The sequence below is a fragment of the Falco biarmicus genome, chromosome 9 (assembly GCF_023638135.1).
Source record: "Falco biarmicus isolate bFalBia1 chromosome 9, bFalBia1.pri, whole genome shotgun sequence".
Taxonomy (NCBI): Eukaryota; Metazoa; Chordata; class Aves; order Falconiformes; family Falconidae; genus Falco; species Falco biarmicus.
Genome location: NC_079296.1, coordinates 23,178,568 through 23,240,518, shown reverse-complemented (window position 1 = coordinate 23,240,518; position 61,951 = coordinate 23,178,568). Strand labels below are relative to the sequence as shown.

General features: G+C 41.7%; 2 protein-coding genes and 1 long non-coding RNA gene across 3 annotated transcripts in view; all 3 read left to right on the top strand.

Annotated features, from left to right (window-relative positions):
* The window catches only part of DUSP5 (dual specificity phosphatase 5), a 10,170-nt gene extending 5,120 nt beyond the window's left edge, over positions 1-5,050 (top strand). The window contains exons 3-4 of the mRNA XM_056352477.1: positions 1,117-1,336; positions 3,434-5,050. Of these exons, the coding sequence (XP_056208452.1) occupies positions 1,117-1,336; positions 3,434-3,834 (621 nt within the window). The 3' untranslated portion in view covers positions 3,835-5,050. The remainder of the gene's footprint in view (positions 1-1,116; positions 1,337-3,433) is intronic.
* A 14,340-nt stretch (positions 5,051-19,390) lies between these two features.
* SMC3 (structural maintenance of chromosomes 3) lies at positions 19,391-47,505 on the top strand. The gene is made up of 29 exons (XM_056351640.1): positions 19,391-19,548; positions 24,134-24,209; positions 25,806-25,844; positions 26,649-26,716; positions 27,088-27,159; positions 27,327-27,406; positions 27,960-28,038; positions 29,021-29,138; positions 30,173-30,348; positions 30,542-30,622; positions 30,877-31,041; positions 31,552-31,673; positions 32,112-32,325; positions 34,347-34,450; positions 34,676-34,775; positions 35,254-35,414; positions 36,766-36,907; positions 38,141-38,291; positions 39,296-39,448; positions 41,735-41,886; positions 42,105-42,263; positions 42,946-43,053; positions 43,441-43,549; positions 44,188-44,435; positions 44,541-44,753; positions 45,525-45,716; positions 45,869-46,046; positions 46,617-46,723; positions 47,031-47,505. Exons 1-29 carry the CDS (start codon positions 19,534-19,536, stop codon positions 47,100-47,102), a joined length of 3,654 nt encoding a protein of 1,217 aa, XP_056207615.1. The 5' UTR covers positions 19,391-19,533; the 3' UTR covers positions 47,103-47,505.
* Positions 47,506-48,393: 888 nt separating this feature from the next.
* Positions 48,394-57,763, top strand: LOC130154923 (uncharacterized). The gene is made up of 3 exons (XR_008823885.1): positions 48,394-50,774; positions 51,423-51,525; positions 55,669-57,763. It is a non-coding gene; the product is annotated as an uncharacterized LOC130154923 (long non-coding RNA).
* The last annotated feature ends 4,188 nt before the right edge of the window (positions 57,764-61,951 follow it).

Here is a 61,951-nt window from a genome sequence, read left to right as displayed (position 1 = left end):
CAAGGGGCCCTGTGTGTGCTGCTGGTCAGCATCACCTCTTGCCTGGCTCCAAAATTAGGCAACAGAAGAAGGAAACCCACCCTATCTGGCCCTAAAACTGTACTTGTGACCCGTCTTTATCACACAGTCAGGCAGTGTGAACCATGAGGAAGGAAACTGGCGGAGGGGGCTGGGGCTGTGGGGCCACTTTGAGAAGAGGCGGCATCTCTCGACAGCCACCTTTGGGCAGGGGGAGCGGGGTTTCCACAGGGGAAGTCATCTTGTGCCTGCCTGGCCCAGGGAACACGTGTGCCCTGAGATGTCACCTGCGGTCGGGTGCTTCCGCCAGGATGCACGTTCCCTGGCGCTGGGGGAGCCCCCGAGCGATGCCCCTCTGCCCCCCTGGGAGCGCCTCCCACGCCAGGCGGTCCTGGCTGTCCCCTGTGCGTGGGCATGCAGCTCACAGCTGGGGGCTGGTAGCAGCTCTTGCGCATCATGGAAAGTTACCTGCGGTCTCCAAAACCCTTGTGTCAGGTGGTGACTTTTTTTTTTCTTTTGCGGTCTTGTCACCCAGCCTTTGTTTGTGCTGAGGAAGGAGGAACCGAGATGACATTTTGGGGCAGATGACGCAGAGGGTGCTGCACCCTAGGGAGGTGTGGGGAGATGGGGAGCCTTGTTCCAATTTTTTTGCTTTGCTTCACCTCTGGAGATGTGAGTGTAGGGGCTGAGCCCTGGGCTAAGCTAGAGCAGCCTCTTCCTCCATCCTCTTCCTCCCTGCTCAGCTACAGCTCGCCACCTCACCCATATTTCAGAAAAGCCTCAGAGGGGGCAGGCCTCACATATGAAAACACTTCAGGTGCACCCCAAGGGGGCAGCGCTTTAAAGAAAGCCAGGGATATCCTGCATGCAAGTGGGCTGAATCTGACTTTGTACCTCACAGATGTGGACAAGAAAATGAAAACCTTTCCTGTGTGGGCTTTGCCATTGCAGTGGTTCACTGACTGGCAGCAATGGGGTCCAAAAACACCAGGGATGGAGGGAGCGGGCGTCCACACAGGCTCCCTTGCCCCTCTCTCAAGTATCAGGACTCAAATGCCCTTGAAAAGGAGTTACATGTTTCTGTTCCTTCTCTTCCAGGGTGGTCCAGTTGAAATCCTGCCTTTTCTCTACCTTGGCAGTGCCTATCACGCTTCCAAGTGCGAGTTTCTTGCCAACCTGCACATCACAGCCCTGCTTAATGTCTCCAGGAAAAGCTCTGAGTCCTTCAAAGACCAGTATTGCTACAAGTGGATCCCAGTGGAGGACAGTCACACGGCAGACATCAGCTCACACTTCCAGGAAGCCATTGACTTCATCGGTAGGTCCAAATTAACAAACATCCAAATCTTCATGTCTTTTAATTTATTTTAAAATACATGTTGGTGGGAAGGACACATTATTTTATGTTCCTAGATGTCACAGCAAAAGTTTAAGCTCCCTTCCTTCCCCAGCATCTCTCCTGGCAGAGGGATTTCTGTGAGGAAGGTAGGAGGAGCAAGGTCTCTGTCCCTCTGTCCAGGCTGGAAGGCTAGGGAAGGAAAATCCTCCTCTTGACTGCTGTCAGGCAGACAGGGCAGTGAGCTGGTCAGCTTTATTTTCTCTTCAAAGCAAGTATAGGTGTAACTTCAGCATGACAGGGAGTGAAGAAGCGTGATTGAATAACACCAAAGTCTATTGATTCTTGTAAAGGAAAAAACAACATTGGTTCCTTGGACTTGCATGGCAGACCCTGTAAAAGCCAGGTGAAGCAGAGTCAGCTTATCTCAGGACAGCAAGGCAATATCCTGAAGTCAGGGTCTTAGAAATCCAGTGTCTCCCCTTATCACAGAGCTCTTTCCATAACTCCTTTTGATCATGCTGGCTATCTCACCCTTGAATCAAATACCCCAATACATAAAAAACGAGGAGGCCATCCCCTCCCAAACCTTCTTGGGTAGGTGAGCAGCACACCAGCTGGGCCAGGCAGCGCAAGGGAGAGGCTCCTGCCTGAGAGGCACAGGGTGGGTTAGTGGGGTGGAATAGCTTGAGCCTGGGTGGAGATGGTGTTGAAATCAGTGCTGTTACTCTCCAGGAACATTTGTGAGAGAAACAAAACGTAACTCCAGTTACAGACCAGCTGACATTGCTCAGCTGAGTTTGAGTCCTTCAACAGTGCAGGCAAAATTACAAACACTTCACCTGAGGGTGCTCTCTGAACCCTACCCCATAAGAGGCTTCTTACAGCTTTTGGGGAAAATGGTAGTTCACAGCACTCTTCTGTCCTATCCCCAACCCCTTCAGATAGTAGTTGAGTCATTTGACAATTTCCCAGATTTTGAGGATGACTTTAGTTTTCACTTTCTTTTAAATTGGGTGTGTGGTGTAAATGCTGGGGATGACTCAAATCCACGTCTTATTTTGTGCAGTAGTTATATTTAACTGGTCATGGTGGCACCAGTCCCCCGGCAGACAATTGAAGACAGGCAAATGATAACTTGCTCAGCTCTGTGTTGTTTCACTGAGCGCTACACTCAGCGCAGTTACCCATAAATTGGAGCTTGAACATATTGCTCAAGTCAATAAAGCAGAGAACATCTATTTTTGAACTGTATTTTTGTGTGGAAAGGACTTATTTTAAGCACATTCTCTTTAATCTAATAACAATCATTGTGTTGTGTGAGTAACCACAGTGGCTCCTGTTGTGTAAAATGGGTGCTTTGCATAAGCCTTTTATATCCTGACTTAAGTCCAAGCATCCTTTGACCAGGCTGTAATTAGCAACTGCCTACCAGTTCTTGTGTGCTTTGTGGTGAGGCCCCAGGGAGTGAGCTCAGCCTCTCCACCCAAGGGTACCCACCAAGGGCTCAACTCCTGGTACTGCTGCCAGTTGCTGCTTACTGGCCAAGCAGGGAGTTAGGTCGGGACTTTATAGAAAAGAAAAGTTCTGGTTTTCCTAGCAAAGCTGATGAGAAAGCAGTCTGTAGCTTTTGAAAGACCTGACGTTGGGAGGGTTAGCCAGGCTAGGCTTGGGTCAGAACTTTGAGCCACAGACAGAGAAATGCAGGTACAGCAAACACAAGCATTGCCCAGATACCTGATCTGTCTCACAATGCCCTGCAAAATCAGCTGTTCCAAAGAGAAATACACACATGGGAATGAGACAGGGAAGGACTTTCCTGAAAAATACAGAAAGAACCAAATTGGGATCCACAGATTCTGAAACCTCTTGTCATCTGCAGCTCTGCTCCATCTCAGGCTGGGTTTTGTCCCCCTTCTTTTTTAATCTGTTACCCTTAGTAGCCAACAGAAGAGCAAACCTCTCCTTGCTGGTGGACTGGCTGTGTGCCACGCTCCACCTCCAGTGCTGGGTGCATGTTGCAGTGTGCTCTCCATCCCCAATGACAACTGATGTCTACAATGACTTTTTTTCCCCTAGATTATGTCAGACGAACGGGGGGAAAGATCCTGGTGCACTGTGAAGCAGGGATTTCACGCTCTCCCACCATCTGCATGGCATATCTCATGAAGACAAAGAAGCTGTGCCTGGAGGAAGCCTTTGACTACATCAAGCAGCGCCGGAGCCTGATCTCACCAAACTTTGGCTTCATGGGCCAGTTGCTACAATATGAGTCTGAGATCTTGTCTTCCACTCCCAGCCCCGCCGTCGCCTCGTGCAAACGAGAAGCTGCGTCTTTCTTTGCGGAAGAACTGACGTTGGGCAAAAACTTTGAAGGCTCATGCTTTGCCTTTCCTACCTCAGTGCTGAGTTCTGTGCCCATCCACTCTCCTGTCCACCAGCTGAAACTCAACCCAATGACAGCATCTTCGTCCTGCTGAACACCCTGGGAGACTGGAGCTGGTGTGGTCCTCTGATCTGAACTGTGACCCCAAGAAGAACATTTCATGAACGTGCAATAGAGAAACCTCGACTTAGTCTGGGATGGAATGGTTGTCATGGGTCATACATCCCATATGCTGTGACTGTAAGACACAAGTGCTCTAAATGTGGCAGGTTTTTTGAACTTTTATTGTCCTTTTTTAAAAAAAGTGCTTTTTTAGGTTTTTATCCACAGAGTGTGCACCCACTACTGTATTTTCAGATCCCTGGGGAGCAATGAGAAATCCATTTAGTATGTTCTCAGTTCCCATATCCTTCCCTTTTTATTTTTGAAAAGACCCTTATTTAAAGTTTCAAGCAATAAACAGCAGCAGCAGGGAAGAAAGCAAAACAAAAAGCACGACCTTTGCAACTGCAGAGGTGGTGGGAGTGAGTATCTGTTCTGCTTTCTCTCTGGCTTTTCTCCTTTCCTCTCCTGTGTCATGTTTCAGGGAGCAAAGGGCTGGGGTGAGGGAGGGAGATCCTTTCCCAGGACACTGTTGCACAACCAGGTGAAAATCCCCTCTCCTCCAGTCTCCCAAGTGTCAGGAGTTGACCACAGTGTAACTGGATACCAAACCAGACCATGGATCCATTCAGGTGTGGCATTTCCTGTGCTTCTGCATTTGCCTTTGTACTGGATGTGCTTTTAGCTAAAGCAGGGGACTTAGCGGAAGCCATCAGGCTACCCTGCTGAGCTATTATCCTCCCATCTGTTAGAGAAGAACAGCCCTAGAATACTTGAATGTGTCCACAACCCTCATCAGAATTACTTCCCATCAGATAACACTGTAACTGCTGGATTTTACACCAAAAAAAAAAACCAACCCTGACAAGCTCAGCTCCAAGGCAACTCTTCCACTACCCCTTCCCAAGTGTTCCCAATGTGTATCGTGTGTGGTCAAGTGGTCTTGTTCAGTGTTACGTGGCTTGCTTAGCATGTGTGGTCACCTAGCCAGCCTTTGTCTGTGAAAACTGGTTTCTCTCTCGCTCTTATGGGCTTCTGTGTCTGCAGGGAGCTCAGAATGAGCAGGTCTCTTTGTCTGTTGACCTTTTTATTTTTTTTTTTAATATGTATGGGAAATGGCAATAATTTCCAGGAGATCTCGTGAATGTGAAAGAAAACCTGCAATGGTTTTTATGGCGTGTACAAAATAATAAAGGAAAAGTCAGGAAAAGAAAGTTGTTTGTTGTACTTGGGGTGAGCTGCAAAAGTGCTCCAGCAGAGCTTGGTGATGGGAGAGGTCACCTGAGAAAAACACCATGGCCCAAAAATGGTGTTAAGGAGGTTGAAGAGGGGGGTAAGTAACAGTGGGCTCTGTGCTGGAACTGTCCAAGGTGCATCTCTATGGAGGGCAGAAGGTGAGGGGGAGGATTGTTTTAAACAGGATGATATGAGTCACGGTGGTGTCACTTCCCAGCAGCCTGTAGGCACTTCTGTTTTGATTCACGCACCTTTTACATGAGATCTGCCATGTTGCTGAAGATGAAAATCTGAACTAGGCACGGCCCCCACTTCCCTCCTAAGCACATGCCATGGGATGTTGCATGCCTTGGTGTGACACCCATGGGTGGCCTGTGGCATGCTAGGGACCTGGGCATGTGTGTAATGCTCATCTTTTCCACATTTTTTTTTTAATGAAAAAAATAATTTCAAGTGCCAGCACCTCTGAACTATTTCATACTCCTTTTTGGCTGGGAGTTTTAAGCTCTTTCTGGCTCATCACTGCAGCACATTTATAATCTGTGTTTCCAAGTTATCGAGTCAAAATTTATGGTAGATGTCTGGTTACCAAGTCTCTGTGCCCTGTGGGGCTTATCAATGTGTAGCTTCTTACCCCCAGGGAAGCAAATATGACAGGTGAGAAGCTTTCATTGGAGATGAGCCTTGGATTTCTTCCCTGTGTCAGGGACCTGGCAGCAGCCCTGCCTGGGCTCTGGAAAACCTGAACATGGGAACCAGCAGCCAGGGAGGTGAAGCAGGTGATCTAGTAAGAGCAGCTCAATTAATTTTCTGAAAGATCTGACTGCTCCCCTTGGGGAACTCTGGAAAGTGCTCTCAGCTTCCACAAGCACCCAGGCAGAAAGGCTGCTAGGCTTAGTGAGAGTGGTTGCATCCTGAGCATGGAGGCCTACAGCCTTGACAGAAACAGAGCAGCCAAAGATGCTTGTTAAAGCAGCATAAAACTCCTGGGGGAAGGACCAGCTTAGTTTCTCAAGTATAAGGAAGCTGAAACCCCCTGCAGAGCCGGTGATGTTTGCCACGGGAACCTGAAGAGCATAAGGCAGTGGGCTGAAGGGGTTAAGGGAGGGACTGCTGGCTTTGGCAAATTTGACCACAGCAGCTGGAAAAGATCACAGGCCAGGTGGAGGAGCTGAGTATTTAGCAGAGAGGGAAGGCAGCTGCTCTAGTTTTGGAGTGGGGCTCTGATCCCAAGCTTTAGCACAGCGTGTTGGTGGATAGCGTTGGCAGAGATGCTGGGGTGGGATTCAGTGAGGATGGAGGGCCAGAGCCCTGCGGGAGCCTGAAGAGGAGTTGTCATGCCTGTGCACAGGAGCCTGAGGTTTGCGCTCCTGCCCAGGGCACCATTCCCCTCTGCTTGGCTGGTCCCAACCCACAGGAGGAAGACCCAGCATCCAGGATAGTGGGATGTGCTCCCATGCTCGTGCTGGTGCCTGCTTTGCTGTTTCAGTGCTAACGTAAGACCTCTGCCCCCAGCTCAGCTCCCCCCTTGGCCACTTCAGCAGATCCCACCTCTCTGAGGGGATATCACAGCCATCTGACTGCAGGGCTCTGGGTGAGAGTATATGCTCTCCTCCCTCTCTGGCCACCCTGCTCCTATGGGCAGGGAGGAGCTGAGGACCTAAGCACCAGTGTGTGAAGGTGAGTGTGACAAATCAGGATGGCACCTACCTGGGAGATGGGGGTATGTGAGTCTGAACCCTCATGGGCAGGGCAGGAACCCTGGTTTTTTGCTTCCACACACCAGCACACAGTAGTTACCTCCATCCTTACAGAAAGGAACAGCCCTGACAGTGTTTTGTAGCTTATTTGAGCAAATTCACCAGACTGGGCAGGGTAGAAGATTTAGGGGGTTATTTTATAGCTGAACTGGCTGGTTCCATGTGCCTGTGTCCATCTGCCAGCTAACCCTGGAATAGGGATCTCAGAAAAAAAGTTTTGATGGGAAGTAGATCTATGTAGCTGTAACACCAAGAGGAAGGCTATAGCCAGATGCTTTCAGACAGCAGAAAAGATGAGCAAGGGAAAGATGCCAGGAATGCTGTACCCTTAGGCAAAGCTTTGATTAGAGTTTATCCCATATGATACCTGAACCCAGAGAAGAACCATCACAGAAAAGAGGATTTTGCAGGTTCTGCTGCCCATCAAAGTGCTGGTTCAGGGCTGTGCTGGAATGTGAGCATCTCCATTAACGCTCCTGATGGTGCACCCTTACAGCCTGAACTCCTTGGCATCAGTCAGGAGCTGCTTCAGACCCTGGTGTGGGACTGAACAGGGCTTGTGCCACATAGCTTTTGGTCCCTTTCTTTTAGGCTTGCAAAGAGCAGTCATGTTGCAAGCATGAGTGCTGCTGCTCAGCCCCTGTCTACTTTGCACATGCTGCCTTTCCTTTTGCCTCCAAGACAAACTCTTCAAAAAACTGCCACAAAAAAATACATGTCTTTGCATGGTTGCAAATCAGATTGTGAAGAGATCTGGGGTGGGGGTGGATGGGTGGGTGTTGTCCTTAAGTGTCCCTATGTGTTCTTTTAGTCCATACATTTGTTGATGTGTTTTGCAACCTATACTGGTTACAAAGGCTTCACCTGCTTCTCTGATTAAAGGACTTTCCAAAAGGCAGAAATTACATCCTGACCGGGATAATCCAGGTAAAAATTCACCTGCTCCATGGGGAGTTAATATTGAAGTGGCCATCCCCAGTCCCTGAGCAACACAAGGTAGGTAGGTCTTCTTAGCATCTTGCCTTCTGGTGATGAGCTTCTTTTTTCAGGAGACAGAGTGTGAATGAACAAGGTATTCTGCAGGCATTGCTCTGTGTGTGCTCAAAACAACACTTGCCTAGCTGGGAAGTCAAAGGTCCAAGTGTGCCTGTAACACGGCAAAAGTAAGTGAGGCTCCAGGCATAGTGAGTTTGACCCCCTATCTCCATTTTTCATGACTTCATGCTAATTGGAGAGGAGACACGCTGCCAGCTCACTCTCTGGGGAGAAAAAGGCAGGAACCAATTTGCAGAGCCACATAAATATGGAAGTAGGATTTTTTTTGGCGTGGGAGGTGTTACCAGTACCACACATTACGGTTCCTTGGCTTTATCACATCGTAGGCTTTTACCGAGACATGAGTAAGTTCTCTAAATAAGGAATATGAAAATAGCTTGTGAAATAGGTTGAGTCATCAGAGAAAATCAAATGAAGTTCTGATACTGGGGCCTCAGTTGTAAAGTCCTACTTTGTTTTACCATTGCATTATAAACTGTGGGGTCGTTTCAGCCTGTTTATTTCAGCTTTAAAATTCAAAGTACTCTGACATCTAAGTAAGGCTTACCAAATGGGTTTGTTTTTCTATCAGCAGCAGTGATGCATCCCTATGCATTCCACCTATGAACACTTGCAGGAAACGTAAAGTTTATCAAGAGAAATGGCTTCTGTGGTTATAGCTGAAATTCTCAGCACTTCTCCCAGCTTTGACTAGTTATTAAAGAGGATTTATGGCCCCTAGATATCCCTTTCAAGTACTAACCTACCCCATGGAAGTCACTGGCTATTATTCGTAGCTCCTGGGAATCCTAGCAGGGCCTGTTGTGCTAGGAGCTGTACAAACATCAAACAAACCCAGAAAGCCGGTAACTCGAGACCAGGGGTGATCGTGGTAACTAGAAAGGTTGAAAGAAGCTCCAAAGCCCCCTAGGGACAGCACTGCCCTAGCACTCATACTTCTCTTGGGGTTTTTTTGCATAAACCAGAATAGGACCCACGTTAGGGAGACCATGGGTGGAAAGCAGCTCTAGGAGAAAAGCATGCATAGGATCCATGGGATCCATTAGACATGCTGTACATGAGTGGACGTGGGAAACACCTGTAGTATAAATCCTACAGCTATATGATGTAGGGTTCCCTGCCCCAGCCTCAGCCCATGCTTGCTGCAGTCATGACTTGGATTTCAGGACCGGCAGCACATAAAGGTGTCTGATCTGCCGGGACTCTTAGATGCTCAGAAATGACAGGCAAACTGATAAAGACCTCAAACCCCTTTGGCATAACCATTTTTCCAGATTTGGTTTTACTGAGGTACTTATGTTAGTAAAATTACTCCCATGGACCAGGCTTAAGTCTCCCAAGTGAAACAACAATGTAGTTTTTCATGGACTCTCCCTCCCCCCCCCATTTTTTTTTTCTGTGTCTATGTGTGTGAATAGTGGTTTATTTCTGTCACACAGATACTCCATTTCTGAGATTCCTTTGTAAAGCAGACGGCATTTGATAGTGAGTCATCTCTTGTTATTAAATTGCCCATACATTGTGAGCTGCCTCCAGGCCCTGATCCAAAGACTATTGCCTTCAGTGGGGAGGACGGCTCCTGAACACAATGGTCTTTGGATCAGGCCCTGGATGAATCTTCCTGTTAAATCTTTATTTTAAGAAACTGTTTGTTCTAATTGGAACTAAACTGACTGCTGCATTGGAGTATGAGGTCTACAGGACTCAAACTGGAACAACGGGTATATCCTCTCTGCTCTGATGCCTCCAATCATGTTAAGTCAAGTTAACTGGAAAATCAATTGACACGAATTCCAGCATGACCATTAACTGCCATCCGGCTGGGCCCTGAGGGGCTGGCCAACATGAAGCAGATTTCTAACAGGGATGGAGCAGAACTCTGTGTAATTCACCTCCTCAGGATGCTTTCAACCCAAGGTCTCCCTAGCAATGCCCATGTTGCCCTGAACAATTACTGTGGCTAACGGAGAGCCCAGGGGGTCAGGCAGTCTGGGATTGATTGTGGGCTCTGCCCTTGGCTTTCCAGGGCAAGCAATGCAGCTGCTTTGTGTGCTCCTGCTGGCACAGTCACATTTCTCAATGGCATAAAGGAAGTGAGTGAGACCTGGACTGACCAAGCTGACCAGATGGATCCCTTGAGTATATAGAAAAGAATTGTAGCAGCAAAAATGTGTTTTCCACAGCACAGCTCATTTCTCCTTGCAAAGGATGTTTCTGCTCTGTTGGTAAAAAGCAGACCTTTGCTGATGTAGCTTTGCTCACGCAAGAAGCATTTTACTGCTAGAGTGAACTTGAATTTCTCGCTAAATTTTTCTCACAGGCTTATCCTCCTTATGTCTTTGCTCCCTGCCTTGCATCAGGGATAATGATATTGATCTCATTCTGAGAAAGGCATAAAGCTTCTCAAATGTTTGCAACGCACATTAGACCCACGGACAAAGGCTATCCTAAGCACAAAATCTCGTTACCATGATGCATTTATTGTACTGCGCTTGTAATGCCATATGTTCCATATTACAAGAGGGTTTGCTGTTTTCGGGGGAAGGGGGGGGATCTCCTCCCCCCCCCCCAGGGTATAATGTTTTACTTGGTTGAAAACAAAACCAATCGGGCAGCACTTTCAGACAACCACCACAGGGTAGAGCAGCCATTCTGCCAGGAAGCAGGCGATGGGAGCCCTGGGTGGGTGGCAAGAAATGTGTGTGCTACCGAGTGCTAAAGCATTGACATGGTTCAGTTTACTAAATCCAGCTGTGAAGAGCAGCTGGTTTTCTGGCAGTCAACATGACATATGCAGGCGGATATGCTGGCGAGAATTGATCAGGGGCCACCACTGGGGAGAAGGAGAAGGTATGTTGTTCCCTGCACTGTTAAGTGCTAAAGTGGCTCCTGGCAGTTCTGATTACCAAACCCAGCTGTGAGGATCTTTTTTGGACTGGAAATGTGACTTGAATGTGACATATGATGGGGATATGCCTCGGCTGTGTGCATGGTAAGAAGGGGGAAGCAGAAGGCTTCTGCATTACTGGCTACTGCCCTGCTTGATGTTCCAGCTTGCAGGATCCTGGGGAAAGGTGGTCAGAACAAGTCAGGGATGTCTGCGGGCAGCAGGAGAGGCTGCCAGCAGGCTTCAGACAGTGTTCCCATCTTGGTTTCTCTTTCCATTTCCTTCTCTTCAGGCCCCGTCCAGGATGGAACTGGGGATGCCAGCGGAGACAGCAGGCACAGCTGGCCAGGGCAAGGGGAGAACATGTAGAATAAATGGTGAGACGTTTCCTCGCAGGGCTGGAAATATAAAAGAGATGTCCATTATCTGGACCGGACTGTGACAAGCTGCACTGGTGAAGCCTGCCAGCTAGGGTGTGATAAGAGGAGGATGTCCTGCTGCCTCTGGGCTCCGCCTGGGAAGAACCTGAGAAATGCTGAGAGCTAACAGGGAGGGAGGTCCAAGATAATCCCTGGGGCAGTGGTTTGTAGTTTCCATGATAAAATCGCTGGAAGTTATCTTTGCTTTCTTTTGATCTTCAAAGGGCAGGAGGAAATTTCACGCTTAGAGGAGGCCACCCGGTGTCAGGTGAAGTTGCTGCATCTTGTGAAAGTCGGTCAGATGCCATAAGGTCAGCAGCTCACCTGCCTTAGTGTGAAAATGCCTCCCAGAAAGGAGTCTGCCTTTTCCTGGGGCTGGTTTTGGTGCCCTGGTTAGAAAATCACATTTGTTTGTGGATCTAGAGGCTGCAGACAGATGGCTCAAAGAGAGAGTAAAATCAGGCAAAGGGTTCTGATGCGAGTCTTTGGTTTGGATGTGTATTACTTTGTTGGGTGAATGTGGCCAGCCAAAATAATGATTTTTGTTCTAATCTAATTACAAATTTATTGCAGTCACCTCCTTCCAGGGTGCTAATGAGGAGCAGAGGCAGGAGGAAAAGGATTTCTCAGTATTTCAGGATGCTCTGTGGAAATCAGATGTCTAGTCTGGCATCTCTGTCAAACATAATTTTGTCTGTACTGGCCACAAAGACTGAAGAAGCTGTCCCAAAATGAGGCAGCTTTGGTCACAGGCCCACATGGGCTCTCTCTGCCTCTTGCCCCACAGACTGGCTAGCCATGTGTGCCAAGCTCAGACATTCAGAGACTTCTCTACATCTACCCACTAATTCCCCCAGGGAGTCTCTGGCCCTCAGTTAGTCTGTGTCTTGACACTGCTGGGAATGGGTTGCAAAATATTCCTTTGGTCAATGATATCATCCAACCAGCAACACCTCTGAGGCTGGGACAGGCACTGCTGCTTCCCCTTCGTCCCTCACCCACTCTGTTATAATAGAAAAAAATCAGTCTTTCTGCAGATGCAGCTTCAGAGCAGGCAGCCAGTCCTGCAGATGGGATACATATATTTATGTCTGTGTGGCTCTATTACTGCTGAGATGGCATTTACTGCTCACTTGAACATGAGGACATTCTTTGGAAGTAAAATTGACTGTTTTTAATTCACCTCCTGATCTCCCAGGCTTGCACTGCTGTCTGAACTGGTGATCTTTCACCTGGAGTTTGGGATTAGGCAGGTCTTCAGAAATCACCCTCACTGATGATTGATTTTGACAAGAACCAGTTGATCCTGTCCTCCCAGGACTGTCTCCAAGCCCTGCTAGTGGATGGCCAAGTGCCCCCCTGGGAATGTCATGCAGCCACCCCCTGCCCCAATGCCTGTGAGCTGGCGCCAACCCTGCTCTGCTCCAGGGCAGCCCCCACCAAAGCTAAGGTGTGCTGTGGGCTCTCACCCTCACTACTGGGGCAGCTGTCAGATGCAACAGCTTTGTGGGGTCCAGGGTCCCTGATTCGCTTCTCCTTCACACCTGATCCATCCAAGAACAGGTCTGAGGGTGCACCTGGGGGTGTCCTCCAATACAGCTGACCCTATAAACAGCCCACTGTGGAGACCCTTCCCTATGTCGGGGGGTTAGAAAAGAAAACCCGCTGAGCAATGGTTTCTTTAACAAAATTTCCAAATGCAACAAAGCCCTTTGTTGCATCAGAGCAAAGAAAAATATGGACGGTTTCCCCCCTCCGCAGGATGTGGCCCCTCCTGCCCCGTGGCAGGAGCTAGCCTGGCCCACGCCGCCTGCCGGCAGAGCTGCCAGCATGGCCCTGCCCTGTCACCCAGGCGTGTAATTTGTTTCGTGTGTATGCAATGGCTTGCTTTATAAAATTAGTGAACCAAGTGGAATTAATTCAACCACAACCACGCTTTATTTATAGAGAGGCTCTGCTGAAAGATGATGAGCATAACAACTGCTTTCCCTTAATAAACCTGTAGCAGATTCATTCATCATGAAATGCATCCTTTTTAAAAGGAACCTTTTTCTATTGTTCATTTTACGCCGTCGTTTTACCCTGCCACTCTCTTCTTGACAAGCATGTTACCTTTCTTAAAATGTTGTTGGATTAATGGGTTTATGGATGAATACTTAACAGTCAACAATAATTATTTACCTTTACACGTTCAAAGGACTATAAAGATCAAGAGAAACTTTTTTTTGTATTTTTAAAAAGAAACTGCCTGGCTGTTTTGAGTTGTTTAAAGTGAACAGAGTCAGAAAAGATAAAGCAAAGAAAGACTCGGGTGCTTTTCACGGTCAGCAGAGCACCCACCGTGAGGAAATAACAGGAGAGCTTGGCAGGTCTCCTGGGGCCTGACAGGGTGGCTGTCCTTCCACTCCCAGCAGCTTATAAAAGGCATGGCAGCTGCCTCACAGAGAAGACCTAATGATCCGCACACACGGTGCCAGGCAGCGGAGGAATACGGCTACCCACTGCCTGGCTGCCTCCTGGAGCTGGGCTGGCAGGAATGGCAGAGCAGCTACTGCTCTGCTCTCCTTGCCTCAAAGGAGCTGTGGCCAGTGGCACAGGATCGCTCCCACATCACAGCAACAAGTGCCATTATCACCACTGATTGCATGTTTGCACTTTGTACATAGGTATATGGATGTCTTACGGCCTATTACCCCTTACACCATATCACCCCGGCACCCATCAGGGCCCACTGTGGTTGCAGGCAGGGAACAGGGGTGTCTGCTGCAACATCCGCACCAGAGACAAAAAAGAGCAAGAAAAGGGTCTGTAGGTGGTGGGAATGGGTGCCCACCATTGCACATTGCAACACAGATATCACGGAATAATGCTGTACAACCAGCATCTGAACCTGTAACTACATCCACCCCTTATCAAACAGAGCTTTTTAAGGGTCTAGCAGGCTTAGGGCTTCCTGTTCTGCATTTTTGGACAGGCAGTTGCTCACTGCAAGGATACAGGCATTTCTGCAGGTTTTGGTGAGGGGTCAGACTCCTGCATTGCAAGGTGACAGGGGCGACTACAGGGCTTTAAGACCAAAAGAGCTTGGTAATAGTGCTCAAGAGAAAAAGTTTTCTTAGGAAGGAAACCCATGTGTGGTTGGCTTGCATGTTTTTCAGAGTAAGTGCTCCTTATTTCTCAAAAGCCTGGTGGGTTGAATACACTGAGAAAGATGTGCATGCCCAAGTCTGTGGAGGGCTGTTTTTTCTCACTTGACCTGCTAGAAACTCCACTGAATTCAAAGGTTAGAGAAAGATGCACTATGCCCTTGCTGCCTTAGGATTTGAGTTTGACATGGCTAGTTTAGAAGGAGAGCTCTTCTTGGCTGTCCCACAGCTACACTGCTTGACCTTGGGTGAGATATTTTCTCAACACCTCTGCTTAACAAGCTGAAATTAGAACATCATACCTGTTGTGTGTTCAGAGTGCCAGTAAACACCATTTTCTGCAGGGCCTAACCAAAGTTTCAACCAAAGCCTGGTTCCCTGGTTTGCTCCTGAGACTCTGCTGGGACACCAACACTAAGGAGAAGTGTCCCCAGCAGTGCTCTGCCTCCCCTACCGATTTCAAGTGATGAAGCACAACTGATTGATGTGATGAGCCTACTGGTTTCTACAGTCATTTAGAAAAGGCAGTAAATACATCAGTGATTGCAACCATTCATGAATGAAAGCAGTTTATACACATGCTGGTTCACCAATGAAAGTGGTAATAAAGAGGTTAATAATACACTTAAAGCACCTTTTCCCCCCACAATATGTTTAATGTTTTTTCTAAGAGAAATCTTACTCAGAAGAGAGAAGAAAATACTACGGACTTGAAATCCTATCTATATATTCCCATTAAGCTTCATGAAAGAAATGCCTGTTACATTTTTATGCCGATGAAGCCTAGACGAATTAAAGCAGTGTTCCCACTTTCTCCTTTCTAATGCTTATTTTTAATTCTAGCCTATTTATAGAAAAACAGTACTTATAAAACAGGGCCATAGAAAAAAGCCTGCAGCACCTACTGAAGCGAGGTGAGCTCCATGCGTACCAAGCACTGACTATATGCTTGCAGGTTCTGAATAAACTGCACTGGTTTACTAGCTGCCAGCTTTCTGCCCTCCTACAGCCACCACAGCTTGACAGAATAAAAACGACATGCATCACCCTTGGGTTGGGTGCATATTTTCACCATGGACTACAAAACCAAAAGAATAACAAAAAATACAATACCTACCCCACCCCTCCACTCCCTCAAATGCAAATCTCTAAAAGCTATGTGACAAAACCTGTATGCAGGGGCCTGTTTTTGAAACACTCTTTGAACTAGACAATCATTTGCCGCTTAATCCTTAATGAATACAGTTCCTATTTTTGCAAGCACATCACACTGGTAGGAGTGTTTGTTGATGAAATATCAGTAAGATAGATTTTATTCCTATGAATAAAGATAACCCGGTGTCTCTGCACATCTGTATGCACACGTAAGTCATCTCCAAACTGCAGAAGTATGCTGTATATCCAAGGTCCTCAAGAGGGAACAAACACCTGGGGATAAAAAAGATCCTAGATCCTTATTTGTGCCTGTTCATAATACAAAGGGTGATGCACTTCTTGGTACCTCAACAACAGCAGGCCCTCTGGGGCACCAGATGTGGACCAGCAGGTTGTAGGATCTTGGCTCTTAGATCTTTGACTCAAGCCAGCGTTTTGAAGAAGAATTGGTGCATCCAGGCACAACAATGTCAGTGCAGCAGACAAGAGAAAAGGCAAAATTTTCCTCAGCTGATGGCCACCCCATGACTCTGAACCCCCTCTTTGGGGGAGGAGTTAAATCCTTGCCCTGGTAGTCTGTGATTAAGTGAAAGTAAGTTTCTGAACTATAAAGCAAAGCTCAAAAACATGACTCAAGGCATCCTGTACTAAAAGCAGAAGAGGAAGAGGAATGACTTGAGAACCTGTTAAATTAAAAACAATAGATGCTTATTACTGCCCTGAGAAACAGGGATGATTAACTCAGGGCGGTCCCTCCACCTGTGGTCTTTAGCAGGAGAAGAATGTTAGTGAGGAGATATCCCAGCTATTTCTTGTGGCAAAACCTCTAGATGGTTTGTGGTGGTTTAACCTTGGCTGAATGCCAGGTGCCCACCAAAGCCGCTCTGTCACTCCCCTCCTCAACTGGACAGAGGAGAGAAAATATAAGGAATGGCTCGTGGATGGAGATAAGGGCAGGGAGAGCACTCAGCTGTTAACGTCTGGGCAAAACAGACCCCACTTGGGGAAATTAGTTTAATGTATTAGCATTCTCAGGATAATAAGAAATAAAACCAAAATTTATAAACACCTTCCCCCCAGCCCTCCCTTCTTCCCCGGCCCAACTTCACTCCCCGTGTCTCCCGTCCTCCCTGAGCGGCGCAGGGGCTGGGGCTGGGTCAGTCCCTCACACGCTGTCCCTGCCGCTCCTGCCCCCTCAGGGGGCTCCTCACACTCTGCCCTGCCCCGGTGTGGGTCCCCCCGCGGCGCAGCCCCTCAGGCCCAGCCGGCTCCAGCCCGGCCCCCCCGCGGGGCCACAGGCCCGGCCAGGAGCTGCTCGCTGCGGGCTGCCCGCGGGTCACAGCCCCCTGCGGGCACCCTGTGCTCCGGGGGTGGGCCCTGCCCGGGCTGCGGGGGGGGGATCTGCTCCACGGTGGGCCTCCACGGGCTGAGGGGGGGATCTGCGCCACCGTGGGCCTCCACGGGCTGAGGGGGGGTCTGCTCCACCGTGGGCCTCCATGGGCTGAGGGCACAGCCTGCCCTGCCATGGGCTTCAACCCAGGCTGCCAGGGAATCCCTGCTCCAGCGCCTAGAGCCCCTCCGGCCTCCTCCTGCACTGGCCTGGAGGGCTGCAGAGCTGTTCCTCTCACATATTCCCACTTCTCTCTTCCCCTACAATATTTTTGTTGCACATTGTTTTTTCCTTCTTAAATATGTTATCCCAGAGGTGCTACCACCATTGCTGATGGGCTCAGCCTTGGCCAGTGGCGAGTCCGTCTTGGAGACACAGGGGAAGCTTCTAGTAGCTTCTCATAGAAGCCACCCCTGTAGCCCCCGTGCTACCAAAACCTGGCCACACAAACCCAATACAGTGTTTCAGCAGAGGTCAGACTGCACGGCCTGCTGTGCAGTGCCAATGGGGTCTCAAATGCATAAAACATATTGCTGTTTTCTCCTGCCTGAGTGCTTCACAGGGTGATTTTGAAAATTACCGAGTTTACCTAGAATGTGTAAATCTATGCAATTTACTTATATGCAAATATTTACACAAAACCAAATCTAAATAATTATTTCAACCAAATATAGGATGTTTTAAGTGTACTGTGAGGAAAACCGGGGAATTCGACTTCCCTTTCTTTTCTAAACTCTCTTTTCCCCCATGCCAGTGAGTCCCATTGGATGGGGCAGGCTGCTGGGAGCCAGAGTACTGGCATCTGTAATTCACTTAGCCCCAGAAAAAGAGTAAATTCCATTACACAAACCCATCCCAGAAAGATGTTGTGAGACCCATGTAAAGATTTTAAATTCCCTGATATCCTAAAATGAAAAGGATTTTGAAAATGCAAATGGAGACATGTTTTCCCCCAAGTACCATTGAACTGAGCTATTTAAATGTAAAAGCAGAACAGCCAGGCAGGAAATTTTAATTCTGAATGCGTTTGTGGAACAATCATTAATTGCTTTAGTTTATTAAGCACTGTGCTTTCTGAAGAAACAATGAACCGTTTCTTTAAAGGTGCAGGTGATATCTGTAACAATAACTTCCTGATGGTCCTTTAGTAAAATCATTTCATTACATGGTGGTTAAGAATGCTTGGGACTGGGGAGATTTTCCCATTAAGCAATGAAAGTAATTTATCCACCTATTATTTATTCTAGGAGAAGTAGGAACTAGACCATTCTGTTTAAATCTGATTTTTATTACTGTTAAGAGGATCAGTACAGGAATTGTATCACATGTATAGAAGCATTGGCTGCAGCTGCATTGTTTAAGGAGTACTATCAAACTGAAAATTGTGTTTTCTCTGAGACGTCATGCCCCTGCTGTTGTCACAATAACACCTGAAATTACTGTAACTGAAAGAGATTAAAAGAAAATTGTTTTTCTTCCTTCATTTTGCTTGTTTTGTGTGTTTGACAGCCTCTCAGGGGAACTGAATAGTGGCACTCTGGGAGATAAAAGAGTGGGTACAGACTCAAGCTAGTATTTCCATTTTCCTGAGAATATTTCACACCATTCCTATTACTTAGCTCACTGCGGGCACACATTTGGCTTTGCCCAGGCTTTTTGCAGTGGACACAGAGCTCAGCTCTGAGGCATCGAGGCCTGAGAGGGCACCTGGGCCCCATGCCATGGCACCTTGCACCCAAAGGATGCTTGGCCCTGCCGGACATGGCTTCATCTTGTCTCGCTGGAGGGGCTGGGCTCGGCAAGGAGCAAAACGGGATCTGAATAAGCTAAAAATTGGAGAAGGGCCTGGAATGCCCAATGGCCTTATGCTCTCAGCCCTGCGCAGCTAGGAGCCTGCAGCCTGGCGGGATGGCCAGGCTACGGGCGCACTGGGGGTGAGGGGGCGCGCTAGGGCCCAGCTGCAGGCGCTTAGGCTGCTAATTCCTCTTTCTGTTTTTTTTTTGTTTTGTTTTGTTTTGTTTGTTTGTGGGTTTTTTTTAATTTTTTTTTTTGTATGATCCTCCAATAAAAGACAGCCCAGGAGAGGCCTGGGCACTGCGTAGGCTGCCGGGGTCAAACCGCCCCCGGCCCCGCAGCGCCCCCTGCAGCCGCGAGGCGCCGCTTTCCCCCGCTCGGCTCACACTTGCCTTTGGCGCCCAAACTGCGCCTCAGGGGGAGAAACCACTTTTCCCAACTCCCTGGGGGGACCACCACCGCGAGGGGGGGCACTGTCACCCGCCTCTCCGCTTGAGAGCATCTTCGAAAGGGCCCGTGAAGCACTTTAGAGTATGAAAGAAAGGAGGACCCCTACTGTCCTTTGCGGTGCCCCTTCTTCGGCTGAGCAAGGGCGTGTTTGCTGCTCTGCTCCTGCCCCTCCATGTCGTGCTGAATGGTTCGCGCCGGGTCGGGATGGGGGAGGCTCCGCCGCCATTTTGTTTGCGTGAGGGGTGAGCGGGGCGCGGTGCTGGGAAGTCAGCAGAGGCTGAAGGGGCGGGGGACACCCGGGGTCGCGCCGAGCACTCGTAGCAGGGAGAGACGGTGAGAGCGGGCTGAGCGACGGCAGGAAGCACCGGCGCAGGCGCCTCTCCTATTCTCACCCAGACATGTACATCAAGCAGGTAAGCTGGCGGGGTCCAAACTGCCCGCCTTGTGCGGTGCGGCCTGCGCCTGGCGGGGGCTCTTTGGCCCGGTCTGCTCTGCCCTGCCCCATGCCGGCTCTGAGAGGGTCTTCAGCCTCCGGTGAGCGGCAGAGCTAGGTCCCGGCCCGCAGCAAGAGGCCCGCTGGCTGGTGGCAGTTCCGAAGGCCTTTGCTTGGTTCGCTGTTCTCCCGGGGGGGCGACCGCGGGCCTCGCTGAGGGGAAACCCACCCGGCCCAGCCACGGAGTAAGTCCGCCGTGTCGGCTGGCGGGTGCCTTTCCTCCCCCGGTTCCCCCGACTGGTTTCATTCATTGCAGGTGTGAAGTGGCGTTGGGGGGAGGCCCTCTTGGACCCGGGACTTGTCCGCGGACTCTGTGGGGACCCTTTGGAGGGAGCAGCCCTGCTGTCCCGGCCCCCCAGGCAGTGGGTGACCCACAGCCCGGAGGCTCGCACCCGCGCGGGGCTTGTACCCAAACAAAGGGTAGTCCTTAGTAGTCAGGCGGCATCTTTCAGGTGTTAAAGTTGTGGGTTCTCTTATTTTTTACTTCTTTTTTTTTTAAATCTGATTTTTGTTCAGTGAGGTAATGTGATTGTATTTGGGGTTTCAATGCAATCTGGTTCTGGCTGCCCGAACCACCGGTAGAAACAACAGTTACGGCTTGTATTGTGTTGATGCCTTAAGCCTCCGGGCATGGACCATTTAACCTATTATAAGTCATTCTTGACAAGTAATCTACAGCTAACGTTCAGTTAAAAAGAAGGTCCTTGTATGGACCTTTTCCAAACAGGTTTTATGACTGAGGCGGTCTTTAATGTTACTTCTCTGGTATATCCTTGCAGTCATATTGCACAGTATGGTTTAATTTTTATGGCTGCCTTAGTACCACTGCCTGTGCACGTTCATACAAAGCCTGGTAGGATTCTCATTTCTCGGTGAGCTCAAAATTGACCTGACTTTCAGACACCGTACTGGTATCTTTATTAAGAAGAATACTTTTATTATTGTTTGAAAGTGCATGTTCTACATAGAAATCAGGTTTTCATCAACTGTCTGGCTGACTAGGGCGTATTTCAGATGCCTTTTGATCCTATTTTAGTACATTAGTCTATCATTGCTGGTGCACGCATAGCTTTAAAGTCTTTGAATAAGAATTCTTGTTCTCCAGATTCGAATTGCACAAAAGTAAACAGTAGTGAAGATACATGGAATCAGACAGAAGTCCAAATTAAGTCGGAACAGGTGAAATTAATTGCATCCGGGAAAAAAGAAATTTAGGTGCTTAATGACCAATGCTGTTTTAGGAGCTAAAGAAGAGAGTGTAGCAACGTATGAACATGAGAATAAAACAGATGAGGGTGAATTAGATTCCACTAATATCCTTTATTTTGTTGCTTCCCAGAAATAATTCCTGGAGTTTGGAGATTAAAATGTAAGTCTTGATCCAAGGCTATAGAAGGCAATAAAGTAGTTAAGAGGTTTCAGAATATGCAGGGTGGATGAAGGCTTTTTTCTGAAGTTCTGTATGTGCTTTTCAGATACCAAGTATTATGCTCATCTTCTGGAACGTGGGTTATTTTAATACTTGAAGATGTTGTTATCCCAGATCTGGGCTCTTCACCCGATGTGCAAGAGCTGACTGATCCACACACAGAGTTGGGATACTTGTTTCCTGTCTTTGTAATGGGTGCTAGGTGGTAAATCCACAAAGCTAGCACATCTCTTAACACATGCTAAAACATTTTATACATTTTGAATAATTGTTTATATTATGTCACATTAATTCTCACTGGTTCTTGGGAACCTCATCTCCATTTAAAGATACAGTATTTTTTTCACCATGCAAGTTCTGTGGATGGGGGCTTTATTTGCTTGAGAGTGAATCTTTTAGTATGCTTGTTAGGATAGTTCATTCATAGTTCCAGTAATTTTCTGTTTGTAGACTCCTTACCCCTTTGTTTCTTCTTGAGCTTATCAAGTTATTTCCTAGCTTGTTGTATTTGTGGTATCTATTCCTTCTCCTAAGGCCATGTCTTGCTCACTGTAAGGGTTGATTAACATCCTCTGTTTTTCAAATTCTTTCTTGTTTTCTTTAGAGTAAGTAATTCTTGTATCAATGTGAGAGAAGGGATGGCATGTTCAGAAAAACAGAAGATGGTGATGGGATAATAGACCTTGCAAACAAAGTGGAAATAACTTCACACTGTAAACTTCATAGTAATAATAAGTACCTTGTAAGATGTTTTGCTGTCTTCCTAACAAGTAATTCTTAGGTTATGATAGCTATCATGGTGAAACATTGGCATTATTTTAACAATATCTTGCTTCTGTTGGGGAATAGCTGGCCAAAGTAGGTAGTGATTAAACTCTAGTCTTTTTGTAAGCATTCTTGCTGAAAGATTTCAAACATCAAAACTTTTCAGATGGCTGCTGTCTCTCTGATGTCTTACCGAGCAAAGCAAAGCTACTGTATAGTCTTTCAGTACAGTTGTAGTGTTTAGAAAAGATTGTTTAATTCTGGAGTATGTACGATGGAGTTTGGATCAGTTTCACTGCTGTGCAGAACTGAAGCATAAGAATATTGACAAGGTGTACCTTGTGTGTTACTTGGCCTGGCAAACCTCAAATCTACTGAAATTGAATAGTTTAAATTTGACATACTGCTTCTAGATGGCTGTTTCCTGTATAGTTCCTGAAGTTAATTGTATAGGTTTGTATTTGTCTATTTAGGAAGTGAATATGCTAAATCAAAGATAGTTTGCTTTTTTTTTTTACTTTTCCCTTTAGGTTCCACACTAAAATAAAAAAAAAACTAAACCAAAAAAGACTGTATTGCATGTATAATAGGTAGTCTGGTATAGCTTTTGTAGTCTGCAGTTGCTCTGCTAGGAGAATTTGCAAATAAAATTTTTTAAACTGTGTGTGGATTGCATTATAAAAATTGAATATAAATCTGGCACTGCTAGGATAAGTGCTTGTTATATTAGGGTTTTATTTCCTGTATGTAATATGATGCAAATGCATGTATCTTCTTGTGTAGTTTGTTGCAGATAGACTCTCAGAACTCTTGTTCACCATGCTTTGGCCTAGATAAGTATCAACATCTCTTGTGATGTGGGGGGAACAGTCTGTCCCAAAAGTGATGCTTAGGTGAAGGGCAAGTTTTACGATATAAGTTGCTGATCTTGAGCTGCAAGGTTGAAGTGTGTGCGGGAAGGGTGAGGGAAACCAAGTATATTATAATTGATGTAAATATTATAATAAACATCATAAAATTTGATGTAAATATCAATATAAACAAAACAAAGTCCTGAAGGGCCAAGGGGTCCAGGAAGCCTGGGCCTTATTCAAGAAGGTAGTCTTAAAGGCACAAGAGCAAGCTGTCCCCATGTGATGAAAGACAAGCCAGTGAGGGAGAACAGCCTGGCTGAACAGAGAACTTTGGCTGGAACTTGAGGAAAAGGAGAGTTTACCACATTTGGAAGAAGGGACAGGCAACTCTGGAGGGCTATAGGGATGTCATGAGGTTATGCAGGGAGATTAGAGAGGTGAAAGCCCAGCTATAAAACCCAGGCTGGCCACTGCTGTAAAAGATAACCAAAAAATGTATTTACAATTACATTAGAAACAAAAAGAGGGCCAAGAAATATTGCCTCAAAGGCTCAGGAAAAGGCTGAGGTACTTAATGCTTTCTTTGCCTCAGTCCTTAATAGCAAGACCAGCTTCCCCCCGGGTACTCAGCCCCCTGAGCTGGAAGATTGGGATGAGCAGGAGCAGAGTGAAGTCCTGGAAGTCCAGGAGGAAATGGTTAGTGACCTGCTGCTCCACTTAGATGTGCAAAAGTCTATGAGGCTGGATGGGATCCACTCAGCAGTGCTGAGGGAGCTGACAGAGGAGCTGGCCAAGCCACTGTCCATCATTTATCAACAGTTCTGGCTAACTGGGGAGGTTCCAGAAGATTGGTGGTTAGCTAATGGGACACCCATCTACTACAAGAAGGGTGGGAAGGAGGATCTGCAGAACTAAATGCCTGTCAGCCTAACCTTGGTGCCGAAGAAGGTTATGGAGCAGATCATGCTGAGCGTCATCACAGGGCATGCACAGGACAACTGGGGGATGAGGCCCAGGCAGCATGGCTTTATGAAAGACTGATCCTGCTTGACAAACCTGATCACTTTCTATGACAAGGTGACCCTCTTAGTGGATGACAGAAAGGCTGTGCATGGTGTCTACCTAGACTTTAGTAAAGCCTTTGACAGTCTTTCCACAGCATCTACTGGAGAAACTGGCTGCTCATGGCTCAGACAGGTGCGCTCTACGCTGGGTAAAAAACTAGATGGGTGGCTGAGCCCAAAGAGTGGTGGTGAATGGAGTTCACTTTAATGGAGTTCTGTTTAATATCTTTGTCAGTGATCTGGATGAGGGGATTGAGTGCATTGGGTTCATGGTTGGATTTGATGATCTCAAAGGTCTTTTCCAACCTCAGTGATTCTACAATTCTATTCTGTAAAATCTTACAGTTCAAGAACACTGAGAATGTTGCTGAAGTAACTCACTCTTCTCATTAGGTAATCATCCAGGGCTTTCGAAGCTACAGGGACCAAACCATCGTGGACCCATTCAGCTCAAAACACAATGTCATCGGTAAGTTCAGATACTTGTCTTTTAACACTAACTAGAGTGCATTGTTATTTCAGATGATGTTCACATTAGAGTCCTTTACAGTTTTTAACGTTCTGCCTACATTTGATGACTATATTTTCTGTTTTGGAAACTTTCTTACAGTTGTCTGTAACATTCCACAAGATGTATTGCACTTAGAGCAAAGTAATGCTAACGTTCGGTTTTACTGTGACAGTAGTATGTCTTGAGTTTTTAGAAGTTGAGTGAGGTCTGTAAACGCCTTCATACGTGCAAATCTCTGTATCAGCCAGACCCCCTTTAAAGACTGTCCTTGCAGGAACAGCAGCAGAGAATTTGTATGGGGTTCTTTTTTTTGTGTGTGTGTGCAGGTGTGATCATTTTTTATATCTAAGCACACTAGCTATTATAAACTGCTGCAGAGAAGACGATCCTCTTTCTTTCAGCTTTGGAGGAATGAATCTCTGGAATGTGAACTGACAAAAAGTGTAATATAAGTTTCAAAGTGTAGTTTTCATAAATAACACCTAATCTGACAGTATGTTGTTGTCCATCTCACACCTCTTCCTATTTTTGCGCATGGATGCCTGGTCGTGCCTTTTCATTTGCATTGATTTTAGTGATTGTGCAGCAACTTTGAGACTGCTGACCTGTCAGAAAACTGTCAGTTTTGGACATAAAAACTTAGTAGCCAGGATTTTACTCTGAGACTGGAAAAAATGTGCATATGACTTGAATAGCATGTCCTATTATGTAGTGTCACTTCAGCAGGAGCTAAAACTTTATTCAGGTATAAGTGTTTAAAAAGGGGTGGGGGGAGGGGGGAAAATCCAACTTTGCTATTGTTTTGCCTGTATAAAGACCGCATAGCAGTCCCAAGTAATTTTGGGGATGAGTTGAAACTGGAGGGCATATAGGCAGGAAGCAGTGGAAAGCCTGGGATGCTCATTGCAGCTGGAAGGCAAGCAGTTTTGAAATTAATACAGTATGTGCTGGTCTTAAAGATAAGACACTGAGCCTTGCTGATACACATCAGAATAAACACAGATTACTGTACGCTAGCATAGTGTGGTATTCTTATACCTTTATTTTTTAAATAGAAATGGCACTTCTTCTGGTCTTTTTAAAACAAAACATTGCTGAATTAGCAAGTGGAGTATTTAAGAAGTTTGTATACTACCTGAAGTTCATACAGTCAACCTGAATGTACAGGCAAGTGATTTCCTTTGGTTAAATATAAAAAATTGATGCTGGGACCAGAAGAACTGGATTTAGGTCTACTGTTCTTACCTCACCAGGAGAATCAATATTAAAAATAAAAGGATGAGAATAAATAGGATTGGTTTACCCATTATTCTCATTGTGCAGTAGTGTTGGATGGAGTTTGTAAGTCATTGTAATGTGTTTGAGTGGGAAAAGAACTATTCTCTTGTTCTCGGGCAATGACTTAAGTGATGCATCTACTAACGTTGTCTCATTCCCTTGAGGTTTTGTTTGGCTGTGTTATTTGGGTTCTGTTCTTGAACATTTCTGTGTGATGTATAATGTACATTGGAGTGTTTATGTCAACTTGAGGTTATACTTTGTTTTAATTTTCAGTGGGAAGAAACGGATCTGGAAAAAGCAACTTTTTTTATGGTAAGCTTGGATTTCTTAACATAATAATGTGGAGGTACTGATTGTACCAGGTTTCTTTGGTTTTGCTGGAAGTTGGTTTACCAAACGTTCCTCCTCAACAAGGAGTGGCAGGTTGGTAATTACTTGACAGTGATGAAAGGCAGATCTCGATGCACTTTGTTAATACTTACCTTCAGGTTTTCCCTTAGTATTCAGGCTCTCTTACTGAGAGCCTTCTGAGACTCTTAAATGGCAAAGAAGTATTTACAGGAGGAGACCGATTCTAAAAGTCATGCACCTTCAAAGCTGATAGTAGTATTTGCAGTTGCTTTAGACAATCTTAGTGGCTAAATTCTAAGCTGATTCTATAGCAGTATGGCACAGCTTTATACAATTTTTTAACATATGGTTATGAGGGGGATTTTGTGGGGTAGGAGCATCAATGAAGGAGAGGAGGTGCTAGTGAAAGGTGTCAGTGGCATTTGTGATGGTAGTCTTTATAAATTGCCCAGTACTAAGTATTTTAGCAATGTTTTTAACCCAGTCTGGGTGCTATGTATTTGTAGAAGAAAGCTCATGAATCCCTACTTGTGTAGTGTTATTGATGCTACGTAGAAAGGTGGCAATAATGAAACTTCAGAGAAGTTCTGGTGTACAGCATGCTGAGTGATGAAGATCCAGCAAATTAAGGTTTTTAATGAAGAAACATTGTAAGATATTAGCAATGATGTACTAAACAACAGTAAAACTGTGTTTTGAGTTAAAGAAACTGCTGCATATCTCCCTAAAGGAAAGATCTTCTGTTTCTTTACTGTTTTATTGCAGCAATTCAGTTTGTCCTCAGTGATGAGTTTAGTCATCTTCGCCCAGAGCAGAGACTGGCTTTGTTGCATGTAAGTGAAGGTGTATAACAAGACTAAAGAACAAGCTAAGGCATTTGAATGTTACTGCAAAAATGGTAAATTGCTGGGCTGTGGATATTTTAAGTCAATTACTTTAAAAACATCCTTAAACATCTTCTGTTTCCCTTTGGCAAAAGGGAATTTATATACAAAATAATATGTTACGCTGGTAATGCGCACTGGTGAATGTGTATCCAGGATTTTCAGAAATAAAAATGTATGCTGGGTCTTACATAGATGCTTTTGATACTTAAATCCTTGGGAGGAAAGGGGAAGTGGGTTTGTCAGGGAAAAGAGGAGATGAGTGAGCTCAAAATCAGTCTAAGATGGGAATTACCTAACCAAAACATCTCCTTTCTTAGGAAGGTACAGGTCCTCGTGTTATTTCAGCATTTGTGGAAATTATTTTTGACAATTCGGACAACAGGTTACCGGTAAGTTGAATACGCTACTTTGGAAACAGATGAATGCTTCAGACTCTAGTCATCTCAGTATTGTAGAAATCTTCAGTATAGTAACTGCTTTTTGAATCTGTGAATTCTGGAGTAGTTATACATACCTACTGCAAGCAGTTAAATTTACTGGCTTTTGTTTTCTTAAGATTGATAAAGAGGAAGTCTCACTTCGGAGAGTCATTGGAGCGAAGAAGGACCAATATTTCTTAGACAAGAAAATGGTGACGTAGGTACTTCTTTTACTTAGCTGGATGAGACTAGTAGTATTTCTGTAAAATTCTCCAGTCAAACTTAACACTTGCATCTCTAGCCTGAAATAAATGCAATTGTATAATACTGAGCGCTGGTAGTTAGACAGCAAGGACATCAGTCCTTGTGCAATAGACAGCAGACTTTAAATTTGCAGTTTAATCCTTTCATTACCATGATGTTTAACTGCTTCTAGAGTATTTCTTTCAGAGCTCTTGAACAGAAGAGTTACCAGACCTTAAGTTGTTTCTTATCCTTCCTTGTGATATCTTTACCTGTATTTGCTACCTCTTTGCTTTGAGATGCTTCTTTCTTAATCTCTTTCCAATGCTGTAGTATTTTAGGTAGTTTTCATTTTTCTCTCATTTAATTTTAGGATTAGCTATTGTCAAATGAAGAAGCTTCTTCAAACAGAGCTTGCATTGCACACTGATTATAGTATGTGATGTATAGTTGTGATACTTTACAGAATTTTTACAGTTGTCACTTTTGCTGTAAGTGTTTTTAATAGATTCACAATAACATTTCAGGAAAAATGATGTAATGAATCTTCTTGAAAGTGCTGGATTTTCTCGCAGTAATCCCTACTATATTGTCAAACAAGGAAAGGTAAGATTCTTTTCCACAAAGTGGAAGAAATCACTGTCAAGAGTATCATGCTTTCTGAATGCCAAACTTATTTCAATTTTTGCAGAAGTAACCTAAAATCTAAATCCATTTTGGTTTGAAGCAGTTCTTGTAGATGCTGCTTTTTGCAAATATTACTGTTTTAGTAGTTTATGTAAATTTTAAGAAAAAAGTTTTAAAGTCTGTAATGTTGATTTCTAGAAAATATTTTTTTCATGGTAATTTTTGCAATCACGTGCTTTTCTGTATACTTAAATGCAAAGCAAACATAATCCCTATGCTGTTTTTTTAAGAGACTAAAAATACTCTTCGTGGAGGATGAATGGAAATGTGGAAGTACCAGAAGTGAACACACAGCAGGGAAGGGGTTCATATCATGGCTTGTATTAACTGGTCTTCAAGACCCAAGCAGCTTACAGGTTTTAATACAATACAAATTAGAAACAGTTACCTTTATAAAAGGATGCAGCCATTAAAATGAATATTGGCAGAAAGTGCATTTTTATGTCTAGTTTAATTCTATGACTGACTTAATGTTGGATTAATGAGTGTTCCATGACCTGAATTATTCTAAGATTTATAACCCCTACATTTTGGTGTGGTTTTATGGAGGTTTTTAAATTGATTTAGCACCAGGACTTAAAAGCTCAAGTTTGAGTTTGTCTAAACATAATTTTGAGTGGATGATGATTTCTTCAGTTCATGTAATACTGGTATCTTGAGTTTTAGTAATAACTGGTAGCATTTGAAAAAACAAAATTCATTTCAAGCAGAATACTGGCTGTGCTGAAGTAATAGTCTAAAAAAATAATAAAAAAGCCACTATCTTATATACTAGGGATCTGAATCTTCCTGCCAAAACCTCAGGCAAGCAGGCACAGCAAAAGAAGTGCAATCTTTGATCTGTTGTGGTTAGCCATACATCCAGAGCAGGCTATTGAAATAATAGATACTGAATTTTTAGATCAACCAGATGGCCACAGCTCCTGACTCTCAAAGGCTGAAGTTACTAAGAGAAGTAGCTGGTACCAGAGTGTATGATGAACGTAAAGAAGAGAGTATTTCGCTAATGAAAGAAACAGGTAAAAACAGTTTTAAGAAATGAATGTTTTATGCCACAGTAAAAGAAAAAAACAAACCACAACACAGGTTTATGGCTTTTTGAATAAAGCTAATTGCTAGATTTTTTTGTGGTATGTCAAATGATATCGAGCATATCATACTGTTGTCCCAAAAATCAGATTCACTTGATGTGCAAAAAAAGCCAGTCAACACACAGTTGAGATTTATTTCATGTCTGTGCAGAGATGGGTGCTAGATGGTAAATCCACCAAGCTAGCATAACTTTTCCTGGGTTTAGGAGGTTTATATACAGTTTAACAAACAGGGAATTTAGTCATTGTACATGATTGGCTAAGATTTTTCACATAATACTACATACAATACACATGCTCCAGAGGTGGGGTGGGGCTACCTTTTCAAAGTTTCTGCTTCAAGGGGAGTTACTTTTGCTATTATTATATTATAATGAGGATAGGTTCCTTTCAGGTAGTTTTTCTCAGCAATTAGTGAATCTGCAAATGTTTTCCTTATCCTAGTTCCACACCATTGACTCTTCAGAGTCACCGTGTCTGTATTCTGTTAGCCTTACCAGTTCCTTGGATTATTTTGCATTCCTCCTTCAACTGTTTGTCATCAGTATCTCCTCCTTGAATTTTAAATGTCTGAAAAGGTTTAATAAGTGACTTAATGTGTGCTTTGAGTAATTAAACTTTTTAGCTAGACTAAAAGGGATGTTTGTGCTGTTCAAAACATGAATGTTAGCTGGCAGCTATCAGAAAATCAGGATACCTACTGCTATGCAAACAGTAAAGTTTATGTAGTATAGTCTGTAATTATTTTAAGCTTCTGAGCCAAGAGAGTATCTGCTTGTGTTGCTTTACATAGCTAGTATCAACAGTTCTGCTATAAGGATGGTTGGTTTTTTTGGGGAACTTCTGGACACAGGTTCTGCTTTTCACATTTCATAACTGTTGACAAATTGTTAATCACTGGAGGAGATTCATTAGCTTTAAAGATGAGGGAATGTATTACATTGTTTGTCATCTTTTCTAAGAGGGCAAGCGAGAGAAGATCAATGAGTTGTTGAAATACATTGAAGAGCGACTGCATACCCTAGAAGAGGAGAAAGAAGAGCTGGCTCAGTATCAGAAATGGGATAAAATGAGGAGAGCGTTAGAATACACCATTTATAATCAGGAGCTTAATGAAACACGAGCTAAGCTTGATGAGGTAAAATGTCTTGGCTAATACAAAATATAACATGATCTCATGAGCAGTTTATTTGCTTTTTTCAGACATGTCCTTGCATTCCTTGATAGAATCCTGTCAATGTTCTTCACTAATCTAACAGATTATTTTCTTTCTGGAACTACTTCTAAACCAGAATCTTGCTACTTAAGCTATTGGTGATGTTTCTGTACAGCTTTCTGCCAAACGAGAGACAAGTGGAGAGAAATCTAGGCAGCTGAGAGATGCCCAGCAAGATGCTAGAGATAAAATGGAGGTAAAAATACTTCTTAACAAGGCACTGTCCAGAGGTCTGTTTTGCTTTGTGGGGTTTGTTTTTTTGCAGGGTGGGGGGTGGAGGTGGTTCTAAAACAGTGTTAAATTGTATTAAATGTTTTCATCCTGTTGGGAAACAGAAGGTTTTCACAGTTTCATTGTATCTTGATCTGCATAATAATAATCTTGTGAGTTTTGATAGATACTGAAATGTGTATGCAGTGTTTAAGGTACTACATAATTAAATTTGCATAGGAAATAGAACGACAAGTTCGAGAACTGAAGACAAAGATTTCGGCTATGAAAGAAGAGAAGGAACAACTTAGTGCTGAAAGACAGGAGCAGATTAAACAGAGGACTAAATTGGAGCTAAAGGCTAAAGACCTGCAGGATGAATTAGCTGGCAACAGTGAACAAAGGGTACGTAACAGCGGTGAAGTCTTTAAAATGTCATTGGCAGATGGTAGTATACTTGTACGGTGAAGTTTTTGCTTTGGACTATGTGGCCTTTCGTTATTTTCTTAGGTTTTTGTGATGTCTGTGTTTACATCCCCTAGACACCTGTGTTATGATCCTTTATTTATTGTTCTGCATGTTGCAAGAACAGGCACCTATAATTCTTGATCTTAATTGCTACAGGTATTGGGAAGGAGGGGTTTGTTTGTAACACTAACTTGAACCTGCTTGTTTGGCCCATGCAGATGTTCTTCGCTTGCATAGTTTAGCTTCTTGAGAATGCTTCGTTTCATCTCTTTGCTGTCCTGATTGGAACTGAATTCACTTCTGTTAAGTGTTGCAACTGCATAGTATTGGATAAGCAATGGCATCTTGCAATCTTACAATTAAATTATTCTTTAGAAGTCTGTATTTATCTAGTAATACAGTTATGATAATACCTGACTTTTAAATACTGCTTTGTTTGATTTCCAGAAAAGACTGTTAAAAGAGAGGCAAAAGCTTCTTGAGAAAATTGAGGAGAAGCAGAAAGAATTAGCAGAAACGGAGCCGAAATTCAACAGTGTAAAAGAAAAAGAAGAGAGGGGAATTGCTAGGTCTGTGGCATTCTGCAATGGGGAGTCAAAGCATTTAAAAAAAACCCAAAACCTGAAATAAAACTAACCAGGATACTATCAGTACTATCCAAGTGTGCAATTAACTGAGTTGTGCTTGCTGTTTGAGGATGGAGTAGCTATATGTACTTACAGATGATCTGTAAAAACCTCCTTTATGTTGGGGGTGGGTGGTGGGAACAGTATTCAGTGAAATTAATTTTTGAGCTTAACCACTTGTGGGCTATTATTACTTCTTGTGAAGTCTTCTGAGTGACTTCATGGTTTATAACATGATCGTCGTCTTTGTTACTGATTTAGGGCTTATTTTTGAGCCTGGTTTGATGTTTTCCAAAATCTCTCATGGTAATTCTTAATGCTTGCCCTTAATAAATTCAAGATTTCTGTACAATACAGCATGTCTTTCCCTTCTCAAAATAGGCTTGCACAGGCTACACAGGAAAGGACAGATCTTTATGCAAAACAAGGTCGAGGAAGCCAGTTTACTTCCAAAGAAGAAAGGGATAAGTGGATAAAAAAAGAACTGAAGTCTTTAGATCAAGCCATCAATGACAAGAAACGGCAGATTGCAGCTATACACAAGGATTTAGAGGATACAGAGGCAAATAAGGAGAAAAACTTGGAACAATACAGTGTAAGTTTTTAGCTTATTATTTCTCAGTATTTTTGAGAGAAGGGTTAAACAATCTTGGGCAGTTAAACTTCAGTGCCTGTTTATAAGAAAGGGTTCTTTTTGGGTGTGGTCTTCTGAAAAACATGTTATCGAAAGCATCTGCAGATAAACTCCCTCTAGCACTACATCTGACTTCATTATGTATTTTGACTTCCCTTCTAGTACTTTCCTGTCCTGGTTTCAGCTGGGATAGAGTTAGTTTTCTTCTCAGTAGCTGGTACAGTGCTGTGTTCTGTGTCTAGTATGAGAATGTTGATAACACACTGATGTTTTAGTTGTTGGAAAGTAATGTTTATACTAAGTCAAGGACACTTCAGTTTCTTCATATTGGTCTTCTCTCAACTCATAAATTTTACCTTTTTTCCTGAATCTCTTCCCCATCCCTCTGTGGTGGTGGGGGAGTGGGTAAGCAGCTGTGTGGTGCTTAGTGGCTGGCTGGGTTAAACCATGACATTTCTGCAGAGTGTTTGGCCCGAGTTATCAGGAGGAGATGTAGGTCTGCCTTGCTCTTGGCTGTGTTCAACATAGGTATTTCATGTAGCTAACAATTCGTTAGATATTACTGAGGTCTGTGTTTGGTGGCTTTCACTCTTCTCTTACTTGCCCTAAACAGAGGATCTTTTAAACTGTTCTGCAAGCACTGTACCTTTGCATCACACTTACAGATGGTTAGAAGTTTCATACCTGTCCATGTTAGAAGATTAATCTGTGTCAGTATTATTTGCATAACTTTTTTTAGATTTTCAATTTCCATTCAGAAACAGCTCTTACACTGCAAATACAGCAGTATAATCAAAAACTACCACTCCTGCTAGGAGCTACAGGAGTGAAAACCTCTGGATTAGTGGGAGAGCATGCAGTGCCAGTCCTGCTACCCTGCATGTGCTGATAGACAGTGTTCTTGGTTGTTGTGTGATATATCTACTGAATCTGAGCATCAGTTTGACAAAGTCTAGAAATGTAGTTATACAAAGGCAATGGTGTTCTACTAAAATACTGCTTGGATGGGGCCAATGTTAGCAAAGTAATGATTCTCTGGATTGGTGAATGAAAGAAATTACTTTTACTGCTGACTAAGTGTATTCTACTGCTCAATAGGAATTACGTAGCATTGAAGAGGTTAAATTTTGAGATGGCCTTTGATTCCTTTTAAAAACATGTCTTGGTTTCCTGTTTCTCATTAAAGGAGGGTTGATTTATGCTTAGGCTAGGAGTTGTATAGCTTTTTGTTCAGAAGCGGGGTGTCTTGGGTGAATGTGATGGATAGCTTGCAAAGTTAGATTGCAAAAACTTGGCTGTGTTTTGGGAACACAGCTAGTTCTCTAACTGTAACTAGTATAGTTATAGGTAACTATAAAACCATTATCTGAGTGCTAGCCCTGAAAAGTGCTTTTCAAAGCCCTTGCTTTGAAAATGGCAAGTGTTCAGTGAGCAAGGGGATCATGTCTGCACATTGGCTTACAAGCATGCTGTTGATAGCAGCCGTGTTAAAGTATGAGTACTGCTGGAGAACAGGCTAAGATTTTTCAGAGCCAAAATAGAGCACTGTACTAGCTACTAAGAAGAAAATTAACTTAATCCCAGCTGAAACCATGACAGACTAACAGCAGTATGGCATGATATACAAGACTGGTGTGTGTGTTCTTATCACAAATGTTGCTTCAGAGCATGATTACCCTTAGTTATGTGTATGGTAGTTAAGAGTTTGATTCAGTTTCTTACCGTGACTTAGTGAGCCATTTCACTGTAATAATCAGGTGCACATTTCAAGTCAGTGCCTGCCTTGCAGTCTACTTGATAAATTTTACCTTACTACTGCTCCCTTAAAGATGTATGTATTTTAAGTGTTTCTACAATTTGTTGTAAATCGGTTAAAACACTTGTAGGAATTGTTTCTGAATTTTAAGTATTTGGTATTGAATAAAAGAAAGTTTTGTACGTAGAGACTTGTAGTTTCTTACTGTTCTTCTTTTTTGTGTTAGAAACTGGACCAGGATCTTAATGAAGTGAAGGCTCGTGTTGAAGAACTGGACAGAAAATACTATGAAGTGAAAAATAAAAAGGATGAACTACAGAGCGAAAGAAAGTTAGTAATTAATTGAAATATGTCTGAATCTCACTTAATGTGAAGGACCCCAACTGTGTAGTTGTTAACATGGCTTGTTAGGTATGTTTTTTTAAATATAGCCATGTATGAACTCTGCACTTTGCCTTCCTGCTAAAATTATCAGTCTTTGAGAACAATAATAATTTTAAAACATTTTCAAACTTCATTCACACTGAAAATACTTCAAATTTTTTTCTTCTGTAGTTACTTATGGAGAGAAGAGAATGCAGAACAACAAGCTCTTGCAGCAAAGCGGGAGGATTTAGAAAAGAAACAGCAGCTTCTCAGAGCAGCAACAGGAAAGGTAAGATACCCTGTATTTGAGAATTCCATGTGGAGGTTTTTCTTTTCATTCTTAAAGGACAAGTTGTAGTCATATCTGAAAGATACAGCCGTTACAGTAAGACCATAACCAAAAGAAGTGTCATAATTAAGATGGAAAAATAATATTTGCAAGGTAAATCCTTCAATTATTTATAGCTCTAGAACTACTTGGAAATCAGTTTTGTAAGCTCAAGTTAATAGAGGAGAGGTAAGGAGACCAGGTAGAAATAGAATACTTTAAAATTTCTTCTGACATATTTTTGCTTTTTTTTAAAAAAAAACCAAACACCTAAGAACCTTAAAAGTGGCAGACTCAAATATTTAGGTATGTTCTGTTAGAGCTGTAGGTTAGTTAGCAGGAACTTGGCAAAAAAGGTGACCTTTTCACAAAGTTAAAGGTAAAATTGGTATACTTGTAAATCTTAATTGCAGTACAATAATGAGTTATATTTTAACAGGCCATTTTGAATGGTATAGACAGCATAAACAAAGTTTTGGAGCACTTCCGTCGAAAAGGCATAAACCAGCATGTTCTAAATGGCTATCATGGCATTGTGATGAATAACTTTGAATGTGAACCAGCTTTCTACACCTGTGTTGAAGTTACTGCAGGCAACAGGTAATTATGTGCTCTTTATTTTTACTTAAGTTAAAGCAGCTGAGTGTTACAATTTATTTGTTGGTGCCTGTTACTGAAAGTTTTGTTCTTTTGAACTTGAGTTCTCACCCTTTCTTTGTCAAAGTGCCTTCTATACAGCATGATCAAACTGCTACTCCTTTGAGAAGGAACTAAGAAGAATTTTGACTATTTCAAAATTAATCCTAGCTGCCCTTGATCTTGTCTAAAAAAAACCCTAAACCAAAACCACACAAAGACATCCACCCCACCCAAAACAAAACAAAACGACAGACCCAGACCCACACTCCTGACACCAGGATTGGTGGTGAGGCTGAGCTATATCGAATAAAGTGAATGGCATCTTCCAGTGTGGAGAATTCTACAGTAAGCAATGTGATGTTTTAATGGTAACAATAAGAATTATTTCACTTAATGCTAGAAAATCACATGGGTGGCGATGGTCTCTAAACTGTCAAAAACTACTGTTTAAAAGCTATCTGAAAAGGTGTTGAGTGTTAATGAGTCTGTGTAATGTGTGTTCTAGAACTAAGTGCCTGCTGGGTGATACAGCACTTCTTGCAGCATCTGATACTTCAAATTAATTTAGATTATCTTTTTGTGTGATCACTCCCCTGTTCAAATTTGTGAGTAGTCATACAAATTCTTTTTCTAATGAAATGTAGATAGTGGCATAAGGGCAGGAAAGAGGACAGGGGTGATCTTGCAAACTGTCACATAAAAATGTTGATTGCTACCACAATTTGATCTAGTCCCTCATCTGAAACATTTGTGCGTCTGTGAACAAGGCTGTCTCTTCAAAGTACTTCACAGGTCTCTGAACCCTGTTGTGCCCCCTCCCACCTAGTTTGGAAAAAAGCAGAAACAAGCGTACTGTAGTTCAGTTTGCAAAAGAAAGATGACTTATTTCAGTCCCTCTGATGCTTGCTCCCAGTCATGCACAGGCAGATAGGTGTGGTCTCTGGTTGTGTACAGAGACACAACCTTGTGAATCCATGCAGGGGGCTGAACATGGTATATTGAAACGGTATGGAAGGCACAGGTTTGCAGCTGAACCAAAAAAGGCTGTGTATACAATAACACTGAATGCACATTGAGCTGCTTTTGTGACTGGAAGGTGGAATACAAAATTCTTGGCTGATCCCATTTTAATGAAAGTGAATGGAGTGTATCTACTTGCGTATTCTGAGGCAGAGACTTGAACAGAAAATGTGACGCAGTTTTATATTGATAACATTATTTAGTGGTACCTGCATGCTTACTGTTCCTGTGCAGATAAGCTAGTCCTTTTAGCACAATAAAGTTTTGCTTATTTGTTGGACTTGTTAATTAGGTTGTTTTATCACATTGTGGATTCTGATGAGGTCAGTACAAAGATCCTAATGGAATTTAACAAAATGAACCTTCCTGGAGAAGTCACTTTCCTCCCTCTGAACAAGCTGGATGTTAGAGATACTGCTTATCCTGAGACTAACGTGAGTTGGAGTTCCTGTTGAGCCTTCCTCTACTTCATAATTACAAAGTCTCATACTCTGAATTGTTTGTGTATATTGCTTATGGCCCACCACTTCCTTTGCTGTTGAATGTCTGCAGTTAAATACTACTTCTAATGTATGTGTCTCAGCATAAAAAACCTGCTACAGGAAGATATTCTCCTACCAGGTATTTGCCTTCACCTTACAAGTAAATAGTTGATACAATTTTATTGTAAACTGGTAATAATTGCCTGGATTACTGAATTGTAATTCTTTAAGTTGAAGTGCTGCCATGGACAAAAGCTAAAGAGCCATGTTACCGCTGCAAACAGTTTCTCAAAGTTACTGGAAATGAGTTGTGCCTTTATGTTTAAAAATGCATAAATAAATGTTCAGTGACAACCACTTAAAAAATAGTTCTGAAATACATTTCAAGAAAGCCTATGTTCTTACTTGAAATTTTAGTAGTGACCTAATGGTGTGAATGTTAACTTCTTCCTGCAATAATCATGGTAGAATAAGTTCGTTAAAATTAGTTTTTTCTCTTTTTTTTCTTCAGATAAACATAGGAAACAATAAATAGAAATAAACAGGACTCCTTGCATGCTTATTTGGGGGGGGGGGGGGGCTTTACTAGTAAAACTGTTAATGTTTGCATCCTGCTTTCTGCAGAAAAGAATAAAATTTTTTTTGAGGAAAAAAATTATAATGCAAATATATGATAATTAGTCAGCTTGTTTCAGTAGCAGTTTAATACTTGGGTGAGATTCCTGGCAGACTCTTAAGTTGCCTTAAGACTCAAGCCTAGCTGTTAAAAGCTAGAATTGCAAAATCTTGTACTTGATTTCCGTAGAGTGTTTATGTGTTTGTCTTGGGAACGTTCAGTCAGTGTGTCATCCTTCTACCAACTGACAGCTGTTTACTTCAAGTATCGTTCACAATATTGTGCTTTGAGTTCAGGGTTTGACATCCTGTATGTAAATAACGATATACACAGCTCCAGAAGTCTTCATTCTAGGAGTTTATTGATTGTGAAGCCAACGTTAATATTCGGTGAATTTTGAGATATGCTAAACTTTTAGAAATTCTTGTTACGAGGGTAGAGTGTATTCTGGTTTTACTCTTGATGGTAGTTTTTTTCCAAGGCACTCTTGAATTCTGCATATGAAGTAGTTGCAATATACTTGCTGTATTTATATCAATATGTTCTTATTAAAATAACTGTCGCTTCAGGATGCAATTCCTATGATCAGTAAACTGAGATACAATCCAAGATTTGACAAAGCTTTCAAACATGTTTTTGGAAAGACTCTAATTTGTCGTAGCATGGAAGTGTCTACCCAGCTGGCCAGAGCTTTCACTATGGATTGTATTACTCTGGAAGGTAAATATTGGATTCTTATAAATTACTTACTGTAAAAATAGGATCCCTGGAATGTGAAGCTCATTAAACATGGTCTGTTAGTATTGTCAAAATAAGATTATTTTAAATAATAGTGTACTTGACAGAGATGTACAAAGTTGCACTTCAGTTAAGTCTAGTGCTTAAAAATACAGGATTTCTTCGCGAACTGTTGAATTTTTGTTTGATCTAAAAGTTGGTAGCTGTGTGTCTCCATCCTGAGAATTGTAAAGTAGATTATTTGATTCATCCAGTTTAACAGGATGTTTTCATGGAGTATTTATGGTGTTTTTCCACAAACTTAGATTCACACCCTAAACATTAGTTTATGGCCTTAATGACTGAAAAGTGCAAGGTGAATTCATCTGTGTACCAGACATATTTACAGGTTATGTTCTCTGAAATAATACATAACTCTTGTCATTTGTCTTTTCTTGGAGGACAGATTCCCTTCAGGCTTATTGTTGTCTTTTTGTTTCTTAAAGTCAATCTGACAAAATTCCTAAGGATGTCTGAGGAGGAAATGATTAATTTTTTCAGTAACAGTATACTCTACGAGCCACAGATGCTGCTAATTACTCAGCTTCTCTTTTGTTTTCTCCCTCAGAAGATCTAAGATTTTGTTTCTTAAATGGGTAGTGCTAAGTATTGCATTTTTCATTAATGTATTTTTTTTTCCCTTTAAGCTGCGTGGTTTCAGCTGTTAATCAGAAACAAAAAAAAATCTCAGCTAATGCTTGAAGGAGACCATAGCAGTCTTTGTTGTTCTTGAGAAAGGAAATGCACTTTACGTTGAATACAGAAATAAACATTTCCCTAGTTACTGTAAATATACATATGTGATTCCTGATAATGTTGCAGTGCTTCTGTAGGTTAGTTTAAATATTCTAGTTAGTCTGTTAAGTTGTGTTGTAGAAACTGCTCTGAACATTAATGGAGAGCATATGGCATGCAGTTTTGTTCATCTCATTCTGTTATGTTCTTAGGTGATCAAGTCAGCCATCGTGGTGCTTTGACTGGAGGTTATTACGACACAAGGAAGTCTCGACTTGAATTGCAAAAAGATGTTAGAAAGGCAGAAGAAGAACTTGGTGAACTTGAAGCAAAGCTCAATGAAAACTTACGGAGAAACATTGAAAATATCCTTTTGTTGTTCCTGGGGAAAGGTTGTGTGGTGACAAAGCTTTTGTTTTGTGATTGCAGTAAGAAAAGAAACAGGAGACTAACTTGTCAATGTTACATATTAGCTGTGGCATTTTGACCATTGCTTATGCAACCTGGTTTTATATGTTACTGTAGAGGTTTTAATAACAAAGAATTTAATGGTAAAACAGAAATAAACAAAAACCCTGCATGTGAAAATTGGTGTACAGCCACTGAAAACAGATTTTAAAATATACCCATTGTTTAAATGCCTGAATTGTATTCTTTTTTAAAAAAAAATATTTTTAGATCAATGCAGCTAGTTAAGAAATAGTTTGTATACTACTGTTAATTTTTTGGTAGAACTTCCATACTGGGAAGACCTGACTGGAAAATAGTAATTGAAGCACACCTTGTCCAGTAGGTCACTTCAGAGAGTGGCTGGCTCTGTAGACCTCAGGAAAAAGGAGCTTTAGTAATCTGTCCCTGTTAAAATTTTGTCTTGACCTTTACAGCTTAGAGATGAGGCTAAACCCCACATTATGAGGCTTTCTATTCCTTCTAGAGTTTGTGTAGTAACTGGTATAACCAGATATTCTTGTTATCTGTGTTAATCTTCACTGTTTCTTCTGACTTGTATTATATTTTTAGTACTTGTGTCCTGAATTGGTGTGTTACATGGTCCACTTCTGCTGTGGGGAGGAGATGGAGACGATTATAATATCATTAAGCTTCAAGTTGCTTGACAGTTTGGTCTTCCAGTCTCATTGTACAAAATTCAAGTAACTCTCACCTTTTTCTCTAACCCCTTTAATGCTACAGTGTCCTTTCGAGATCCAATATCTAGAATTCAGGAGCAAGGGAGGCTTATACAATTTTCTTCTCCATTATCTATGTCGTTCTGTCCTTTGAACTGAACCCAGTTGTTTTTTGGCCTGCAGCAGTGCATTAGAGACATTTTTGGGGCAGCAGATAAGCAGAAGACTGAAGCCTATGCTTAGATCCACAGCTGATTAACAGAACTTTAAAAGTATGTACCTATGTCTTGGTAAGTCAGTAGAAGAACGTCAAAATGGTCTGTTAAACATAGACCGAATTTGCCACCTGGCTTTATGTGCCTCAGCAATAATGAGTGTCTTTCACCTTTCTTGTTTGTTACCTGTAGGCAATGTACAGGATGCATTTTGTGTATCTACAATTAAGTGTTTATTCATTTTCTCCTTCCTTGGGTCTTTTTTTAACCTACAGATACGTAGGTGTATGATATTAAAAGGATTTGTGCAGAAAGTAATTTAACTAGTCCCAGTGCATGTTGTACAGGTACCCGGTTTTTTGTAACTAGGAATGGCAGCTGGAATTCTTGCTGCTTGTAGTTAAATTCACCAATTACCCGTTAGACCCTTTGGTTTTAGTATAACTTAATTTTTAACCAGGACTACTATTTTGGAATTGAAAAATCTTTCTTGCTATTATTTAAGCTGAAGTCTTTAGCCCTGGGTTTCTTTTTGAGGCGGCATCTGCAGAGGATGCAAGTAGGGTGCTCTGTGGCATACCCTTCAGCTGTGGTAGAACAGTGACTGTAATTAAAGAGCTATTACAGCAGTCTGACAGCAACTTTTAGAACATAACACAAGCAAACTTCAGTTACTCTGAAAGTAAAGTACACATTCCTGCTAACTTCCTGTTCCGTAGCTCATTTGGTTTTCCTGAAATGTTTATAAGTATATAGTGAAACGTTTTACTGTAACCTCTGCTTAGGGGAATTAATTTTTAGGGCATTTAAGTTGATGTCATGTTAAAATATGCATTGTAGTGGGAGTAACATGCTGTTAGTAATTGAACATAAATCAAAGTGGAATCTTGCACAAGCTCTGCACCATGACCTAAGCCACTACATCAAAATTGCCACAAACCAGTTACACTGTTTGCCTCAGAACTGGGTAAGGGATAATTGTATTGTTCTAATGTCTTTTTTTTTTTTTTAAATAGAACACCTGCTTTTCTGTATTTTGTAAGATCTGAATTTTTCTTACATATTCAGACATATCCCTGTGTTCAGAGTGCTGTGTTGTAAAATTTACAGTTAAATGGACCTTTCCTTGTTTGTTTTTGGTGTTGATAAGGGTTCTCAAGTTACTTTTTTTGATGGTTCTTGATTTCTCCTGTACAAATGAATAGTTTGGTTTTGCAGGAACATGCCAAATGGAATAAAATGTGGAAGGTACTAGTAGGTATAAAATGCCTTTTAAAACAAGGACAAAGTATTCCTTAGCCCACAGTATGGATTAATAATGAGATTGACCAGCTAATGAACCAAATGCAGCAAATTGAGACACAGCAGAGGAAGTTCAAAGCCTCTCGAGACAGTATTTTGTCAGAGATGAAAATGCTGAAGGAGAAAAGGCAGCAATCTGAAAAGACATTTATGCCTAAGGTATAGTATGGGGATATTGAAAGCTGTTACTGGCTTTATATTAAATGTTTTATTAATATTACTGATAAACTTGCATTCCTCTGTGGTTAACATCGTAATATGAAATAGGAAGAGATAAAATAGAGATATGATACACAAATATGTTCATGTAAACAGAAAAGTTAAATTCATACAAATCTACAGATTGTTTGAATGATTGTGTAATATCTGTTCCATAGCAACGCAGTTTGCAGAGCTTGGAGGCAAGTTTACATGCTATGGAGTCAACTAGAGAATCATTAAAAGCAGAACTGGGGACTGATTTGTTGTCTCAACTCAGTCTTGAAGATCAGAAACGTGTGGATGCTCTTAATGATGAAATTCGACAACTACAGCAAGTAAGGAAATGAAAACGTCTTGCTATTAAATGTGGTACCTTTCCAATAAACTTATTTTTGTCCTTTTGTATGAAAAGTCACATATGAATATAATGTTATTAAAGTAGTTTCATCAGCAGTAGGCAGGCATGTTTAGAGTTTTTTTATCTGCAAGGTGTATTTGCATGCTTTTCTCAAATGCTGGGTGAATTTTACCAGCTGTATTGTGTGAGAATTATGGCTATTTCTGTTGGAATAATCAGTTTCCTTGCTGCTGCAGTTGGACGTACAATACTAAGTACAAGTAGTTACCTGAAAGGAATGATGTACAGTGTGGGAAAGTAAAACAATGCCTTTAAGCACGTAGTAGATGCCCATATTGTTAGAAAACCACTACCTTGTAAGTAGACTCTCTAAAGCTCTTCTGGGTTTAAGAATTGAATTCAGGTGCTATACAGTTTAAGAAATCTGCTGATTTGTATGGTTGACTTTTACAGTAGATGGCTGCAAAAATGCTTACCATTTGGTTCCTTCTACCTGTTAAAATTAAAGCAACAGTCTGAAAAATTGTGTGATATTTTAATGCTCAGAATTGTGTGAAGTGGGGTCTTTTTGTCTTTTTTTTTTTTTTAACAAGGTAAAAAAATAGTTGTTTAGGAGTCAGCCAGGGCAATTAACATAAATATTTTTTTTTTGTCTCCAGGAAAACAGACAGCTTTTGAATGAGAGGATTAAACTAGAAGGCATTATCACAAGAGTTGAAACATATCTCAATGAGAATCTAAGAAAACGCTTGGACCAAGTGGAACAAGTAAAGATTTTCTCTTAAATTTACTTTTGCCGTCTGTTTCTGACTTATTTCCAGGGCTTTCATGTGTTAGTAATTTGATAAATACTCATTACCCTGCATTATCTGTGGTGGGTTTTGCTTCCCTTTATACAGCGAAGTGTCTTACTTAAATTTCAGCACAGTATTTTAGGCATGTAACTTTTGACAAATCTTACTCTAAATTCACAGTGTATGTATAAACAGGACCATTGTAATTACAGATTTGTTTGAAAACTGACTATTCTCTAAACCTTTACTAAAATATTTAATGCGGTTATATGTAGAGTAGCAGAAGATAACTTGTTTGTCTGACTTACACTTTTGTTGCCCTCCATGCTGAAGCTTAGTGGCATTTCCTTTGTCTGATAGGAACTGAATGAGCTTCGAGAAACAGAAGGTGGCACAGTTCTTACTGCCACGACATCGGAACTTGAGGCTATCAACAAACGAGTGAAAGATACACTGGCACGGTCAGATGGTTGGTAGCATCGGTTTTTGGAAAGAAAGTTCTCCATGGTTTTGGGAGTTCACATATACCATATTTTGGTTGAGAAATAGACTATAATATGAGAAGTAATCGTTAGTTTCAAATACACTATAGTAGTTGGTGTGTAATGGATTTTTTTTGAACTTCAAAAGACAAGTGAAACAAGATTTTGTGCATGTTATACATAAAAGAAAGCATCCACAACTGACACTGTAATACCAATAAGGATGTGTTGGTTATAACAGACTTCTGGCTTCAGAGCATAGTACTTTTGAAGCAATATTCATACAAGCGTGATCTTGTTTAGTTGTTCTTGAATTTTGTCTAACCTATCTAGAACCAAGTTGCTGTCAAATAGGAAATACCAGCTGTATGGCTCAAACTTTTTTTTTGCTTCTCTTTCTAAACTTTTAACAAAACGACCTTAGTATATATGTTAGGGTTGTTTTAATTCATATACTCATGGGGAAGAAGAGAGAAGGATTTTCAGCTTATTAACTTTCTACTACTTAATAGATCTTTCTTTAGATTATCTTTTTGTTTCATAAATACTTCATTGGGTAATTGCTGATTTTATGCAGGCACGTAAGTCTTACCACTTTGGGTTTTGTGCTTTCACCCTATCTCAGATCTGGATAATTCTATTGACAAAACAGAAGCAGGAATTAAAGAGCTTCAAAAGAGCATGGAACGCTGGAAGAACATGGAGAAGGAGCATATGGATGCCATTAACCATGATACAAAAGAACTTGAAAAAATGACTAACAGGCAAGGCATGCTCCTTAAGAAGAAAGAGGAATGTATGAAGAAAATTCGGGAGTTGGGTTCACTTCCACAGGAGGCTTTTGAAAAATATCAGACTTTAAGTTTAAAGCAGGTAATAAGTGTGATTGGTTTCACGACCTGAAATATTAGTGTCTTGAGTGTCAAATGTGGCTGGAATTGCAAACCGCTTTAATACAGTATTATTTTCCATTTACAGTTATTCCGCAAACTGGAGCAGTGCAATACGGAACTGAAGAAATACAGTCATGTTAATAAAAAAGCTTTAGATCAGTTTGTGAATTTCTCAGAGCAGAAGGAAAAACTGATAAAAAGACAAGAGGAACTGGACAGGGGCTACAAATCCATCATGGAGCTGATGAATGTCCTTGAGCTCAGGAAATATGAGGCCATTCAGCTGACTTTCAAGCAGGTAACAAAGTGGCAACAATTGTAAAGACACTGGTACTGAAATCAAATTGTCCCATTATGTAGCAGCTATATGGGAAGAAGCAGATACTAAGTACATCTATTCTATAATAACAGAAGACAGTATATTGAGGTTTGTGGGTTTTGGTTTTTTTTAAATACTGACAAAGAAATAGACTAGCATTTTAAATAGGTGCTGATCTTGGTTGTTATTACAACTCTAGCTTTGCTTTAAACCTCTTAAAAGACTTCCTTTCTGGTGAATCTTTGTACTACGTACAAACTGGGAAATGTCTAGTAAAAAAACTTCACCAAATCAGTTTTCCAGATTTGGTGAAAGTAATTCCTAATGTTAACAAAAGGTTTTCATTGTGAAGTGTGCAAAGTCTTCTCTTAAAAGGTCATTTGCTTAGCTGAGATCTCATCTGAAGTTTACTGAAATAAATCATACTTGCTTTTGCTGCTTTTTTTTATGTTTTAGTTCTATCATTTCCTTGAAAAAAATTTGTGAATATATTCACACTACAAGAACAGTTGGCTTAGGTGTTTTAGGTGGCTCTGTATAGCATGTTTATCACATGAATGGGGATCTCCAGTTTGAAGCAGATACTTAGTGTGGTTGTGTTAAAAAAAAAAAAAAAAAACCAAAAAAAAAAAACCAAACACACCAACCAAAAAAAAACCCCAACAAAACAAAAAAACCAACAGACAACAGCTTTGCTTCATTTGATTTCACTATGTGAAAATGACCTGGTGTATTGACTTTCTTTTTCAGGTGTCAAAAAATTTCAGTGAAGTATTCCAGAAGTTAGTCCCTGGTGGCAAGGCTACATTAGTGATGAAGAAGGGAGATGTGGAGGGCAGTCAGTCCCAGGATGAAGGTGAAGGCAGCACCGAGAGTGAAAGGGGATCTGGATCCCAGAGCAGTGTTCCATCTGTAGACCAATTCACTGGAGTTGGCATAAGGGTAAAGAAAATTATTTGTGTTTCAGTACTCCTAGATTATCTTTTAATTATTTTTTATAAAAACAGTGTTTTACTTGGTCCTGTTTACTTAATAGCAAGTGATGTTGTGATTTAATATTTTGAAATCATTTTACTGTGGCATTGTTTTCTTAGGTATCGTTCACAGGAAAGCAGGGTGAAATGAGAGAAATGCAGCAACTTTCAGGTGGACAGAAATCTTTAGTGGCCCTAGCCCTGATATTTGCTATCCAGAAATGTGATCCAGCTCCATTTTACTTGTTTGATGAAATTGACCAAGCCTTGGATGCTCAGCACAGAAAAGCTGTTTCGGGTAACTGTCTGCCTTTATTTATCTTCATTGTGGTTGAAGGTGATAGTCTGTCTTCTCATCCCTGATGTTTAAGACAAAAGCTTTTAATCATAAAAGCACATTTTTGAATATCCCAACATGTGTGTTAGAATTTAACATTGTGTTTCCTGAAGCTTTCCTGAACTTGATTTTAGGTAGAAGCTGTGTTATCTACTGCGTCTAAAGGGGGTGTCTACTACACTTCAGTGTGGTAGAGATAGTCCTGTTTTGAAGTGTAGTTTGATTTTTTTTAAAAGTAACTTCTGACTCATTGCGTTGTTGGAAAATTACTTACTCTGTCTTTCTTCAGAGTTCTGATAACCCACTGATTTTGCTGAGTGGCTGCATTTGTCAGAGTTGATAGTGAAACTAATTATAATAGATAAAAACCTGGTATGGATCCTTTTATTGATTTGTGGGTGTGGGTTTTTTTATTGACCAAAATCTCATTTTGAATAAGGAATAGCAAACTCTTTGCCTGTCTCATATTAAAACGTGTCCTGTGTTATTGAGAAGATTACATTAATGAATAATTCCTGTGTTCTTTTTTAGATATGATTATGGAACTAGCTGAACATGCTCAGTTTATTACAACAACATTTAGACCTGAACTGCTTGAGTCAGCTGACAAGTTCTATGGTGTAAAATTCAGAAACAAGGTAAACAATGTTTTAGTTAACAACATTTACTGAGAACCTTATCAAGTCGTGCATTTGAGGCTTAAGAGTTCAAAGTGAATCAATCTTATTTCAGTCATAGATTTCTAGTTATATTACAGTCTTGTGTAAAAGTTTTCTCCTTCCCCCAAAAGAATTGTGATATCTATAGATGTCCCTTGTCATGTTCTTTAAAGGAAATTAGAAATTGCTTATAGGCCTGTTGCTGACTGCTGGAGCCTTCAGAAATAAGTCTGTTTTGTTCTGCAGGGAATACTGTAATGATTGTATACTTCTTTTTTTCCACCAGGTTAGTCATATTGATGTGATCACAGCAGAAATGGCCAAAGACTTTGTAGAAGATGACACTACGCATGGCTAAACAAAACTGTACTTACTGCTTGTTTGGAAGATGCGTATAGTGCTATGTTTATTGCTAGGGACCTGTAAATTTTAAAATACAAGTATTTAGTCCTTGTTTAAAATAGTTTTTGAACATACGTTTTAACCAAGACCCCAGAAGGCTTAGTTTCAAGAAGCTTGAGTATCCATTTTGTCTCTGTTGCTGTATTTTATAAGATAATTGTTAATGTTACCTTTCTACAGTACCCGTAGTTCGGAAGTTTTACTCTCTCCCTCAAATCTTTTGTAAAGTGTCTGTTGCTGTTTTAAAGCTTTTCAGAAAGTGCTAGCTATTCCTTCTTAAGTATAACTTTATCATTTATATTGCCTCACATGGTTTTTTTTAATGGCTTCAATTAAAATGATTGGTTTTATCGCTGTAACGGGTATACATTGAATTTTTTGTTTATATTGTCTCTCTTTAGAGGTTTCCACTGAGATGGAGTAAACACTGTTTGGTCATGTAGGAGCTGCATATTTCAGAAATATAAGACAAAGCAATTCTTTCAAGTCATTCTTACTTCTCCCCCACCCCACTCCCCCTTTGTTGTTTCAACGTTGTGGGGGTTTTTTTGCACATTTCCAATGCTAGCAGAAAACCACGCCAAATCTGTGCTTGTCCAAATACATAGCATTCTGATTATTGAGCTGAAAAAAATGTAATTATCAGAAGATACGGAGAAGTCTGAAAACACCACGGAACTGTAACAAGACAAATCAGTCCACAATTCCCCCCCTCCCCCCCCCCGCCTTTTTTTTTTCCCCTGACCAGTGTAAAAATTCCTCCATTGTGTCCCTTTAGCCTGAGACACCAACATAACTTGAGCCAAGTGGCAGTCACCAGTCAAAATGTGAATCTCTTCATATTGTCTAGCCTTTTGGCAAAGTGGTATTGAATAATTTATGTGGTATTCTGGAAAACCTAAGGTTTTACTATGAGCCATATATTTCTTAGATATCAAAGCAGTTGCAGCAACAACTGATCTTGTTTTTACAATAGCATATATATGTAAAAATAAAATAACCTTCAAAGTACCTTATGTAATGTTAAATTGTACAGCAAGAAACAGTAAACTTAGTATATTGCATTTACTCTGTAGGGCACTCTCAGCAAAGCAGAAGAATAAAGCTCTGTAATAGGTTTTCATCTGCAAGCAGCCTTGCTCCCCACTAACTTCAGGAAGTGCAGGGAAGAAGGGTGTGAACTGATTAAAGATCTCCTGAGCTGAGAAGTACGTACAGTTGCTGCACACAGCGGGGTAAGAGAAGAATACTAAAGCTGGTATGAACTGTGTAGGAGATGCTGCCTGCAGTAAGTCTTAAGCCAGGAGGAGGAGGATGTTTTATGTGATGTAACAAAGCTTTCTATAGTCCTAGGGAGTCACTAGCTTCATAGTAGACTTTCCTCAGTGAAGAGAGAGTAGGGTACAAAACCTGAAACTGTTGAAGCCAAAGTAACCCCAGTGCTCCCAACATTTTTAGCAGGCGAATAGACTTTGTATTTCAAAACCCTGAGGAATTAAAATTTGTCCTTTGCATACAGAGCTCTGAATATGCATTTAGGGTGGCTACAGAGCAAAGCATTCCTGAATTACAGGTGAAACAAGTATGTTCAAAGTCCAGAGGAAGGACCTGAAGAACATAGCCACAGATTCAGACTTCAGGTTACTGGTTTCATATTCTTTGATCCAGTGCATGTAAGGACACACTTAAAGTGTCGGTAATCTGTGCCTGGCAGATACATAACTTGTCTGTGGTAGTAGCAGGCTGCACTCCCAGCTGACTCAGGCTTGCCACTGCTAAGGCATCAACTTGACAGTTGATAGTTTGAATTTTGGAAGAGATAAGTAGTTCATAGGCCATGAAGCTAATTACAGTGCTTATTAAGAAGTGTCACTAAATCCGTCTAAGGCTGATAATGAATTTTATCAAATAATCTTGTTAAAGTGGAAGTAGATTAGTAGAGCAGAGGTGGGGTTTTTTGTACAGTGCTCAGCATAATAGAGCCTAAATGCAGCTGAATAACTTGAATTTCAGCTGTGTTAAGAATTTTCCTGTGAGTTGAGTCTAGCATTTCAAGCACAGTGGGAAAACAGGTAGCTAGCAAATTATTGGAAACACAACTGAATACCACGCAGGGTGAATAGACAAGCCTTTAGCTATCACTTCAATTTCTTGTCTGCTAAAGACCAAGGTTTAGAACTACTTGCACAAAACTTAGGCATTATCAAGATGGTCGGAATCCCTCTTCAAGGTAAGTTTGGGAGGGTGGGGTTTATTTTTTGTTTAAAACTAAATGTCTACTAAACATTCTGTCCTTTAGAAGTGGCACTTCTAAAGAGGTTACTTTCTAAGTTGACACCTTGTTTTCCTGTGAGGATACTCCATCCCACACACTCATTCTCAGTGCTGTGATGCCTCTCTTGTGCAGCCACCTACTGCAGGAGTGAAAATCTTAGTGCCGTCAATTCTTCAATGTGGTTCACTGAGTGAGTGCTTTACCAGTAATGCTGGCATGCATGGGACTGGAATGGGGAAGGCTCAAATAATTTCCAGGTGTCAAAGCACAGCCTTTGTGTAGTGCTGCGGATGCCCTACAGCAAGCTTAGGTTGTTATGTTAGAAGATAAAGTTAGAATTGAAGAGGGCCTCAAAGAGGGGTGGAGTAAGGTAGGTTATTTAGCAAACTCCATACCAGCTCACTGTAGTGGAAGATAAATTGTGTGTGAGAGAAGTGATGAAAACAGGAAAAACAGAATTATCTCCCTTGGTTGTTTTAAGGGAAGACCTTGTACAGAGGAGAAAGAATTGTTTTGAAAAAATGACAGTATGTACAACCTAAAGGAGGTTTCTGGTTTTTCCCAACCTTGTTTTGGCCATGGTTAATGTCAGGAATAACAGAAAAGTTTTCTTTACTGTCTGTCCCCTAATAATTTGCATCAGATCGCTGCATAAATCTGAGGATGTGATGCAGCTGTTGCAAAATGCAGTGATCGGAGTGATAGCCCCCCCCAGGTGTGTGTGTGTGTTGTGGGTTTTTTGTGATGGTTTATATCTGGTCCACTCAATGTCCTACTTTACAAGTTGCCTTTTCTATCTGCCAGTGCTTTAAATTCATCCTAGAGTCTTAAAAATAATGTTTGTCGAGAGTTACCTGTGAAGAAACTCAAGGACACAGTGTACTGTTTTTTCCCCCTGGAAGTTTAAGGCAGAATTCAGTGAAACCGTACACTTGTTCTGAACTGTAGGATGTCCCAGAAATTGTAGAAATCCTGGGTGCCACACGGTGTGCCTAGTTTTTATGCCCAGGGCGCCTGGGCTTAGACATAATAGGCTGCAGGATCTGCATAGTGGCTCTAGTAGCTGTTTCTCAGAAACAGGGCAATACAAGGCTGGTGGTTGTATTCTGGGTCAGTATCAGGAGTATAGCTTCTACTGCCCTCGTGCACTGGAAAAAAAAAATCACAGGTGGTATGATCCAGAAACATGAAATTTGAGAATGTTACCACTTAATTTTCATTTTTATTGTCATGCTTGTCCTTCCAGGGAAACACAACTGGGTTTTGGCTGTCTACCTGGGGCTGTGTTTTCTACTGCAAGCTTGAAAGTCACCTGGGAAATACCAGTGTTAACGTAACTGCTGAACGATACAGGTGTTCAACTGTTCATTTTCATAATTCTCAATACGTGAAACTTATCAGCTGAATCATTCATATAGTTTTCATCTCTAGCAAGCATTCTTCAAGTACCGTGTAATATTAGTATGGATGTTAATATTGCACTTCCAAGTTTTGCGTTTTTAATCTTGCATAAATATTACAAGATGTAGTTTGTAACTCTGAGCAGGAGATGGAGCCAAACCGGACTAAATGTAGAAAGAAAACTTTAACATATTGTTAAAGTTGAGGGTAAAATGAAAGCTTTTATATGAAGTTTTCCTAATTCCAGGGACTGTTGTAATGGTCATGAGGATCCTGGGCAAATAGAGAAATACAAACTATAAGTAGTTTTACATGGACAAGAACATAAGTAAATGGTAGGAAATTACACTCTTCATTTAAAAAGTTATAAAAACCTTTCCGATTTTTATTTGCTAAAATGTTCTTATTGGGTAGAACTCTGCTGTTCCAGGAAAATGAATGCATATGTTTTTGTGAAAAAAAAAAAATAAATATAAAAATCATACAGGTACAGTAGGAAAAAAAAAGGTGAAAAATTGTCCCAAAAGTATAAGAAATTCCTCTATAAGAAATGGCCAGTAATACTTTCTAGTGAATGAAGTAATCGTTCTCTCTTTACAGCTGAACCTATGGGTGTGGGAGGTGATCACTCTCAAGGCAAGGATGAACAGAATAGAGGGGACGAGCTTGTGTTAAAATTCTTCCCTCATACTGGAGGCACAAAGTGAGTTACCCTGACTGTTGAAGTTGGCAGCTGCTGGCGTCCTCTGGGCTGGTCCTGTCTGAGTGTATTTATCCATAGGCACATGAGCACTTCTAAAGAACAGCTGCTCTGCTTTTGGAGCACCAGGTTCTAATACACAACAGCTCTTAACCTGGGGGAGGAATGGCAATTTTTTTTGTTGACTGTTAGTGGAACCCTGCTGATTTTACAGGCTGAGTGTCTTCAGATATTATTTCCTACTTTTTCCTAGGGAAAGGTAACCTTAGAGCCTGGAAGGCCTGTATTTCCAGCATCTACTCTCATTCCTCATTAGACATAGTGGATGCTTACAGTATTTCCCTAGTAGTCAGTAAAAGCATTCCCAATAACAAGACCTAAATCTTTTCACACGTGCACTTAAGTTCATTTCACTGGTGATACTATCTTATTTTTCAAAGGGGGTTATAAAAACATGGATTTGGTTTTAAAAAAACCCAAATACATAGCATTTCCTTTTAGTGCAATTACAAGTATATTTGGGCGTTATTTTAACTGGAGGCATTTTTCACCTCTGTCCTGGCATGATGTCTCTCTTCTCCTTCTTACAGTCAGGTGAAGTGCAAAGAGAAGCCAGTTAGGCTGAGATCCTTGTTTCTAGTTATTCTGCCTTACTCTTCCTTTAGTGAGTCTTTTACTTTTCCCTTCTCAGTTTGTCTTTCGTTTGCTACCTTTTGACGGTAACCACGAGAGGGCATCTCTTGTTTTTGCTAACCTTGATTGCCTCAAGTTCAGCTTTTTAATTTTAGTTTTCTGCCTACATATTTTGTCTAAGACAAATGTTTCTTATGTAATGCAGTAATAATGATGGACAAAATCATTGCTCAGTAGTCCATGGATTCCTGTGTTGCTGCATTTTGAGCTACGTGTTAACTGTGTTCAGAGAGGATAGTTTAGCCCAATAGCGTTTGTAACAATGCTGAGCCCAGCATCAGTTTTCAGTGGTACTGGATCAGCAGCTGTTTCATGTTGCACTTCACTTCTAGGAGAATTACATTATTTTTCTGAAATACCTCCAACCTTCTATTTGCTAAGGCAAAGAAGAACTGGCAATTTCTTACCGTAGTCGTGGCTTGCATTTGAATAGCTTTATTCCTCTGGGTGGAAATGTAAAGATGAGAAATGACATGCCTGTTCTCAGGTTCTGATGCCTGATAGTTACCACCATTCTAGAAATGAGATTTACATCGCGTAGGATCAGCATTTAGAATCCAGTCCTGCAGCTATGCCCAAGAGGATGTATTGGCAAGATGTTTGTTGGGTTACAGGACCTCAGTGATACAGCATCTGTGTATACTATGCTTTAAATAGGCATTCCAGACAGAGCATGTATTTGAGTCAGAAGTGCAACGCCTAATTGCTGTTGATATTGCTAAAGGTTGTAGGCAGATGCTGTTGGAGCTTTGAGCACAATGAAAATCTGCCTCTGTCTCTCTGGATGGAGCTCAGTTTTTTTTACTTTTAAGGATAAAAATGCATCCATGACTTCCATTGTTCCCAAGCAGCGTCTGCCCAGCTGGATGCAGGCCCTCATAGTGCTGGGGAAAATACTTCACCCCCTTGTTTACACTGAGGGGAAGTTGGAGCTTGTGAAGAAATTTCTGGTCAGTTTTAGAATTCAAACTTGTAAATATTGAGTAGCTGGAATCCTCAAGTACAGCTGTAGTTCACAGCACTGAGTGCATTCTCACGGCTTTGTAATTACCTGCAGACTGACAGATACTGCAGAAACCAAAACTCTAAGGGTCTCTATGTAGCTGCTGTAACAGCTAGGGAGATTTATAATTTTTTTAATATCTATGTATATTATGTATAATACTGCATATTTAAATATATTAATAATATGGAATACATATGAATATATTTAGAATATATAAAAACATATATGAAGGAAATATTCTTTTCTGCTTCACCCTAGTGCTATATTCAATATTTTGTCTGATTTGGGACTGAACAGCATGGGTTTTGCTTACTGAGGTGATAAAAGCACTGTAATGTAGAGGAGATATTTACACATAGTTCTTGTGCGCAGTGGGGGTATCTAATACCTGTTTTAAAAAACACCTTTTTTAAATTTTGTTTTTTATAAAAGGCTCAAAAACACAGGGGAGGGACAGTTCTGGAGTCCTGATATTTTTTTCATAGTTGCACTTGCCTACAATACTGTGCTGTAGATTTGCCACTAGATAACCATTTTAGGGTATTTGATGGGTTGTGGTGTTGATTATTTATCTTGCAAAGATGCTAAGTATTCCATCACCGTTGTGGTTGTAGCACCTTTCAAAAAAGTCTTTTGCCAACCCTCTTTGTTTTATGCATGATAATTCTTTGACTGCTTTTCAGTCAGTGCCCCAGTGTTTTTGGCCCCCAGGTTTTTCTGTGAGTCATACTGAAGGTGACACAGACTGAGGATGACATTCAAGCTGATCTTCCTTGATGGGCGCTGCATCCTGGACGTTATTGGGAATTTTTTTTTCTCCAGTTCATTCAGAGAAAAAATTTCCAAGAGAAAAATGCTCTGGTGGACCAGGTAGTGCTTCTGAGCCCAAGTTTTAAATCACTAGGCCTCCCTTTGCCTTCATGAATCCTCTTTTATCCCACAAAAATAATTTTGCTGAGGCTTGTAAGTTGGCTCTGATGCTAAAGGGGTTCAGATGGGTACTTAGGTAAGTAGAGGGATGCACTACTCGGAAGTATGGCAACATTGAAATCTCTAGTTTAATAAGGACACTAAAAGATGTGTTCACAATTGTACTTACGGAATATACAGAAAAGCTTTCATGCACAATGGTCTTTGCATCTAGATTAAGTCTGTAAAAGGTCTCTTGCAAAATTCAGGGTGAATAAAAGAAGGGAACCCAAACAGCTGTGCTCCTTCAGAAGAAGTGAGGAAGTAAAATGACTGGAGTTGTACAGGTGTGGGTCACATGAACCCCTAATGACCTGGGGGAGACATCTCCATCTGCTACATAAGACATCAGAGTCCAAGCCGTAAGAGAATCACACTTAAATTAGATGCTCAAGGTAGATCGTGTAAATGTTCTCTGTGTCCAGTGTAAAGGTAAAGCAGGGAGACCACAAACTGGGTGGAGGAGGATGACTTCATTTTCATGAAGTAATAGTCAGGTGGGTAGCTGGAGTAAGCAGGGAAAACTGGAGAATGCTAGCTTGTTTTCTGCTTTTTAGTTCTTCCTCTTCTCCCCCTTCCTCAGGAGGCTGAGGCAGTCTCTGGATCTAGAGTAGCTCTTCAGTGAGTAAAATGTTCCCTGTCAGAACGGGGATCAGCTAGCAGTACTCAGCACAGTACACTTCTGCTTTGTTTGTTGAATTCCTCCTTGTTTTTGAGTTGCTGAGTGAGGCGGCTTGGGCCAATTTCTGGAATGTGCAGCGAGACAAGGGGAAAGCATGGATGGATACAGCTGGCACAATAAAATTGGAGAGGAGGCTCCCAGGCCAGCCAGGCGTTCAGGGTGTTGTTTTTATCTTGACCATCTGATTCAAGAGGAGTGGCTTCACCGTGGGAGCCCCTGGGGCTCTGAGGTAGCAGAAGGCTTTGTTGTGCTGGTTCTCTGACATAACACCAACAACCCAGAATCACGAACTTGGAGACTGGCCGTCGGATAAGGACACTTGGATTGTCAAGTGTGTTTGCTTATTGAACCTACTTGCACAGAGCAAGTCCCTTCTCCTATCTGATCCTTCCAAGGTCACCCGGCAATAAAAAGGAAGGACCTGCTCAGGGGGTTGCAGCTTCAGATTGGTGACAGGAATTTGCGGAGTTATTTATGCCATGCACTCCTAAGGACCCCTGAATGGAGCCCTAGGATCTATGTGTGGCTTTTTACACTGGCTGATTGTGGAGGTTGTATTAATAACTCTTTTGTTGTGTAGTACATAGATATTGGCCTGTGTAGAAAGAGAGCTAAAGAGCTGGACAAAGGCCATGATCAAGCTCTCTGGCACTTGCTTTGTGACACTCAGCAACTCAATGGCTGCTGTTGTCTCTGTAGGAGAGCTGTGCTCACAAAACCACTTGGAGCACTCAGCCTGAGCTACAGACAGCATTACTGATGCCACTCTGTTTCCTTGCTCTCTGTGAATTTCTAGGTGTGAAAAAAGCCAGGGCAGGATCCAGGATGCTCCTTCATTCTCTTTGCAGAGAAACCGAAGAATGTGGTCTGGGGAAACCTGCTTCTGGTTTGCATGCCATCCCTCCCCGGTGGCGTCACCAGCATTGCCAGTTCCTATGAGGTACTCTGCTTGGTGACTAGAGAACTTTATTTAGCAGGACACACAATCAAGCAGCTCCAATTGGGAAACTATGTAAGAGCAAAATTAAAAAAAAAAATAACCAGTGTTGAAAGAAACTAATTAGGTACATAATATCTAGAATCACATCCGTGGTAACTTAGCTATGCATTGCATAAATGTATTGTTTATGAATAAACTGTAATATTGTCAGTCCCTAACTTCTACATGCTTTTCATGCCACCAGGGCTTGGATAATCATTTTATGCACGAATTTCCTGAGAGCTGATCACCCTTTATGCTATGTAGTCTCTCCTGACTTCACCTTTCAGGAGCTATGGGCAGTAACTGCAGTATGGGTATGCGTATAATGGCTTGGCAGGTCTCCACAGTTGTGGAATTTACAATCATTGCTGTATGTGTAATGCTTGGAACAGCTTTTTTTTTTTATTTCTGGTGGATGATGAATTAGGCCATCTGTCTCCAATGTCTGCTGACCCTTCCCCCCACTCTCCTCTTTCCGGGTATGTTGGCACTGCTGCACAGTCAGCCAAGGTCAAGGTCTGGAGCCTGGGTCTTTGACCTTCACTGCTGAGACCACGGTGGCTCAGTCCTCACTTTCCTAGGGTAATTCTCCAGTATGTTATGCACCCACAGGTCTGAGATGCCATGCAAGGAGGAGGGATCCCTTTACAGTAACATTAAGAATGCGATAGTAGGAACTTCCTTCACACATGTAGCTGATACTTGAAGAATACCTTATGCCTAAAGTTAATGAGTGGGCTAGTTTTTCAAACTATGAATGGGACACTTCCTGATTTGCACCAAAAAAGGCAGGTGATGCCTGAAATCAGATTAATTGAACATAGATCTGAAAATGTTAGATGCAGATGCACTTAAACATCGTTGAGACAAATGGAAGCTTTGATAAAACAGAAACAGAAAGCCAAGTAAATTTGTCTTGGATCATTCCATTTTGTTCCTGGCCTGAAATAAAAATACATGGTAGTGATATAAGTGTCAGAAGCCAAACAGATGTGAAGGTTTACCTCTATAAACCAACATAGTGTTAGTAACTGTAGAACTTGATCCAAAATTTCTGAGATTAATGGGAATTTTTCTGCTGAGTTTATTGGGCTTTGGATTAAGTGCATAGATACGAAAGACTTTATGTAACAGCTCGCAGCAGTAAAGATCTCTGCAAGCACTTGGGGAATCTTTGGGAAGCTTTTCAGTAAACACCTACATCTTTAGCATGAGTGTAAGACTGGAAGGCTTGTTTACTGCTGTTGGCAGTCATCATAGGGATATACGGGTGCCTGGGCAGCTCTGCAGGGAGGGGACTTCTGCAGTATTGCCAGTGTTGTTACAATATGAGGAGTGAAGTGTAACAACAACAAAGAAAAAAAAGTGAGAGTGTATGAAAATTTTGGGGCTTATATAGAAGGCAGTAGGTCCTTTTGGCTTGATGCTTCCCTTTTGGCCTTTAAAGGTGCGTGCAAACCATACTTCAAAGCGATTGTGCACATCCAGGAAAGCTAGGAGTTTTTAATTGAAACCTGAAATTCCCATGCAGTGGTACAACTCCATCATGTAGGGCTAAAAAATGGAGGAGAGCATCATGAGATCTGCATTCACTCTTTGGAAGAGGTGATACTGAGCTAGTGGAGGGAATGATGGAATGAGATTTAATGGATTTGATCAGCAGTGAGGGAGAATGGGAAATCCCTAAGCATGGGAAGTAATCAAAACACATCTGATGACAGAGGAGATGTAGGATGCCTGGAAAAAAGTAACTCTCTTGTGATTCTAGATCTTTTCCTCTGACAAAGAAAAATTGACTAGTGCTATGCAAATTCTGTGCACAATATGTTTAGCCCAATAGTTCCAAAGGGTTGTTAGTTTTCAGCTTTTTTTCACTTGGCTGGTTTCAAGTACATGTTTTTGCACCTGTTTTGGCTGCAGCGTTCAGAGGTCTGTCTTGTGGGTCCAAGCAGTCCTGTCTGTATGTGAAGCAGCTGAAGAAGTTGAAGCTGAAGGATAACTGCAAATGCAAATACCTGCTCTCACTCCTTGAGAAGAGTCTAGCCTCTTTTAAAGATCAGAGCCTGCCTATACTCAACTGTGGTTGTCTATTAACAGATGAGACTGCTACTGTGAGATGTGGTCCTGCCTATGCTGCACCAAAAAGTTGGTCTTAGAGCAGTGACAGGTATCTGAGTTCCCATGCTTGCCCACCTTGGCACACAAAGCAGCTGCACAGAGTTGGATGCTGTGCTACCCCCTCACATGTGGTCCAAAGCCTACATTCACAAGCACTTGTAGAACCACAGTGTGATCTGTGAGTGGATCTGCCATGAAGGGAGCCTTGGCCCTCCCATTGGAGGCACCATAGATATAGCCTCAGTTTTTCCTGCTTAAAAAACCCTTAAGCCTCTCTTTTTGTGACTTTAATGGGACTTCTTATTATGGAGTGACCCAGAGGAAAAGAAAATTATTAATAGACTGTATGTGAACTCATTGTGAGGAAAAGGGGGCTTGGTGGTGGGGTGACTAATAAAATGTTTAATTCAGCTGTTTTCCTGGTGCTTTTATTAGTCTTGAAGTGTTAATGAGCCTTTGAGATTGGGCAACTTTTGATCAGTTCTCAGTGTATACCACAGCTTAAGTGATCTCAGTTTCAAGAACGGAGATTGGTTTATAAGTAGATACAAAACTCAAACATTCCCTTCATTGTTGTTATAATAGTTCCTCTGTCTGAATAATCCCTCAAAGTCTGAAGCAGAAAATGGTTTGTTCCTTGTAGGGAAGAAAAGTTTAGAACCATAACATTCAGATTGCTTTGATACTTCTGACTTTACCAACTGGCAGAAAATTAGATGACATCAAAGAATCACTGGAAAGCAGCTCATTTAATTTTGAAATTTATTGGAAATTGTCACATGTGGTTGTAATGCTGACAGCTGCTTTCCTGTCACTTTTCTGCAAAAGAGAGTGGCATTATGCCTGGATAAGGGTATAAAAGCTGATGCTGTGACCTGTGATAGAGACATAAGTTGAACTTCCTGGGACGCACAGTCAGTTAATTCTGCTGTCTGTACTACATGTGTTAAGGGCTCAAAAGTACAGGAGCTTATTTTTAATTTTTTTTTTTTTTAATACTAGTACTGTTACAATGAGTTAAATGAATTCTTAAATAATTTTACTTAAGAAAAGTTCAGATGAGATATTCAAATAACAATCCTGTCCTAACAAAGAATCGGAAAAATACCTATTTTTCATGCTTCTTTATACAAACCCTTGAAAATACCACGATTCAATTTGTGTTTTCTCTGTGCAAATTTGGGATTTAGGAAAAATACAGTCCCTTTTTGAGAACAGAAGTGGGAAGGACAGTTCTTCAGGTGCTCGTTCATAAATGAGAGACCTAACTGCAAGTTGGGTGAGAGATTGCTAAAACATACCAATTTCCAAAGATGTTTGTAGTGATGGGTTCACTCTGCTGCATGAGCTGATCCTTCATCTTGTCTCATCTTTCAGTGAGATTGATGTGTAAGGACTGGTTATAGGTGGCTTTTGTAAGAAACTGAAATATCTTACAGCAGTCAGTTTTGAGATAAATTCTCCAGGATACTTCCTGTGTAAGTCCACACTTAATTTTTAGTAACAATTTTTACTATATTAATTGTATCAATTACATATCCTGTGCAGATTTGATCTACAGTTGTTATTGGTACCTGGGAAAATGGTATGGCAACATTTTAGCATTTACAAATACTTAAGAAGGCAGAAGAAATGCCTTCCACAGAATTATTGGTGTCCACAGAATGGAGACTAGGTATAAAAGCACACAGTAAATGCTGTGGAAGAAATGTCTAAATGTTCTGTTGGAAGCTCAACTCTTCTGTAATTTCCACATGTTGATTTGGGTGATAGGTTTTTAGGGAAGGAACCCCAAACAGGGAAAACAGTTGCGCTAAACAATCAGCTGCAGGCAAACATGCATGAGTTTTGCCAGTAAAGTCTAGTTCAGTTCTGGTTTATCAGTCCCTCACCACCTGTGAGTGGCTTACCCCGTAACTGCTGGATGTCCTGAAAGACTTTTGGAAAGCAGACTGAGAAAGTATGCCTCTAATGAAGCAACAAGATTTGATGCACAATGTATTTCTGAAGGATTATCAGAAGCCTTGGGCATGCAGTGAGATACAAGGCTGTAGGCCAAGTGCTTTCAACCCCTATCAGTGTAATAATCCATACAAAATGTGCCATCTTACCCATCTAATTGTAGAATTTGCAGAGAAAGAGAGTAAGAAATCAAAACCAACACTGTGTAGGCTAAATTGTTTCCAAATTTGCACATATATTGTATGACCTAAAAGACCAGCTCCTTAAAACACACTTTTAAAGCCAAATATAACTCACGGCAGTTAACATTTCTCTATAGTGAGGCTTTAACTGTATCCATGGTCCATAAATCATGTTCATTGGTGGGATCCCTGTTGGAGTATATCTGAGACAGCTTAGGGTCTGGGACTTGGTTGTTCTGTTTGTTTTAACCTTCTTTCCACCAAAATTTGATTCCCTTCCAACAGTACTACAAACTGCCCTAATGACAAATCTTATCATAGATGATTCAAAAAGGTTTTAAGACTAGTTGTTTATTGTTCATTTAAAGGAGTCCCGTTTATAGCAGCGAAAGTCTTGTCTTGTAGTCCTTGAGCTGGGATGGTGACAGAGGAAAAGATCACTCACCTGCTGCTTAGCCTGTCAGGAAAACTGTCTGGGAGGTGGGTGGGTAAATATGGGTTGATAAAAACCTGAGGGAAGAATAGCCACACTTCCAGCTGGATGGGGTGTTTGTCAGGAATTTGTAGGCCTGCTCATCAATTGTCTTTGTGCATAGGATATTGTTAGCATTACGGTTTCCACTGAAATTCTTCTAGAGTATTCAGTGAAGATGCTGAAAAAACAGCTTTCCTCAGTGTATTATGCAATCTATTATGTGGAACCAGAGCTGAAACAGCCCATCCAGCGGGAACGGGTTTGTTTTGTGTTACCCTTCCAGCAGGGGTTTATCCATGTGTGCTGGAAATTACAATGTTAAATACTCCAGCATGGAAATTTTGTGTGAGGATTATCAGACTTAACTTTTTGCAGCTTGGGTCTCCTGTTGGCCCAGGAGTCCTCTGGAGCTTCCACTGCAAAGGTTTTGGAACACTAATGCCTGAAATTAGGAAATCTGAACTCTGCTGAGGAGTAACAGGAGAAAATGTTTTCTCTATTTCACTCTTCTGCATGCCAATGCCTATTAAAAACCTTTGCTCTTTTCTCACTTCCCTCAAGCAATTCGTTTTAAGCTTCCCAGCTGAAACAAAGCTATAGCATTGCTCCGGCATAGTAGAATTGCTCTGTTTTCTTAAATGGCCAGACATAAACCTTGGATACCAAAAAGTTATATTTCTATTGCTTATTTTTTTTCCCTTCTCGACATTTATGCATACAATATATGTACAAAGAAGACTGAAGTGTTTCAGACACTGAGTGTATTAGCACCCTCTCCTGAGCTGGATCAGGGACAGCTATCTGCAAATGAAGCAGAGGCAGCTCTGTGGCTGCTGCCTCCTCGAAGTAGAGCTTTGGTTGCTTGCTGTTGCCACCTGGCTTTTGCTGGACACAGCTCCGCCATGCAAGGTCAGTCTTTCCCATTCTCACAGTGTGCGTGTGTGGTTGTGAGCGCTCGCATCTGATTCCTTGGAATTGAATCCCTACTCTAGTGCCGAGACCTGTCCAGGGGATGGCACGCATCTATTTTTAAAATAGGTCCACCAGATGTTTAGTATCTGAGTGCAGTGCAATTATTTAGTCAAGATTATATTCCTTTGGGTTTTAAACAGCAGTGCAATTGTGCTGTATTTTTAATTCTGTGGTTGTTTCAGTGCTGTAGTGGTGGAAGGCAGTTGTTCTTGAATACATGTGATGTATCACTACCACGTGCTTGGTGCCTTGCTACTGGCCTGATCCTGTGAGATGTTCATCACAGTCTAAAAATAAAACTTGCTCACAATGTGATGTATGGAATAGTCTTACAGGGGAAGGGGAGGGAGAGCTTTATTGCTTGTATCACTTGACATTGGGACTGTTG

Coding starts and splice junctions, on each gene's coding strand:
- SMC3 (XM_056351640.1), top strand. Junction 24,210..25,805: donor CTCAAAACACAATGTCATCG/GTAAGTTCAGAT, acceptor TTTAATTTTCAG/TGGGAAGAAACGGATCTGGA. Junction 31,674..32,111: donor GAAGAGAGGGGAATTGCTAG/GTCTGTGGCATT, acceptor TTCTCAAAATAG/GCTTGCACAGGCTACACAGG.